The sequence below is a fragment of the Salvelinus namaycush genome, chromosome 4 (genome assembly GCF_016432855.1).
Source record: "Salvelinus namaycush isolate Seneca chromosome 4, SaNama_1.0, whole genome shotgun sequence".
Taxonomy (NCBI): Eukaryota; Metazoa; Chordata; class Actinopteri; order Salmoniformes; family Salmonidae; genus Salvelinus; species Salvelinus namaycush.
This window is the reverse complement of record NC_052310.1, coordinates 22,315,935-22,388,023: the sequence shown is the minus strand read 5'-3', so window position 1 is coordinate 22,388,023 and position 72,089 is coordinate 22,315,935. Positions and strand designations below refer to the sequence as shown.

General features: G+C 42.5%; 1 protein-coding gene across 1 annotated transcript; it reads left to right on the top strand.

Annotated features, from left to right (window-relative positions):
- Positions 1-15,054: 15,054 nt before the first annotated feature.
- Positions 15,055-64,549, top strand: LOC120045783 (nuclear factor 1 X-type-like). The gene is made up of 5 exons (XM_038990713.1): positions 15,055-15,191; positions 19,283-19,318; positions 49,371-49,902; positions 50,282-50,298; positions 64,496-64,549. The coding sequence occupies exons 1-5, from the start codon at positions 15,165-15,167 to the stop codon at positions 64,547-64,549; spliced, it is 666 nt and encodes a 221-aa protein (XP_038846641.1). The 5' UTR covers positions 15,055-15,164.
- The last annotated feature ends 7,540 nt before the right edge of the window (positions 64,550-72,089 follow it).

The window sequence follows — 72,089 nt, the reverse complement described above, 5'->3', positions numbered from 1 at the left end:
TGGCTGAATGTGGATGAATTCTGTAGAAAATGTAGTGGAAATCATTCTGTAGCCTACAAAACTGGTGGTAAATCCCCGTTTAATCTCGTCCTTCACTGCAAGTCAGAGAAAGTTATTCCAAACCTGCTCTGTTCTTACTAAAACGCACAAACAGGACCGTGACGGCCATACATGGGGTATATTATTATGTTGAAAAAATGTCCTTTTATATTAATCTAGACTACAAAATATTTTCCTATAGCTTACTGTGGCCTCATAACTGCTAGGCCTTTACTGTCAAATTCTCATCGTTGTAAAATATCTGGCATGGCTAGCCTAAATAAACATGTAAAAATCTAAGAAACATATCCCTGCTTGTAGTGTGCACTGATTACATATTTGTTTTGGATAATGATTAAATGTTATCTAGACCTAATACCGATAAGAGAGGTGTGTAACTTATAGCTTATATCATTGACCAATGTTAAAATGATTTGGATTGTATCATACCACCTCCCTCTCTGCTCTCCCTCCCTCCCTGCGTCCCCGCTCTGCCTTTACACTGTAGCCGGTAGTGGTAATCCCCTGCCGTCCACAGTTTACTCTGAGTCCGTATTTAATTACTCTAACCCCCCAGTTGCCGTCCTGGTTACTCACTGAGCACGACAGACTGTGAACCGCTCCGTTTATTAATAATTCACCAGCCCTCCGCTCCTCCGGCCGCGATCCACTGCTGCGCCTCTGCGCGCTCTGGACCGCCACATCACCTTTTCTGGGTTTATTACACTTTAACAGCCGTTAACTCCAACTATTTCATTCACTCGTCATATGTACCGGTATTAGCGTATACATATGCGCGTTCTCGTGAAGTCGCCTGGCATAGTGGTATGATCAAGTATCACCCCTCTCCAAAACTTGCAACATCCATGGTGCCAGATCTGGTACTAGTTGTGGTCTCCTTTTTATCTCGAGTAAATATGGGCATTGAAGAACAGGTGAAGAAGAACCAAAGGGAATTCCATTTTTGTATTGTTTTTTATTAGGAGGACCAGAGGATGAGGATAACACAGAGTTCCTTTGAGGCACACAGAAGCAACAGCTGATTTGTGAGCGCGTAAGCAGAGTCTACTTACTGCCGGTCCCTTGCAAAGAGAGACCTCTGCTCTGTTACTTGGGAGCTGACGATACGCTAGCATCGTGCACGGATTTGCCTTACTGGGTATTCGGTGAACAGAGCGGACGGAAGGGATGGCGCACTGACAGGCGACCAGAGCAAGTCCTCACAGCTCCGACAACCGCCGTCCGTGTTTTCATGGAAGTCCCACGCGTGAATAGCGGACATAAACACCCCGAATGAAGCCGGGAAGTGGTTGACTTGGATAAGCCGCCTCCCTTCACTTTCTCTGTTGGAGGAGAACAGTAAAACTACAATTTAAAAAAATGTTCACCGGGCCACAGGCCGTCCCGTCTTAGGGTTATTTTGCTTCCGGTATCAGAAGAAACGACTAGTTTTCTTTCTCCCACACTTTTTTTGGAAGCTGAACTTTTTAAAAGTTGAAAATGGTTATTTGAGACTGTTGGCACATTTCCCTGCTCCACAATGGTACGTGCTGTGTAAATCAATAATTTGCTATTTTATGCATCTGAAAGCTTGTAAACATCTTAATGTTTTGTTTAAACAGGAAAAACATCACTCTAGTACATCAAAAACTATTAATGATTACCCCAAAGTTATCTTGTGAGTGGGTTAAGGAGTAATACCGTACATTACAGTCAACTTTGCACTACCCAATCTCATATTGATACTGTATAGGATTTTATGTTAAATCATATATGGAAGTGGGTTATATTTGAACAAGGATAACGCGGATAATTTATCTTCCTTTATCCTCCACTCAGCTACATTCCCGGGGCAGTTGAGCTGCTTCCAGACATTGCAGCTCGTGGTCATGCTGTCGCCCCCCTATTGACAAGCAGAGCACGGCTCTCCACCAATCAAGCATCTACTTTGATGTATCTATATTACACACAAAGTCAAGGCAGCGTTGCACAATCCAAACGCGTCAAGAAATTGAATAAGCAGTAACATAAAAGCCGAATTCACCTAATGTGAATAGTCAACGGGCGCATTTACTTTTTGGTTTATAAGTGCATTTTGGCTACAGTTTATAGGGGACGTTACCCTAAGAGTTGGACTTTATTTCTGAAATCAATGTTAGTTGTGGAAGATAATTGGCGAGACTGCTTTCCTCTCGTGCACTGTTGTTAAATATTATCTACCGGTATAACTTCTTACCGACGGCTGCGTATTTACGCATAGCTGTAAAGGCTATTCACTGAATTCAAGGCAGTAAGGAGAGCACAATACCATTCTAATAACCACTAGGCCCACCAAGTCCACAGCACTGGTCCTTGTGCTGCTGCTTGTGATTGCATGTTATGATATTGTAATGGAGAGTTTAGTTCAGTAGAGGTTCATTTCCTCTATGACTTGAAACATTTAACATGAGTTTCTTGAGAACAGATAATATTGCTGAGCTATAAGTAGGCCTACACCAAAACAAAGTTTGATATTCTTTACACAGTAAAATAGTAGAGTGAATCATGTCTCTAAGACTGTCAAGAAAAACTATCTGACTCCTGATTAAATGAAAGCACAAAGGACATCTATTCTGGTCCTTTATTTGTTTTGTGTATTTTCCCAAAGTAATCCAGTTGCGGGATAGTGGTTAGAAGTGGACTGCTATTAGGTTCTAAATTAGTCATGGAAAGTGTTATTTAATGAGTTATAACTTAGCTGTCAGGTTCTTGACCTTCAGCTTGATCTCTTGGCATAGGATCAGTTGAGTTGGCCATTTTGTGTGCATTGCCTATTGAGGAACCACTGACATGTAGATTCCTACAATTCTATTTGCACATGAATATGGAAAATTATTTGTATGAATAATTATGTGTTTACTTGCAAACTGAAATGGCACTAGTCCAAGTAGCTCAACAGTAACTTAATATAAAAACAATATTCAGGACAGGCCTCACATGGGGTTATGTTTATTTGTTTTTCAGCTACTTAGCAAGTCACCTCTTTTTAATGAAAAGCTAGACAGAATTTCTGCCCAACATATTCTAGACATGTAAACACACATAATCAGTATTTAAAGATGCTAAGGCAATCCTTCAAACTCATCCTGTTCATTGAGTCCTTCACTTATCCAATTTATTGTAGTTTAGGAGTGCATAAATATATGCATATATTAAAGAATAACATATGCTTTATATGCTTCACAAATGAATGTATGCTCTCTTTTCTAAGTATTCTATAATGCCGTTCCCTCTATTGACTTCAGGCACTAAAAGTTGTCTTTTTTAGAGTGACAGCTCTAAAAAAGTTGTCCCCGGGTCAGGATGTGTGTGATTTGTATGAGGAGGAGTACTGTATCATAATCTCGAAGGAGCTGTGTAAATTGTTAGGTAATTGAATATCCCACTCTGTAGATGTTGATGTGTATGTACAGAGGGAGCAGCTCACCACAAGATGATCAAACAGGCGGTTTCCAGGCCATATGTTTTCTGCAACTCTTGTCTGTCGCTGCCAGTGATGTCATCTCTCACTGTGTATATGGGTCCTCCTTTGCCCTTTTGTGATCTGTGGTGTAGAGGCTACCATATCCTTATTGGCATTGCAATCCAGACAAATGCTAGGGTTTTGTCTTTGTTAAATAAACACTTGAGAGGTGGTGATGGCATGCATATGTGTCATATTAACCCCTGGTGGTGATCCTATAAAGGGTGCAGAGAGTTGTCTCTCAGTTCTGATACGAGGTCAGTTTCTCATTTCATCTTTATAGGTTTGGTGTCATGTAAGGTCATCTTAGATTAGCAGTTAGGGTAGACTCAAATCAAATCAAATTTTATTGGTCACATACTGTACACGTGTTTAGCAGATGTTATTGCAGGTGTATGTGCTAGTGGAGCCATAACCTATGAGGACTATGTACATAGACTATGAACATGGATCAAGTTTTGGTAGCTGTCCATATGCTGCAGAAGTTGTGTTGCGTTTTGAGCCATCCTGATTCTTCAGAATGAGGCCCCCTGTTTTAGAATGCCAGCCTCAGCCCTTAAAGGCATCTTGCAGTGCCCGCTGCAGAGAGAAGATGTCCACGTAACACCCATCTTTACATTTTAGTCATTTAGAAGATATTCTTATCCAGAGCAACTTACAGGAGCAATTAGGGTTAAGTGCCTTGCTCAAGGGCACATCAACAGATTATTCACCTATTTTTCACCTAGTCATCTTAGGGATTCAAACCAGCGACCTTTCGGTTACTGGCACAACACTCTTAACTGCTAGTCAACCTGCTAGGCTACCTGCCACCCCTCACTAACCTGTTGTCCCGCTCCCTTGGGCACACATTAAATGTGCATTATAATGTATTTTTAGCGTCAGACCAAATTGAGATGACTGTGAGCAGGTCATCTAAATGGTATTCAAAATACTGCCTCAAACGTTTGATATAGTCCAGACTCAACCATAGTGCTATGACCAATGCAGACTGCACACCAATGCTTAATGAGTCATTTCATTCCATTTAGTTTGGAACTGTTTTACAGTGTCTTCTGCCCTCCTAGTTTAATTTGAAAGAATGTCCCAACAATAGATGTCTTTGCCTGCTCTCCAGTTGAGGGTCTCTAATGAAGAATTAGAGCCAACACCATTATTCATTCAACTGAGCTCACAGGCTATTTATGAGTCGAGTTGTATTTGCACATTTAATTTTTCAACGTTTCTTCTGTATTTAGAACCAGGTTGAGCAAACATAATAAACTTGCATCAAATACATTATCCACACCTCAGACTTCACATGGAATGCAAGAGGAAGAACCAAAGGCAAACCCCAAACAGCCCTGCAACAATAAGCAATCTCCAATCCTACACACACCCTTCTAATTATTATCCCCCCCTCTTACTCCTCACCTCCTGAGATGCAGGTGTAAAATATCACATTTTTCCAGAATTTTTCCCTGAGGGGACTCTGGCGTGGACTCACACAACGCACACTTCTCCTTTCATATTTTTCCGCCACATGTTTTAACAAACAAGTTCCCCCTCCCTGTCCTCTATTTGATCTGCACAGGTTTGTTAGCTTGTTAGCGAGTATACAACGAAGCCCCATGCAGCCACTGAGTGGGACTGGGAGGATATCAGTGATGCTGTAGAAAACTAACTGGCACTATTGATGACAATGTCCAGTGGGGATGAGGAGTGATAACGATGATGATCACTGTCTGATCAATAATGGAGATGACTGTTCTTATGGATTGTTGTGAGGCCAGAATGATTGGTTTGGAAATTAGTACGGGAAGTCAGGTGCTTTTCTATTTTGTGTGTGTGTGTGTGTGTGTGTGTGTGTGTGTGTGTGTGTGTGTGTGTGTGTGTGTGTGTGTGTGTGTGTGTGTGTGTGTGTGTGTGTGGTGTGTGTGTGTGTGTGTGTGTGTGTGTGTGTGTGTGTGTGTGTGTGTGTGAGAGAGAGAGAGAGAAAATATGTTTTAATTTATCCTGTGCCATGAAAATATGCCAAGTGGTGCAACCCCAATACATACATACTCTGCCTGTCTGAAATGCAGTGCCTCCAGATTCCCTAGTTGTAATCAAGACGATATTATGTACAATCGTTAATATTCACTCAATTACCCCAATAATGTAAAAGTTAATTTGCAGTTTGTTTATTTTAAAGAGGGCAGGTCCATAATTATTGGCACCCTTGATCAAGGTGAGCTAAAATGACTGTACAAAATAAATAATACAAATACTGAGCAATATTGTATGCTCAAAAAAGGGGAAAATCTGTTATTATATACTAATACAATTGCTCAGAGAATTATATTTTTTTAAACAAGTAATTTTAAAAATGATCAAAATGATTGGATCCCCTGTTTTCAATACTCTAGAACCCTTCCCCTGTTTTCAATACTCTAGATTCTAGAACCCTTCCCCTGTTTTCAATACTCTAGATTCTAGAACCCTTCCTCTGTTTTCAATACTCTAGTACCCTCCCCTCGCTAGGATAATGACACTGAGCCTTTTTCTAAAATGTTTTATGATATTGGAGAACATGTTGGGAGGGATCTTAGACCATTCCTCCATACAGACTCTTTCCAGATCCTTGATATCCTTCCTCTGCGCTTATGGACTGCCCTCTTCAATTCAAACCACAGGTTTCCAATGGGGTCCAAGTCCGGACACTGAGATGGCCATTGCAATGTCATGTCATCTGACCATAGAACCGGTTCTAATCCAATGCCCGTTTATCAAACTCCAGGCGGTGCTACCCACTGGGCAAAAACTGGTTGAATCAACGTTGTTTCCACGTCATTTAAACAAAATAATTAAATGTGATGAGTTGAATCAATATGGAAAACTGATTGAATTTGCAAAAAGTCATCAACGTAAGGGAATTTCATATTTTTTCCCAAAAAACCTTTAACTTAAATCCAATGAAATGGTGGATTTTTTTGTTGAAACTAGAAGTTGAACTGACGTCTGTGCCCAGCGGGTATGATCAGATGACATGTCAAAAGAGCTCTTTGGCCACACACCAGTGGTGGGTTTGGCATTGAAAAACAAAAGCATATGCAGAAAAGAACCTCATGCCTACAGTAAAATATGGTGGTGGATCTTTGATGTTATGGGGCTATTTTGCTACCACTCGGCCTGGGGCCCTTGTTAAGGTCAACAGCACCATGAACTTTACCAGTACCAGGACATTTTAGCCAAAACCCTGGTTGCCTCAAGTGGATATTGCATTAAGACAATAACCCCAAGAACTAATCAAAATCCTCAAAGAAATGGTTAATTTACCATAAAATCAACATTTTGCAATGGCCATCTGTCTCCGGACTTGAACCCCATTGAAACCCTGTGGTTTGAATTGAAGAGGGCAGTCCATAAGAGCAGAGGAAGGATATCAAGGATCTGGAAAGATTCTGTATGGAGGAATGGTCTAAGATCCCTCCCAACATTGTTACGGTCGTCGTAATCCTCCTCCTCGGACGAGGAGGAGAGGCGAGAAGGATCAGACCAATATGCGGAGTGGTTTGTGTCCATGATTATTTTAATGAACAAATCACTGAACACTTACGCATACAAAACAACAAACGTGACAAAACCGAAACGAACCGACAAACAGTCCCGTGTGGCACGAATACAGACACGAGGTACAAACACCCACAGCAACCACGTGAATCACAGGCTGCCTAAGTATGATTCTCAATCAGGGACAACGATTGACAGCTGTCTCTGATTGAGAATCATACCCGGCCGAACACAAACAACCCAACAAGAAAATAACACCTCGACAACCCACCCCAACTCACGCCCTGACCAACTAAATAAACACAAGAAAAAGGAAAAACAGGTCAGGAACGTGACAAACATGTTCTCCAATATCATAAAACATTTTAGAAAAAGGCTCAGTGTCATTATCCTAGCGAGGGGAGGGTACTAGAGTATTGAAAACAGGGGTGCCAATCATTTTGACCCCTATCATTTTGAGATTTTTTATTACTTGTTAAACTAAATATCTTTCTCTGAGTAATTAGTAAAAAATAATTAAATTTCCCCAAAATGTTACCATGCAATACAGATCAGGGTGCCAATGATTATGGACTTGACTGTATATCATTTTGATGAGAGCGATTGTGTGTCTGCGGCATGGAAAATAAAGCATTTCTGCCTTTGTTTTAGTTGCTGGTCAAACCCACACAGTTAAATTGAGCATTCACTGTTCACCAAACATGGGAATGTTAAGAAATCAAATCACAATTAATTGCATTTGATGAACATTTGAATTCTGTAAAACAGCCCATCTAGGTTACTCAATCACAGACATCAAATCATTTTTTTGTAGCTTTTTAGGTGTTAATTAAGTGAGGCCTTGATACTATTTTCGCTCAAGGCTGGCCATATGGATCAGGCATATGTTGCATATATACAGTGGGGCAAAAAAGTATTTAGTCAGCCACCAATTGTGCAAGTTCTCCCACTTAAAAAGATGAGAGAGGCCTGTAATTTTCATCATAGGTACACTTCAACTATGACAGACAAAATGAGAAAAAAAAATCCAGAAAATCACATTGTAGGATTTTTAATTAATTTATTTGCAAATTATGGTGGTGGAAAATAAGTATTTGGTCACCTACAAACAAGCAAGATTTCTGGCTCTCACAGACCTGTAACTTCTTCTTTAAGAGGCTCCTCTGTCCTCCACTCTTTACCTGTATTAATGGCACCTGTTTGAACTTGTTATCAGTATAAAAGACACCTGTCCACAACCTCAAACAGTCACACTCCAAACTCCACTATGGCCAAGACCAAAGAGCTGTCAAAGGACACCAGAAACAAAATTGTAGACCTGCACCAGGCTGGGAAGACTGAATCTGCAATAGGTAAGCAGCTTGGTTTGAAGAAATCAACTGTGGGAGCAATTATTAGGAAATGGAAGACATACAAGACCACTGATAATCTCCCTCGATCTGGGGCTCCACGCAAGATCTCACCCCGTGGGGTCAAAATGATCACAAGAACGGTGAGCAAAAATCTCAGAACCACATGGGGGGACCTAGTGAATGACCTGCAGAGAGCTGGGACCAAAGTAACAAAGCCTAACATCAGTAACACACTACGCTGCCAGGGACTCAAATCCTGCAGTGCCAGACGTGTCCCCCTGCTTAAGCCAGTACATGTCCAGGCCCGTCTGAAGTTTGCTAGAGAGCATTTGGATGATCCAGAAGAAGATTGGGAGAATGTCATATGGTCAGATGAAACCAAAATATAACTTTTTGGTAAAAACTCAACTCGTCGTGTTTGGAGGACAAAGAATGCTGAGTTGCATCCAAAGAACACCATACCTACTGTGAAGCATGGGGGTGGAAACATCATGCTTTGGGGCTGTTTTTCTGCAAAGGGACCAGGACGACTGATCCGTGTAAAGGACAGAATGAATGGGGCCATGTATCGTGAGATTTTGAGTAAAAACCTCCTTCCATCAGCAAGGGCATTGAAGATGAAACGTGGCTGGGTCTTTCAGCATGACAATGATCCCAAACACACTTCCCGGGCAACGAAGGAGTGGCTTCGTAAGAAGCATTTCAAGGTCCTGGAGTGGCCTAGCCAGTCTCCAGATCTCAACCCCATAGAAAATCTTTGGAGGGAGTTGAAAGTCCGTGTTGCCCAGCAACAGCCCCAAAACATCACTGCTCTAGAGGAGATCTGCATGGAGGAATGGGCCAAAATACCAGCAACAGTGTGCGAAAACCTTGTGAAGACTTACAGAAAACGTTTGACCTCTGTCATTGCCAACAAAAGGTATATAACAAAGTATTGAGATAAACTTTTGTTATTGACCAAATACTTATTTTCCACCATAATTTGCAAATAAATAAATTAAAAATCCTACAATGTGATTTTCTGGATTTTTTTTTCTAATTTTGTCTGTCATAGTTGAAGTGTACCTATGATGAAAATTACAGGCCTCTCTCATCTTTTTAAGTGGGAGAACTTGCACAATTGGTGGCTGACTAAATACTTTTTTGCCCCACTGTATAGAAAAAGGGTGGCATATATAATTGACAACATGCTCCATAAAAACAGAGAGAAAAGGGAAAAAGGGGCCAGTGCTACAGGGAGCTACATCAAACAATCAGTGCCGCCTCAAACAAATGATGCCCCTTTTCAAGTGTGAAGGCAATCCATGCAGCAGAGAGAGAGAGGTTTTACTCTGCTATCCCTTCATTCCTCCCTCCTTTCAGCAAACCACTGGTCAATCCAACCGCTTTTAGTACTGTAACACCCTCAGGCCTGAGAATAAGCCTCTTTCTCTGATGAAGAGAACGGTATCATTATCACAGAAATAGCCAATATGTGGCAAGCAGAACTACTACTGTAAATGCCTTTGTTAGGACAATATGCCTCTGTCCATTAGAAGAGTAAAGGACATAGTGTAGATGAACCTTGGTTTTTAACAACCTTTGAAGAGCTGAGAAAGAGCATTTCTTGTAATGGAACAACTCTTTTATGGTTTCACTCTGTTCTCCTCCATATATATTAATGATGGCCGGTACGAACATGGTTGTTGAAGCCGAACGTCATGAATCGTCTAATTTGAGTTTTCGGTTCTTTTGGATGACTTGCACTCACATTTCTTATTCGGAAATCTAACTTGAAGAGTAAACATACAAAAGTAAGCAATGGATTTGCATTAAATGATTAGTTTATACAGCGTACACAAACACACACACACAAACACCCCCCCCCCCCCCCCCCCCCCCCCACACACACACACGTTCTCTTTCTCTCACAGATGCCCCTTCAGTGTTAAAGGGGAAAGGGAAAAGACAAGAGTGCTAACCTCTCATTGGGTGGGATATGAATAGCCTGTGTTTCTAGCCGCAGCTTGGTTAGCCAAAGTCTGGGACTTATTATAGTGTTGTGTGTTTATGCATGTGTCTGTGTGTGTAAGTATTCCTTCAAGTATTGTTCCTGTGTTTTCTCTGTGTGTGTGTGTGTGTTAATGTCTGTTTTTAGTGTCTATAGTGTATGTTTACCAGGTACAAGTTAAGAGTAGCATGCATTCAGAGTTGGCTTCAAACAGTGTTTGTTCCTGTTTTGTGAAACTTGAGAAATCCGGATTTAAGGTTCTGGAAAATAGGATTTTTCCCCAGCTCTCCATATCAAGGTTTCCTCCCAGCTACGTTGTCTGGGCTGGCCTGCCTCAAGGCAGAATTGGAATGGATGCTCATTCAGCGCTCAAGGCCCAGCTGGTGTGTTCCACAGCATACAAATGAACTGTGCTGAATGGAAACAACACTTAGAAAAATACCTTTGCTGCATCGATCAGTGAATGTATGCCCCGTGTGAATGTTTTGTGCTGAATCAGTCACCACTGTGGGAGAAGTCACCAGGTGACAACCAGGGACGGGAAATGCCATTGTGTCAGTGTGTATTTTGTGGTGTGATCCAAAAGCAGCTGAAACGGTCTGGTCTCCATTCTGGTGCTAGCACCGGAGTTCAGGCCTGCATCGTATATGAATTGGCTAGTGCACATTATGAATCATGCTTTGTGTGTGAGTATAAGAGGGGTAGGGATTTCCATTAGAGATTCTGTACAGGATACTGATATTGCTTGACTAAACTGTAATTGGCACATAATTTTTAACCAATATTAATAACAATAGTAATAATTATAAGAACAATAATAATAATAATAATGAATACATCATAAATACATAATAGCAATAATATTATAATAATGTTATTATTATTCCATTTTAAATGATGTTGTGTTGTGTGTTGTATAAGTTAAGGAGTTGTTTAAAGGATGGTAAATGCATTGATACTATGAATGACTGTTGTGTTACGTTTCAGGCCACCGAAACCTTTCTGGTGAATGAAGACCCCTCCAGAGGTCCTGGGATGCCTGAATGCTTTGTAGTATCAGATTCCTACAGGGTATGCATTATTATTGTTATTATTATGATTATTTAATGTGTTATTTGAGTCATTAGTCATTATTCTGACTGATGGTCTGCTTTCATGCTCTTGGTAATTGCACCACAATCATAATGTCACTCACAGCTCCCTCTCCTCAGCTGCAAACCATTACAATCATTATTTCCACACACACTTTGAGAAAAGGGCCTTGCAACTCCGCCGAAGCACCCTTCCCTCGTGGGAAAGAAAAATACAACGATAATGTGCAGCATGCAGAGGTTGTATAAAATGAAAAAAGGACAACAACAAAAAACTAGAAAACTATACACAGTTGAAAAAAACATGCAGCTTAAAAATTCCACCCAGCGAGCGCATTGGATTTACAGCGAGCGCATTGGATTTACAGCGAGCGCATTGGATTTACAGCGAGCGCATTGGATTTACAGCGAGCGCATTGGATTTACAGCGAGCGGCCTGAAATGAAATGGTAATAAAAAGAGAATTGCGGGATGGGGGAGTGGGAGTCTGTGGATGACTGAAAATGTGATTGTTAATGAGGTGGGAGACAGTTTTCTACTCTTTGTTTCCAGCTAAAGCCTTTTGCCAAGATAGAGAATCTGGGTTGCTACAGTGTGTTGTGTGTCCCGGGGTACAGAAATGAGCCATAATGGGAAGTAATTGAGTATCGTGGTTGGTGGAGAAGTTGGAGAGGGGAGAAGCATTAATATGACCATATTAGATATCAGGGCCTCATAGGGAGGTTAGGCCCCACACATCGCATGGCTACCATGACACATCACCACTCCAGCTACCTCAGAATCCTCTGTCTGTCCATTTTGTCTTCATATATGAGGGAGTAGTTGGTTGGGAATCCTAATCTTAGAGCACAAACTTTGAACCCTGTGAATTCTGTGCGTAACTTATATTTTAGTTGTTCCATAGATTCTGTGTGTTCGTGGTATACAAAACAACCCTTGCAGATGCTGCTGCTACAGTACTTCATTATAACAGCAAATCCATGATTGACTTTACCACAATGAGTGTTGTAGCACAGCAAATATGTATATTCCAGCGTGTGAAAAGGAGAGACTCAACAACCATAGCATATGGCTCTACCATGTGTTACTTAATGAGCGATTTACTCCCATAGACCACTAAATGTGGGGCTCATTTAAGGAGCGATGCTGGATGAGTGTTTGCGTGTGTTGCAGTCAACTCAACTCTATAAAGGAAAACAGTTTTTGATCCCCTTCGAACCCACTCTCTGTAACCTTTCACTTTTGTGGTCCTGTGTGCTTTTTATGACGTCAGAGACAGAGAGACAGAGAGAGAGAGAGAGAGAGAGAAAGAAAGAGAGAACCTCCATGAATACACTGAGTTAGACAGAGACTACAACTTGGGAACAGGATTCATTCCACCTGCTGTTACACAACTGCCCAAATGATGTGTATGTTTGTCACTCTGAAAGTTAGTGCTTATCAGAAATTATTTTGGTATATAATTTTCTAAATATCAAGGTAACGTTTGTCATTTCAGTCATTTCATATTCACGGATGGAATTAACCGGTATGGAATGCTGTGAGCATGACCTTGTGTGGTGAGAAGGGGAGGTTACAGTTCTGTGGTCTGCACAACCCCCTGACCACACACCTTCCCCTCCCTCCTTCCCTCCATCCCTCCCTCTCTGTCTCTCTCTATTTCTCTCCCTCCCTCAGTCTCTGGCTCCCCTGGTTGTGTGCAGTATAATTGGCCACACAGAGCCCAGATCTCTTTGTTTCTCCTGCAGAGGCTTGCGGTGTAAATGCACAAGCAGTAGGCCTCATAAATCTGAGGGACTCCAGTTGTCAGATCAAAATTTCAACTCCACAATGACTTTACCCCCACCAAACCCTATACCACACTTATATGCTACCAAAACAAGATAGTGTCCCAAGGAAGGAGGAGTGTATTAGAAAACACGGAATATTGGTAATACTGATAACAATTTACAGAGGCATGTACCCTCTCACAGACAAAATCTCTCTCTCTCTCTCTCTCTCTCTCTCTCTCTCTCTCTCTCTCTCTCTCTCTCTCTCTCTCTCTCTCTCTCTCTCTCTCTCTCTCTCTCTCAATTCAATTAAATTCAATAGGCTTTATTGGCATGGGAAACATATGTTTACATCACACACACATGTGTGTGTGTGTGTGTGTGTGTGTGTGTGTGTGTGTGTGATGTAAACATATGTTTCCCATGCCAATAAAGCCTATTGAATTTAATTTAATTGAGAGAGAGAGAGATTTTGTCTGTGAGAGGGTACATGCCTCTGTAAATTGTTATCAGTATTACCAATATTCCGTGTTTTCTAATACACTCCTCCTTCCTTGGGACATATCTTGTTTTGGTAGCATACAGTATGTTCTTATCAAGCAGTCCTCAGGTTGGGCTGTTTTTCATTTTCAAGTCAACTTCATTGTAGTAAATGTCCCAAGCCAGACCAACAGTGTGGCTCTGCTGTTTCAACTGCAGTCACCTTTACAGGTTTCAGTCTGGATCTGATGTCTGATAGTGTTCTATACACTCTGCAATTAAATGTCTTACTTGTACGTCGGCCTGGGATGGAAGTGTGCACTGAAATTCAGTCAAGATGCTGAAAGGGCCTTTGTATTAGGGGGCAGAAACCTGTAGAAGTAACACAAAACTTGCAGAACACTGACAAATATTTTTTACATTTGTTTCACAAACTAATTTATGCAGAGGCAGTGTAACTGTAGTGTAATAACAATGTAATACTATTTTAGGTAAACCCATTCATTTACATAGCTAGAGTAAAATGTACTTACTAAAATGAATCCAAACCAAGATCCCAGTGTTGTTCAATTCCAATGTCATTAAATATTTCGGCGACCTTCTTGTTTCTCAGATGAAAAACAAATGACATTTCCAATATTTTAAGTCAATCTCTTAATATCAAGTCATTATTTATCAACATTATATGTCTTTATTGTCGGCCATAGGCCCCATATGAAGCATCACCTTTGACCTTACAGCAATCATATTCTTATGCTTGTATGGACTTTACTAACTGGTAGGCCTAATAAGCCTATAATAATATTTAATAGAAAACACATCAACACAAAATCACATCGTAGCTATAGCAAATGTTTAGCTCATTGCAAAATACAATGCTCAGACTGGCGGACCTTCTGTAAAGCATTTGACCTTCTCTTTTAGGATATAGGCTACTCTACACGTCGTATTGCTAAAACGCTGGATATTACGCATTCGACGTTCCTATTCATTTAACCCTCGTAATAACATATTTGTTACCCTAAAGAAAGAGAACGGTGTATTGTCATTATGCATGTTTACTGAGTATGAGCTGAAACGACCGGATTAAGCAGGAGTTTGCCACCGCATGATTTACGAAATTGAGAGATTCATGTTAATGATATTATGTTGTATAGCAAACACCGTCGCCCCTGATCAATCCCCCCCAAAATATCCGTGCGCACGATAGAAGAATCCATGGAAGAGGGTGGGAGACAAAACTTTTTTTACCCAAAAGTTTGTGTAAGCTTTCACTTTCAGCCTTATAGGCGGGGTTACAGTACAGCATGGAGTGAGCGAAACAGGACGGCGAGCGATTGCAATGCAGCACTACAGCGAACTTCCATCCAATTTAAATAAGCTCTCAAATTTTGATTTCTAAAAATAACCATGTACTCCCCGTACTGCTTGACACAGGTAAATGCCATTATTTCATTGTTATTGCTTAGTATACAGTCGGTGTTGCGGGTTAGATTAGTGCGCCCACCATTTGCAACTATGTAATAGTTGAATTTGAGCTTATTTGTTACTCTCTGTTCCTTTCTGATAGTATTTACCTTGTATCGCTGACACTTTTTCTTCTTAGATGGCATTTCTTCACAGGGCTTTCTTATGCGTTTCATTGCACATGGTTTTGGAGAGAAAATGGCGCTCCTCCCGAATCTATTTAATATAAAAGGAGGGGAGAAGTGGAGGAGGAGAAAGGAGTGAGTGTAGAAAACTGGACTGAAGTTTAGTGTTACATGTGATGGTCTTACATTGACATTTTCCAAAATGTTGATCTCACAAACGCTTGGCAGTGAGAGAGGCTACATGTGGAAGCGTGACCGTTAAAAAGCTTTATCCGCTAACGGTTGAATCTGTGACAGTCGAGGGCTTTAGGTCGGTGTGTGCTGCCGCCAGTTCTACAGTAGCCTACACTTGTCAACCGTGCTCGATTCTGATTAATATAACGTACGTATTTAGTGAAAGTAAATGGTCGGGAATATAATGTATATACTATTTTACGCACGAGTATCTCACTGCATATATGCGCCATAAGGATTATTTTCAAGGTTCTGGTCATGCCCCGTTGATGTTAACTTATTTTAGTGACTCTGGTCCACTGTACCTAGCACAAATACTGGATTTAATCTGCTATTATAAACTCTTGACCATTTCTGTTCATAGTAAAACATCCATCCCACAATTTACAGCCAAGAAATATTCAATAACTTTGAATAAGAAACCTACCTCTGATGTTGTACTCTGTGCTGCTTTTCCCTAAATGTATAACCTACTTTCAACTATACAGTGCATGTCCAGACCCTAACACCTGGTATATTTGGTATGCATACACTATACATTGTAAAGTTCACTCATATTCAATAGGGAATTACTCTGGTACTTCCACATGCAATATTTCACATTTCTGAGGACAGTTGGGCAGATAAGAATAGCTTATAAATTGAACAGCTTATTGGCACTAATTGGTAATTGATAAGGTCCTACCCAAATAAAATTTACTTTTGTAAAGCAATATAGAATCTCTTGCTATATAATATAACTAAATACATTATTGTTCAATATGCTCATTAATGGTCAAATTTGTTTTGATATATTGTATTTGTTTAGACTGGAGAGTTGATCAGGTAACAGTTTCAGAATCTACATTATCTTTTTTTAAATCAAGAATTCAAGACAAGTTTTTTGGGGGAAATGTATTTAAAGCTTCTCTTTTTCTATTTTATGAAATGATAGTCTATTTGTCCTGGAGGAAAGAGAGTATTAACAAGTATTATAGTAGCTGTTGTAACTTTTGCAGAGATGTGGTCAATGGATTGTAACAAAAAGTGCATTGCACTAAGATAAGATAACTGAAACAGTTAGTTATTTAGTTTATGGATGTGTTTAAAACATCATGTGTATTAGTAATCGTCCTATAACATCTCTGTCAAATGAACAGTGATTTAAGGTCAGGCTTCATTCTAAAATGACCAAATGTCACACATCATTGCTTAACTTTTTTGGACTCACCAAGAACCCTAAATATATGAGGTTCAGTAACTATTAATTTATGACTTATGTGCAATATCATGACTCTTGGAACTGGAAGTTTCCTTAGCTTGGCAAAGTAACTTGGAGGGAAGCACCAGAGAAAGCTCTGCTTGAAGTTGTACTGTCAACAGTATATGTTCACAGATAAATGTGACATACAACAGGGGTTTTTGAGCCCACTGACTGAAATATTAACATATTTTAGCAATATAAACCCTCATAATATAAACCTACAAAGTTCCTTGGCCTAAACTGAATCGTGAGGCACCCATCATTTAACTCTGCATCAATATGTTCCTGGTTCTGCAAAAACATTTTAGTGGTCTGCTTTTCTTCTTTCTATGCATTTTTATGTAGATTTTTTGTTCTTTATGGATTCTTTAAAAAGCCATGCCTTTTTCTGCATCCAAAATAGAATGTTTGTTGAAATTATCTGCAATTCTATGACTCTCCTAACCGGTGGCATAACTGTTGGAAATCTATTCCTATAAAGCAAACGTGTTTATCCCTTGGTTTCACTGGACAGTAGACTGCCAAGGCCTGTGTGATGCGTAGTTCATTCCTAATTTTACAGTGTTTTATTAAAACAATTTTACTTCCATGCCTCTGACTCCTGTTACAGAAGCAGAAAGGGTGTTTTTCTCAGTTGCGGGCACGGCCAGTAGTCTGTTTCCATTTAAAACTGTAGAATGATCACATGTTGTTCTCTGTTCTACTCCCTGATTGACAGAAGCAGGACAAAGCTGATTTGAATACTTTTTTAGAAGTGGATATATATTGGAAGAGAGTGTCTTGTACTTTTTAGGCCACACGGGTCTAAATTAAATGCAACTGAGAAAGAAAATAGGCCCACATATTTAGAAATGATGGAATGGGACTTTATCAGACGCACAGAGAGGAATCTCTATATAGACTCGAACTTTTCTCTCCAACAGTTTAGCATTGAGATGTTGGTAGGTCTATACACATATAGCTTCATTTGTTAATGCATATTTATTTACAGGGTTTCTGGAATTGATAAATGTTGTAATTATTTTACTAAAGCTGTTATATGGCAGTATGAAAAGAAAATTAAGCTTGATAGAGCCAGAGATTTGTTTGACAACATAACTGACTGCACATTCCGCACTTGCTGCACATATGCAGAATAAAGCCTATAGGCTAAATCCTTTGGACTGGATAAACTATATAAATATATTATTTAAAGCTATACATTGACTATATAGAGTTTGGTATGTTCATGCATTTTAGGGAGATATTCAACAAGAGAACAGCTTTGTGCATTGCACTCGTCCAGCGTGCGTGGAGCTTGCGCCTCTCTGCCCAGCCCAAGACTCCTGTATTCCCTTCACTTCTGATGTGTCTCTTGTCTGCAGATATAGACTCACATTTTTGTTTATTTAATTAAGGTTAATAATTTAAAAAACGAGTTTGGACATCGGATATGCCAACACAATATAAACAATCGAATAAATTATTAACAGTGGTAAAAGCCTTTCTGGAGAGTGGCGAGATGGATGGGGTGTAATAGAGGCAAATTATGGAAAGCATTCAGAGGTCCGGATATACTTTATTCGTGTGTTGTCTAGTAAGTCTAGTGTCTAGTAAGCATACATGTTTTATGATGTTATAAACATTACAATGTAAGCCCATACCAAAGTTATCTATAGTAGGTATGGAAATAGACTATACCAAATTCACCGTGTTGTGTGGCTGGCTGATATAGGCTATTGGCTGAGTTATTAGACACCATTATCGGAATAGCGTTGCCGTTTCCAGTCTTGCAGCACTACACTCTTAGAAAAAAAGGTGCTATCTAGAACCTAAAAGGGTTATTCGGCTGTCGAGAACCCTTTGAAGAACCCTTCTGGTTCCAAGTACCTTTGAGTTGCATTTAGAACCATTTCCACAGAGGATTCTACATGGAACCCAAAATAGTTTTACCTGGAACCAAAAAAGATGATCCTATGGGGACACCCGAATAATCCTTTTGGGAACCCTTTTTTTTGTAAGAGTGTAGGGCTTTTTCATTTATGTCATAGGTACGACTAATCAAGCCAGATTAGATCAGTAAAGCAGAATTCAACACCTTTCTTCTCTACACAGTGGAGTATCTGTGATATTGAAAAATACAAATGACATTGTTATAGTTGTTGTTGTTATAGTCATTATTAGGCATAGACTATTGTTAGGCTATAACACGGAAGCATGGCATGCTTGGCTTGTTCCCATAAAGCGCACCAGGTCATAACCATTTTCTTTTCGCATTTGCCTAAGCCACTTTAGCACTTTATGCTAATGATTTTGTTTATGCTCACAAGTTTATACAATACATGAAATGTGATCATCCTATACTATTCTTACTCGTACGACATTTTAACATCCTCTTCTCTTTGCTCTCCTGCACGCGGGACGGTGACCCCTGCGCGGGAATGCTTTTCACACCTCTTAACACCCTCGCGACACTAAAGTATTGCACTACTCACCTTCTAAACAATCCATTAGTGGTAAGTGTTGCCCTATTATTTATTTTAAGGCATATATATTTTAATGTGTGTTATATACATTTTATTAGGCATTGTTACCATAGGTTGTTGTAGCCCATATTATTATTTTTTTAAATACTACATTTTTTTTTTTAAAACGTTCATCTTATTGAAAGGAAGCATCATTTGCTAAATGTATTTCCCACACGTTCGTACTTTCTTGAAAAGCAGTCAAGGTATAGGCACAAGGCCCAAAAATATATTGGCCCGTTTTTTTTAGACAACTCAATGCTAGTCAATCACTTTTGCTGTCGGCCTGAAGTCCTACTAAGTTATTTAAAAAGCTTAACATACATAAACCAAAAGTAAACTGCGGAGAAAGAACAAGATGGCTATTTAATACAGTTTTGTTATGGGCCTAATTTCTGCAGTTTGTAGCCCCGCAGCACCGATTGGCCGAAAGTAGCCTACTAGCCGTCTATTCAAGCAGATAGGCCTAATGTTTATCAAAAGTAAGTCACATAATTTGATGATGTCATCTAAAATTTGCTAACTTGTTGCCTTGGAAATGTATCTTGCTTTTCCCATTTTCATGCAATTAACCCTTGAGTGGCAAACCCAAAATGTTTTACCATTAACCCATTATTTGCATGCATATTTGAGACAGACAGACTAAACAGATATTTGTAGAATTTTGAAACAATTTAGTCCTAAGGAACATATTTCTTGTTGCAAGTCCTCTTTGTATTGCAGATCATTAAATAATTCACCTTTGTCTTAATTACCTTCATGGCTACATTTGTGGCTTAATCACGTGCCTAAATTATCCTAAATTATGTTAGGCCTAAATTGGTATGTATTACTGTGTGTTGCTGTATGAAGATAGATTATATTTGTCTATGTCATTATCAGTTGTTATCAGGCATGGTGTTTTGAACAAAAACATATTCCACTGAAAACTCCTTGTAGACATTTTGTGAGGTGGCCTTCCAACCTCTCCTCACCCATACCCCTCCTCCTCTCCTCTCCCCTCCTCCACTCCCTCCTCCTCCTCTCCTCATCCCTCTCCTTCCAACCTCTCCTCACCCATACCCCTCCTCCTCTCCTCTCCCCTCCTCCACTCCCTCCTCCTCCTCTCCTCACCCCTCTCCTTACAACCTCTCCTCACCTTTCTCTCCCCCTCCTCCTGTCCTCTCCCCTCTCTCTCCCCAGGCCTGGAAAATGAGTTGGAACAGCTGTTCAGGGGATTAAAATCTGATGGAACCACAGTCTGAATAAACAGAAATGTTGGATTTTTTGAATTAAAGATACACACTCATACAAACAGCCCCATGCACTCCCCAACCACACACACACACACACACACACACACACACACACACACACACACACACACACACACACACACACACACACACACACACACACACACACACAAACACCAGAACCTTCCGCCCTATGTCTGAATGCGATTAGGCCACTGTGTGGTTATCACTGGATTAGCCTATGTTACAGGATCCACAGTTTTTAGGCTGAATGGCAATTATGTTTTATACTGATTTTTAAGAGGCACTCAGACAGCACTGACTGTGGTTAATCTATGGGGCAAAAACAAATACCCAAAGTGTAGTGCTCCAAAACACAGAATTGCAGTGGGAAGAAAATTAGGCCTTCATGCCTTTTATAGAATTTCTATGGCGGACATTTTGAATTATAATATTACTGTGCTTGAGTTCAGTTGTGCGGAGAGCAATCCCCCTGCCCTGCAGTAAAGCCAATCAGAATGATCCAAAGAATGTATGTAGTCTGATAGTGCTTTTCTGATTGGTGTGGAATATAGCCATTGGAGTGAGCCAGTAGAAAAATAACACCTGTGTTCCAGACAGCCCAAGTCAGTAAGGAATTTAATGGACATGTGAACTTTATTATGTTCTCCTCCTCTATCCCTAGTTGAAGGTTGGAGTTACGGTGAAACCGGAGTCCCCCAAGGGCCTTGTAGGTGTCTCGTGGCAGCGGGTGGCTCTTTTCCCATCATGTAATGGGGACACCGGCAGGCCACAATGCCAGACGCTCACAAGGACACTGTGTTCCCTTTACTTATTCATTCCTACCAGGCCACCACCACCACCGGCGGCCTCAAGTCTCCTTTGGTGGTTGGTTGGTGGTTGTGGGAGTTGGCAAATTCAAACAGCCATAAACAATGAGGTGGCAAAGCCCTGGTCTCTGTAATCACAGATATGGGCTGGCTGGTGGCTGGTGCTGTTATCTATTCCTCAGGGAGGAGGTACTGTGTCCTGGACCTAGAAATGCCCCGACTTGTTAACATTTAATGAACATATCAAGAATATTTAAAGGACATTTCAAGGTTTTGTTGATAAATGTTTTTGGAACGTTTTCCATCAAACTTTGTAAGTCCATGATGGTGGCACTGTTGTATCTCCAAAAAATTTCTGTCTATTTTATGTAGAATTCAGTACACTGTGTGATGGGGAAGACAAAGACTGGATGAATTGGAAGTATTTTGGCAAGAGGGAATATAGATTTGAATTAAGTACCATGTAGTTTTTATCTCAAGCTGCATGCAGAAAAGCCCAAACCAACTGAGTCTCATTTAGTATCTGCACAGCTGTCCTAGTATCCGTGGTGAATGGATTCCTATTGCTATTGCCATGGGAGTCTCCAGCCAAGAAGAATAGGAGGATATCCAGTGTGTGTGCAGAGAGAGTGGTGTGTGTGTGCGCACGCGCGCGTGCATGCGCCGCACTGCAGTCTCCACCCTCCTGCCTTTCCCTTCGCTCATGTCACCCCTGGAATGGATTATGCTTTGGCAGAACCCTGGCAATGCCTTCAGCCCCAGTGCGGTTCTGTGGTCGCCGATATGTTGTGCTGTTGCCATGGCTACAGAACGCACACACACACACACACAAGCACAAATTACATAATTGAGCTAGAATATACATAGGCACACACAAATACTTCTGTACAATCTGGGAGAGAGAAGGGGCTCAAGTGAAAATGTGGCTTTCCCCTACAAATCAACAGAGGGAAGGAGGGAAGGATCCCGGTTCCCAGCTATGTCGGAGCTGTGGGCAATAAGGTAGCTGCATGGGATGGACTGACACGTTGGTACAGTATGTGCTTTCCATGATTAGTCATGAATCTAAAGAGTGGAGCACCTATTATCACCTATTATCTAGTATTTAGACCACTGACTGTCTGACAACTAGTTTGTCTGGGAGTGAGAGGATATGGTGAGGATGGTGGTATTTGTGTAAGAGAGGGTGTGGCAGCTTGGGTTTGCAGAGATAGACATGCCATGGTGTGGTAGCTAGAACGTGTTGTTGTTTTGACAGTTGAAAAGGTCTACAGTATGTTGTTCTTATTTCCTTTGCCATTTATTTCTCACCATGCAACATTCTCTCTGTTCTCTACCCATCCCCTGTGGAGTGTTAGTGTGGGGGAGATGATAAGTGTTTTTGCCTGATGGGCCCTATCTCAGAGGGCATCGGTGAGATATGCAGACCTCACCCACTAGCACTCTGTTACACTCTGTTACACTCCACTAGGTCTGTAGTGGGGTGTAATGGCAGTGTTTGAATTGAAAAGTGCCACACAAGTCAGAATTGAGGGGATTGTATGGAGCTTAACAACACTGAGGGAGTCTGTTCTAGACGGAAATGTAGACTCCTGTGTCCCAAGTCTATCAGTAGTAGTGTTGTAAGTGATTTATAAAAGCAGGTGGATGTGCTTTTAATATCAAATACCTCAAAATGTTTTGGGTTTGTTTGTCTCATACAGAGCATAAACTTCACATCAAGTGTGTGATTGGTAATATGAGAAAAAGCATGAAGATCCATTGTTTTGGCATGTCACCGGTCTGCTGCTGCTGCTCATTGACACCCCACTAAAGGTCACTACAGTAGGGGCCTGTTGTTTGTAATGGAGGTGGGGACAGCAGTCTGGTCTCTGACCTCAACTACCACTGATCTAAATATATAGACCCCTCATTACATTGCTGCTGGATTCATCTGTATGAAATCTGAGATCTATCTACCCCTCTGCCTCCCTCTTGCTCGCTCTCTCTCCCTACCAGACACAAACACACTCATAACCAAGCATGCACAAGCTCACACAAATATGGCACAATCTTACCTCTAAATCGGTAATATCTCCCCATCTATTTTAACACATCCATCCAAAACACACACGTACAGTATGTGATTGAAAACAGACACACATACATGCACATTCAAACCCTCTCAGGCTTTATGCATTATGCATGAATGGACACATACACCGGCCAGCACACACGCTCAAACACTTCCCACACCTGCACACACTTAAGCACGAGGCGCAGGTGTGCATTCTCGACTCTCCCTTGTCAGTCTGGTGCCGACCGTCAAAATCTCGGCCAGCACCACTAGACCAGAGTGATGATTGGGGAGGTGGTGTTGGTGGGGTGGAGGGGGGCTGTTGTGTTGCCAGCGTACCATGTGTGCCAGCTCCTCGACTGACTCCTAACCCATATGGCACTTCACTCCCTAACCTCCCCCAAATCTGACTGTGGAAACATACTGCATTAGCACTTCTCCCTGCACCTGGCTGTTGCTGAAGAGACAATTATGTACATTAGCAGACAACTGCAAAATACCTCATCTCACAACAACCAATGTGGGGAGTGGTGGTGGTTGGGGGGGGGGGGGTAGTTTAGGTTAGGGTAGTTGTAAAGTGAAGACGTCACCCAATGACGTCACATATTGTTCTCATGTAATGTTGCCATTTTGCAACTCTTTCTGATGAGCAGGTGAATCAAGGTGAAAGTTGATTTGTGGGTTTTGGCTCAATTAATGACACTACTTTAATCTTGTTTCCTGTTTGTTACTACCTCATTGAGTTAGTGTGTTGAAATAGAATCGGTTTTGTTTTTCTAGCCTAGGGTGTGATGAATGCAGCCGTGAGTTGGAACCTGATAACTCTGATCCTCGATAAGATTACCAATCTGAAAATGATCACTTTATGATTAAAAGTTTACATCGGTGTAAACAATATGTTTTGCTTACATATTTTCATCAGGAATGAGAATGATCTTCATTGGGTTAAATGGAGCATTTAATGGGTTAAACTTGGAGGGAAGGAGTTTTCCTGTCTTGGGGACGGGTGGAGGAGCATTGACGTTTGGATGCTAACAAACCCTCAAGTCAAGCTGTAACAAAAGAGCTTGTAACCTTATTTCAAGAGCTGCAAAAAAAACAAGGTAAAAGGAAAATTAGAAGTTAGAAAGACGGGGGATCATAAACAATAATATAAGTATCTTAGGCTGGCATGACTGCACATCTGTACGTTTCAGTTTCTCCTTTCTTTCTTTCTTTCTTTCTTTCTTTCTTTCTTTCTTTCTTTCTTTCTTTCTTTCTTTCTTTCTTTTTCATTCTCTCTGTCTGTCTGTCTGTCTGTCTGTCTGTCTGTCTGTCTGTCTGTCTGTCTGTCTGTCTGTCTGTCTGTCTGTCTGTCTGTCTGTCTGTCTGTCTGTCTGTCTGTCTGTCTGTCTGTCTGTCTGTCTGTCACTCTGTCTGTCTGTCTGTCTGTCTGTCACTCTGTCACTCTATCACTCTGTCACTCTGTCACTCTGTCACTCTGTCTGTGCTGTTTGGCCACCCGGTCCAGCGAGGAATTGCTGTCGCCCTGGGAACAAAGCACTGCAGCTCTCTCCTCAGAGCAGGAAGTTGGGCCCTGGCCAGTGGTGGAAAATCTATACGCATAATATAACATATCTTTACCTTACATGAACTCTGAGGAGGACTAGCAGCTACGAACAAACACAGAAAGGGTGTGTGTGTGTGTGTGTGTCCTGAGATTCTTGTGAGGGTCTGCTGGCTGTGGCTGTAGGCCATACTGAGAGTAGTGTGGAGAGCAGGTCAGGGCCCTTGGTAGTAGTCGAACACAAATAACTGCTGCTACTCCTCTATGTGGAAAAGGTATCCACCGTACTCTGAACTGAACTTCACTGTTGGGGCTTTGAAAATGACTTCAAGCAAGGGTGAGCTTTTGACATGGAAACTTTTCAATTTGAGTGGAAAATGTTATCCCCCTTCAGTGAAAAAATAAATAAAAAATGCAATACTTTAAGGTTTACGTTAAGTGGGCTACAGCCAGACAATCACGTCACATAAAGTTTATTTTTGTAAAAAATACAGATTGTATGTAACAACAATGCATGAAGAAAAACAAGGTCAAGCCTACATATGTCACCACTCACCAGGTTCAATGGGGACTTCATGACATCACTGTTGTAGCTCAAGGAACTGTGCCCCAACTCGCACTATGTTTTCACAAAGTGGGAAAAAGCTTCTCCTTCAAACATATGCAGGAGTTTAGAAAAGCAGCATTGCATTGCTCCTTGATCAGCCCTTTCCCATACTTAATAAGATGTCTGCTTGCTTGAGGTATAATTTCTTTTAAAGCACTTTCTCATGTGACCACTCGTGATCTGAATGGAGAAACAATGTGCTCTTGTCATGGTCTCAGTTTTTAGTGCTTTGTTGAAAAGAGAATGAGGAAAAACTACAACCCCTGTCTAAAGTGTCAAGTTTATGTCAGTCTTTTTGGCACAGGATGTCTTGAGAATAACCTTGTAAAACCCAAACACATATCATTATCGTCATCAGTTAAGTTACTTTTTGCCATCTGCAGCATATTATGGGGACTGTCAAGTCTAGACATGATGGACCATCAAATGGTGTTGAATATCTACATCAAATCCCTACACGTTTGTTTTCATTTGTCATGTCGTGTCTTTTCCATTACCCAAATAAGGATAGTTCCCGACTTGGAGTTAGGACTCTTGTGGGGACCACAATTCCCTGTATGTCCCGGTCATGCTACTAAAATGTATGATAAATGTGAGTAGGAATGGCTTAGGCGGTTGCAGAGGTGTACATTATAGTGGGGTTTTAAGTTCAAGATTTATGTTCATCATCTTTAGACTAGATGGAAGAGCTCCTGACCAAAATACATGTCTGTAGTTGATCTGTTCTGTAGGATTTGCTTGAGTTAGCTGTGTGTATGTTTGACTGTGTAACCGCGGTCAATGTGCTGCTAACAGCTTAGCTTCCTCCGACTGCCCCATACTGGGTTCGAACCAGTGATCCTCTGCTTCACAACACACGTGACTGCCATTGACAATGCTCCAAAGGGTTGAGCCACTCAAAAGGTACCAATTTAATGGTATATGTCCTTCCGCGACATTTCAAGCTAGCCGTGGAGTGAGCTTACGGCACGTTCTTAAAGCCGTTACATTTGCATAGAATATGTTTGAGCCTGAGTGATTAAAGTATATGTTTCAGTGAGCATTCAAGGGCAATGTGCATCCATCTTTAAAATCTAGAACATTTGCAGCAGCAACTGCTCAAAGTAAAAACAATCAAGGAGAAGAGAGTCTGTGTTTGGGCAATACAGTAGGTTGGTTAGCGCTCCAAGCCGTTCTTTTAACTAATGTGATTTGTTCTATTTCCCCCCCCCCCATCAATCAATACGGTGCATATTTACTGTAACTGACCTCTATGTATATTTGAGAAAGACTCTTTATAGCCATGGCTGGTTGTATTCTCTCCTTGGAAGTGGAGTGTGATTAAAACAGACGATATAAGCGTATTGTATTTCCTAGGGTACTGGAAGGAATGTGAATGCATCATAACCATATTACTCTAGTTAAAAACTGTTTCTGTTGCCAAGTCAGTGGATACATGGGATACCCTCCCTAACAGTGGCTCTGCACAAACAGATAGAACCCAACCCAACTCCAACCAAAAACAGCCCCCAGAAAGATGTCTGCCTCCTCCGAATCCATCTGACATTTTTTGTTGTGAGAGAGAGAAGCATGTCGCTGGTGGGACTTTGGTCGGTACAATCCCTCCACTGTTAAAACAATGCTGCAGTTGTCTTCCATAACCTAATTACTCCCTCCAGGGGGAGAAAGGCAACAGCACAAAATCCCAGAGTTAGGAGTTCTGATCTCCACTCTTAAAGAAAAGGCCTCATTCATTTCCCTCCACCACACAGACGGTCTGCTTTTCATTGGTCTAGGATTGGGTTTAGTTTAATAGTTTAATTACAAACTATCATGATATTGGAGTATAAAAGCTTTGTTTTATTTGGAGTCTGCTCCGTGATCTCTTATGCTCAGCTGATATTGAGAATGAGGAGCACTTTCTGTATTACGCCTAGTAAAACTAGTTGGGGTTTTGATTGAGGTCATTTTAACATATCTGACCTCTTGTCCTCTGCCCATAATGTGTTTGAGCTGGAGACTAATCAGGATATCACTGTTATCATGCTCTAGTTGGTACAGGCAGACAGACAATGTAAAGGTACCCAGAACCAACATGTCTTTCAGGTGCAACTTTTCTGTACAGCTAGGCAAGGGAAAAAATAAAACGTTGTTTTTTATCACCTCCATCATGTACTAGCACTGGAAGGTTGCTGAAACGTTATTACAGTAATTTAACACAAGGAAATCTCTACAGGAAGAAGGGAAAGGGATGTGGGAAGTAGCGTTTACCAATAGGAAAACAGTGTTCATGTCTCTCACTCCCCAGAACATCACCCACCTCCTATTTTATTTATTTGTTTATGCGGACTCAGAAAATCAGAGCTGCCATTGTATGAAACAAAGCAAGCAACCATTGGATAGCCTTTTTTTCTCAATGTTTATTGCTAACTCAGTCTGCTTAAAGAAGTCTATGCATTTGGTTATCTGGGGCTTTTCCTTCTATTATGTGGCACAGGCTTATAAACACAGAATAAATGAGTCATCATCTTCACATTCATTGACCAGAAGACTTTATGAGGATTTCTTTGGTTGACATTGGCATGAATACAATTCATCTGTATATTAGTTCAGCCCCACACAAATTCAGTTTGGTAACATTAGCTTTTTAGTGTAAGTTTTTTTTGTTGTCAGTTGGTTCATGTAAATATAAGGGGTATGCTCTGATACAGTTAGCGCCTATACAGTATGTCCATGTAGGCCTACTCTATGAACAGGCCACACAAGGAGACCAGACAGTGGTGTGTCTCTGTGAGTGTTTGTGTTAGCCTGAGTTGCTTTCCTGTGCTGTGTGGGGCTGTGTCCGGCGTGTGTGGACCCCGGCCCTCATTGTCGGCATCCTCAACGTTCTTCCGCCCTAGAGGGGACTGCAGCAGAGGAAGCTAAACTTTGCTGACATGAAGGAGGCTCTTCCTTCAGTCTCTCTACTGGTTGATTAACCCTCTCTGTCTACCTGTCTGTCACTGGGACTAACCATGAAGCACGCCTGGGGTTCTAATCTCATGTTTGATTCATCGCAACAATGACAATGATGATGATAGTACCATTATTACAGAGTTATCATTTTATTTCAGATATATAGACATTATGCTTGAACGTTAATCGCATGAATGCACTTTCTCGAACCTCAAAGAGAACATTATTTTCTTTCTTGTTTTACATCTATGAAACAAGAAACAAACAAGTACCTTTCTTGTCTATTAAAATACCTTCCATACTTTCCCCTGGATGATGAAAGGGAATTGAGTCATTATCACGTCAACGACTGCTAGATAATGGTACCTGTGGGTTATGTGAAGCGGCTCTATTTATTATCATCACATGAATCATTTTCATCTCTTCCCTTCCTCCGTCTCTCCTTCCTTTTAACCTCTCTCTCTCTCTCACACACACACACACACACACACACACACACACACACACACACACACACACACACACACACACACACACACACACACACACACACACACACACACACACACACACACACACACACACTTTCTCTTTCTCTTTCTCTCTTTCTCTGTCTTAGCAGAGGCATTCCTTTATCAGACTTATTGCAGACACACCTACAGGAGTGTCCATGAGCCGCACCTCTATTAAACATACCCCCATTTGTGTCATTTGCCCTCAGCGGTAGTAAAACAAAGTACAGGGTGTTTTGGCCTTACTCAAGAACCGTGCAGGTGTGACTGACTGCAGATCAGCAGGCCTCATGGAGGACTCGGAAGCAAAAGTCTAATTGCTGGTTCTCAGTTTCCTCATGTGGGAGAGAATGGTAGAGAGATAGAAAAATAGAGACAGAGGAGGGGAGAGAAGGGCACAGACATGGAGGGTGAGACAGTGGGGGTTGTGAGTTTGGGATGGCGGTAAAGCATTTGCATAAAGGACAGGGCAGTGTGCCCGGCTGTGGAAAGGGTTGGCATCACGCCTCACCGACTGGCAGAGGGAAGACTGAAGAGAGAGAAAAAAATGAGAGATGGAGAAAGACAGAGAGAGAGGGGGGGTAAATTTAGTCAATAGTGCATCCCTTGTTCAGAAAGAGGAGGGCCCTGGCTGTTGGCAGGAGAGCTGGATAAATCTCTAGTTTGATTGTGTGCTAGATTGCCCCTTTATTTCTTGCAAAGCGTTCAACACTCTGCAAGAGTAGTGTGCTTCCCTGTGTGTGCATGTGTGAGTTTTTTGTGCAAGCCATGATTGTCTCCTCACATGTTTCTCAGTCTATATTTATATGTAATCAGTACATCTTGGAATTTAGAATGGCTTGTAAAATGCTAACTCTTCCTAACCCTAAAGCACATTAGTAACCTAGCCAATGCAATACCAAATGCTAATTTACTGCGTAGGCATTAATATATCCTCAAGACAATTGGACCACAAAACAGACAAGGAGACCGAGCCATTTGCTGGTGGTCTCTCGCTGCCCTCGGATCAAAATACGCCCAGTCCAAAGTGGACTCCGCCCCCACAGACAACACTCCACGGGTCTGGCTCAATCAGAGAGGACCCCAGAGTCACAATGCTGCAGCCGCACTGGCTGCACTACTGATGATGTCATAGTAGTAGAGAGTGAAAGGGACGATTATCTAGCATGGGCTTGTTATTTCTGTCCCTGGGTATGACTAGCTTGTTACCCATAAAGCCTGTAGTTACGATGGAGACTGTAATGATGCATCATACTGTACTCTCGGGGCATATGTGTTTTTTAATTACTAGACATCCCTTTGATTTCTTATCCTGCACTGTTTGAAAGTGGAATAAAGCCCATTAGGTTAGTTAAGCAGCAAGTTAACACATGAACGTGAGATCCCTCTTTTCATGTAGTGTTGAGATTCTGAATCAAAAGGACATGTAGTGGGTTCTTTTTAGACTGTGGCACATTGTTGAGATCTCTGAGCTCAGGAATGAGTCACAATGCTCATAAAAATTAAAGTTCTCCCAACTACATGCATTGGGCCATAGAGATAACAGACTAGGCAATGTGCTATGAATTAATTATGAATTAAAAAATACTTTAGATCTCTGAAAACAACATTGCTTCTTGATACGGACATATTCAGTGAGCTGCCAGGTAAATTGTCATTAGCCATATATTTTAGCCTCACAGGCCATCGTTTGACAGATTGTTACCAGGGTTTAAGGAGATGAATTGAGATTTAATTGGTGAATGGAACTGTGGACGTTATTTTCTGTGATGAATACATTTCAATTTCAATTCACAACGCCAGAACTGATTGCTAAACAGTCCTTCCTTTAGTGTAATCATGTCCTCCAGAGGTTCAGTGTTTCTTAATGGAGGCCGACAGTGGCTGGGTAGCTGCGGCCCATCGACGGCTCTCTGAGGAGATAAACATGTTGTCTGGTGCAGAGTCAGCCAGCCTGTCACAGCACGGCGAGCCGCCAGCACCGTCACTGAAAGCAGGGCGGTGGTTTCCCTATTCAACTAAACATTCTTTCTAGACAGCGGTGTGGTGCTAGGGGGAAGAGGAGGGACGGGGAGGGGGGGGGGGCATGTGATGAGGTTCAAGTGGAAACCTCAAGTGCTACTACTGCCCCGTCATGAAGTCAGACCTTGTGGTGATATGCCTTGTCCTCTGTACAGTAGGCGTCTCACCTGTTTTAAAGGGCCTACTCACTAGTATGACATCATTAGCCTTCATCAGTATTGTTCCCTATGTAAACATACTCATGTATTGCTAAATTTGTTTAAAATATTTTCCTGCACACCCTGTCAATAATATCCCATCGTTTCTCTGGAACACGAAACAAGTTTCAGCCTGTGTTTTAACTAAAGGCAGAATAATATCAATTTGATATCTCTGTACACCATTACAAAAACAAAATGGTTTAGATCAGTGGGTTCACCTGGATCTCAATGTTTTCAGAAAGGTTTCAGGTCTTGACATGGCACACATGTCACGTTCTGACCTTTATTTCCTTTGTTTTGTCTTTGTTTAGTATGGTCAGGGCGTGAGTTGGGGTGGGCAGTCTATGTTTGTATTTCTATGTTTTCCTATTTCTGTGTTTGGCCTGTTATGGTTCTCAATCAGAGGCAGGTGTTTTGTGTTGTCTCTGATTGGGAACCATATTTAGGTAGCCTGTTTTGTGTTGGGTTTTGTGGGTGGTTGTCTTCAGTCTTCGTGTGTCTGCACCAGACAGAACTGTTTCGGTTTTTCACATTTGTTGTTTTTGTATTTTGAGTGTTCACTTTTATTAAACAAGATGAACAATTACCACACTGCACATTGGTCCTCCGATCCTTCTAACTTCTCCTCCTCAGACGAGGAGGAAGACTAAAGCCGTTACAACACCAAAACGTTTTCATGTTAATTCAGGCCGGTGCTGTTTGCTAAATGATCCTTGGCTTGATTTGTTCTTTAAAGCTCAAGATAAATCTTCTGCGGAGTCTATTGGAACCATACCTCGATATCTAACACCGCTTCATGAGTACTCCAGTCAACTATGTGGTAGTGCAGGGTGATATAGGTCAGTGGTACTGTAGAGTGGGCTGGGGAGAGGAGAGGTGGTGGTAGTACTAGCCCCTGCCGCAGCGTGGCGTGGCTGTGAGGTGACGACCCTGCGTGGGGCCGGTATGTGCCGTGCGTGCCTCCCTCTGATGGCTCCCCGGCCAACCCTGGGCCTGTGAGCACGCATCCACCACAAATTGCTTGCAGATTTTTCACACATAGTAACGCGCTGGTTTGTAAACTGAGATAATTACAACGAACGCTAGCGCTGCGCTTCAAAAGTCTTTACACATCACTTGCTTGCCCACAGAGAGAGTAAGATTGTGGGGAGGGTTTTGCTTTTTTTCCCTTTAAGTCGAATTTTCACTCTCTCCTTATTTTTCTGGTTTAATGATTAACAGAAATGATTACGCTGATTACAATGGAGAGTTACGAGGCTGGCACTGTACTCTCACTGTAGCCTACACTAATCACAATGAAAAACACTGGAGCTAAATGGGGACCTCAGTAGAGCTCTAGCCTATGTTCTCAATCCCGACAGAAATTCATTTTAACCCAGATGCGGTAGCTGATAGTGAGGTATTGGGAGGTGTGATGCCATTTCGATGGCACTGGTACTTACAGAGATGAATGTGTTAAAACAGAGGATTGACAGGATTTCGGAAGAGATCAATAGGAAATGATGGGTGTTGGTGCGTGGGAGAGCGTGCTGACTGACGTCAGTGTGCCAGTGTCAGTGTTGGCATATGCAGCCTTTGTCCCTGACTCACCTGCACCCTCAGAGCCGTGTAGAGACTGAACTCAAGGAGGGCATGCCAACGGGGGAAGGGGCAGACTAGACTGACACGCTTACCTGTGGCAGAAGCCAGGCAAGGACACACACCTACTACCCTCTGTGAATGGCAAAGCCTGTATGAATGGCAACTTGAGTGTATATGCCACTTTGTGTATATGACGTTCATGTCTGTGGATGTGGATGTGTTGGTCGTTTAGGGTCTATATGTTACATGTACGTAACGGCTCTGACAAGGCTTACTTACTTACTACTTAGGTTACATGTACATATTTGCACATAAGTCTGTGCATATAATTTGGATGTCCCTGAAGTGATGGTGTGTTAGTACACTGGCATGCCTACGTGCCTGGGCTGGCATGGCACCCCCCGCGGCCATGTGTCTCTCACTCACCCTGGAGCTGCTGCATGTGTCTGTCTGGCCTGGGTGCTAAGCCTCCACTGCCGCCCTCCCTACCTCCTCTCCTCTGTGTGGCCCGGCAGGGTCAGGGTCTGCCAGCATCCAGGGTCAGGGACACTCAGCTGGTCAGGGGAGAACAGCAGTGAGCCACACCAGGCCCACATCTCTCTAATGAAGAGACAGGCTCTCAGGTTATCCAGACAGACCGTGGCATAATTGGTCTAATGAGATGAGAAGGAGGCCTGTGCTGCTCAGGTATCTTTCTACCGTGGTTAATGGGTTGTCTGGTTGTCTGACAGAAGACTAAGTTGTTGTTTGTATGGTCAGAAACATTTCAGATTGTTCTATTTGGCAAAAACATTTACGAGACATTTTTATGCATCATCCTTTGTATTGTATTTTTGAAAATTGTATTCTGTTGTAAAACGTGTAATACTGCAATGCATCTATAATCAAAATATAGACCTACAGCCTAATGTTGTTAATGTATTCAGTTGAATTGTACATTTTTGAAAATGATTTAGAAATGTCATATAAAAATGCATTTTGGGCGGTATTTTAAGGTCCGCCACTCCTTCGTCAGACGCAATTCTCCTTGGAGAGCCTATTAATTTTAAGCAGGGCTATTGTGAAATTATTATATAGAACACAGTAACGGAAAGTTGATGATTGCATTTTTACCACAATGTTTTATAGAGATTGCAATCGATTTCCTTTACTCTGCTATTGACCTATCCCACTGGGCAAAATATGTTTGAATCAACGTTGTTTCTACGTCCTTTCAATAAAATAATTAATTCAACGTGATGACGTTGAATCGACGTGGAAAACTGATTGGATTTGCAAAAAGTAATCAACGTAAGGGAATTTCGTATTTTTTGCACCCTACTTTTACCGTATATTTTTTGTTGATTTAATAGTGAATTCACTTACTCAACCAAATTTAATTTAAAATTAGACGTTGAACTGATGTCTGTGCCCAGTGGGACGGGCCTGCCTGAAGTATGAGACAACCGCATATCTTATCTGGCCTTAAAATGTCGGATAATGAGCCCAATATTGCTTTTGGAAACACAGATACACTGTATAATTTCATTGTTTGATTACCTTTATGAATTTGTATTATTCACATGTCGCTAACGCAGGATCACTGATAGGATACCTGCCCCTTCTGTAAATGCTTTTAATGTAGAGTCCCTCCCCATCGTCTACTCTGCTAATGGCCATCTCTAAAGTAGCAGAGGTGTTCACTGGAGACTTCTCCACACCACTCTCACGTTGTGAGAGAAAAACAAACTTTATGTTTCAAGTGGATGATTCACCATATAGGTATCCAGCAAGTAATGACAATGACACCACTCGTCTGTTCTCAACGTTAGAGAATAGGCTGCTGCAAACTTTTTGTGCTCACCTCTGCTCTGCGTACAGGGACTCGCACGCCCTGTGGAACACATCACCCCCTGACATCGCTGTCCATGTTTTCCTAAAGCCAACGAATAAAACCCCTTGTGTATCCGATGCACACAAATGGCATCCAAGTAGGCCTACTAAATGTTTTAAAAGAAAAATGGATGGTTGTCAAACGCGTAAATTAGCAAAGGTTTAATTTACTGTAGTTTACTCAACGTTGTGCTGCCTGCGCTCATTGCCTATTCGTTTTCAAATATAATTTATACTCATACCACTTTTCAAAATCGAAACTTTTTTTTCGTTGTTATCTTCAAATCCGCATTTTTTTATGAGTTAAGCATAATCTATGGTGACAAAATATTAACAATAACAGAACTTCAATAAAAATGTAAATGGCGTTTACACCCCGTTTTCACCCAATTTTGAACGAACCTGAAGAGAAACTTCATTAGCATAAACATTTAAAGAATTTGTTCAGCGACATAATGTGACATGTACTTTTGTATAATCATTATCTGCATTGAACTTCTTGTAAATGTTCTTAAAACAATATATCCAAGACTAGGGGAAATGGAGCAAAACACTCACATCTCGTCGAAGCACTCCTTTCCAACTAACGCCAACAAAATCTGTAAATTGAAAAAGTTTCAAATAGTCCTTTTCAGCCGGTAAAACGTTTTTTTTATTGTCTGATTTAGTGCAAACTTACACCAAGACAGCAATGAAACGGTATATTTTAGTTAGGCTATAAAGGAGCACATTCTGGGATTTTAAAGGTGTTTGTTGGTTTTTCGATTATTAGCTTTTATCTTTTCAATTTCCCGCTGTATGAAGCAATCAAAATCGAAAACATTTGTTGAAAACATAAGGACTCTTTTAATTATTTTACAACAAATGATTTCATTACCTCCATATCTCCCTAAACCTAAAGGTTTTTCTCTGCCAGTGAATTTGCTGAATATGTTCATATCAACGAAAGTTGCACTCTTAGCCTATACATAGGCCTATACATTTCCTAAGCATTTATACTTATGAATTTCCTTATCAAAATCAAATCAAATGTTATTGGTCGCATAGACATATTTAGCAGATGTATTGCAAGTGTAGCGAAATGCTTGTGTTCCTAGCTCCAACAGTGCAGTAGTATCTAACAATTCACAATACACACAAGTATAAACGTAAAATAATGGAATTAAGAAATATCTAAATATTAAGAACAGCAATGTCGGAGTAGCATTGACGAGAATACAGTAGAATACAGTATATACATATGAAATGAGTAAAACAGTATGTAAACATTATTAAAGTGACCAGTAGCATACAGGTGCTGGCGTTCCTTAAAATAAGTGAAATGTACAAGCAACACACTTTGCAACAACTTTCTGGATTAAACTTCGGAATACTTTTCCAAAGTAGGCCTACTGATGTATGAAGAAAATAGACAAGAAATTGGAAAAACTGACACATAGTCCTGACCTAACTAAAACATCATAGAAACTCCAATCCATGTAGAAAGCCTATATTCTGTCTGAAATAAAACCAGGCATATGTTTTTTTAATGAAAAAAAATGTACCCTAATTTATACAGCAGTCTAATTTATCCAATCCTGAGTTCAATGTTTCCTGATTTTCCATATAGACTTGTGTAGACCTTCTTTTAAAACGCCAGTGAAAGAGTTCATCTGCACATGCCAGGTCTCCTGTCATCCAGACGCGAAAAGAATCGAGAAATATAAGGCCAAAAGTGTTTCTCCATGGATATAGTCACGTTGAACATTTTCTGTTCTGTTAATATAATACACATTGTTTTATTTGTTTAATTGAAACACTTTATTTTTGTATAAATTGCATGTGTAACTTGTATGGGGCAACAGGTAGAGTTGCCGTTAACACGTGCCATGTGAGTGCAGACTATTATAACTTGGAACTGAAGTTTTTGAGTAGGTTAATGGGCTACATTTGGTGTGTATCCTATTGATTAACATATTTTATTTCATGTTTTTGAATAGGCCTAAATATATAGGCAATTGCTCTCCCATTAAAGGGCACATATCCCAATCAATATTCTCTTGAATTAACAAATCAACACATTTCAACTGGCCTATAAGCACACTGACGTATTTGCATACACTATTCCCAACACTTACAGGGGTAAAGATAGTTTACTAATTAGTTTTGCCATTCAATAGATTTTCCATCCGTGAATTAATCACTTTCTATACAGCCTAGGCAAGGCCTACACATATTTATGCAACGAATTGTATTGTAAAATTTTGTAGATTTTAGCCTGCCAGTTTGGATTTTTAGCCGCATTTATTTGTAGGTGCTTGGGTTTATTCTGCTATTATTAATTGAAACTGGATTTTACTGACGGTGACAAAGTGGCACAAATGGCTCGCTGGCGGGAGTGCCAACCAGTCTTTCCAGCTCCTTCATTTCCATCGTCCTCTTGGCAGACTCCAATGATGATGTCTTCACTCTTTAAGCATTAATATTGTAAGTGCCGCGTGAAGAAAAAAACAGTGGCAGCATGTTTAATTGTCTTGGACAAAGTCTTAACTTCACTACTTTTAATGAGTTTGAAATGTTTTTCAATAGGCTAGATCATCATATTTTGAAATGTAGTCTACTGTGAATATGTGAAATCACTATTGTGGCATTTGGCCTATATCATACCATGGCCTGTCTGCTTGTTGTAACACAAGGCATCGTGGTGTTGTTAGTTAAGAGTTCACACTGGTCTGTAGGCCTGATGTTTTTCGCGGTCTTTTAGGAACAGTCACGAGCAGCAGGTCTAGGTGGGGTCAAGTCTTCGTTGGATGAGAGCGTGCGAACAGCATGTTTCTGCTCCCTGTCAGTCCAGACATGTTATTGAAAATTATGACAAATAAATGAAATGAGAGACACAAAGGTAACCATGTGAGACACTGGTTGAAAATAGCGATAAAAATGGCAGGGCAAGCTCAAGCAATTCAGCATGTAGCCTGAGAGGAGCCATTTAGACGTTATTTGAGTGAGTAAATAAATGTAGGCCAATCATATAAATGAACGAAAATGTCTGTATGATAACACATTTAGCTTTAAAAAAAAATACAATTATTGATATCCATAGACTGTACCTTGGCTCATTGGAGAATGTAACAAGGTGCCAATATAGGTTAGCATGTGTTGCCAATGTGAAGGCAGAGGCCTAGGCCCTAAGGTTTTCAAATGGTTTAAGAAATATAGCTGTGAACAACATAACTGTTAGTGTTTTATGCATGTTAAAGGTCTATAGGTTTTATGTTTTTACTCTCACAATGCATGGATGGATTTGTCAGTTGAAACAACAAGTTATTAACATGATTTGCAACAGAGAGCTAATAGAATGTTTTACATACAGTAAAGTGTTCAGGCACCATTTGAATGAATTGTATTCATAAAGAAATGCTAGCTACTTGATGCAAGCCTTGTGCTGCAATTTGACTGTCTCTATATTAGGGATGTCAAACACTCAGCCTACTGCACAGACTTTATGGATGCTCTAGTTTAGAGCGCCTGGTTAAATTGTGCTCAAGAGCATTTTTTAAATCTTTAAATGTTTAAACTAGTGAGAAATATAGCCTATGTGATTATTGAAAAAACCTGCGAGTTTGCATCATTTACTATCATCCTAAATTAAGATATAGAATTATTTTGCCATATCTAATTAATGTACAGTTGAAGTCAGAAGTTTACATACACCTTAGCCAAATACATTTAAAGTGACTAGTGATACATTTATTACATCAATTGTTCCATTATTAAAGTGGCTAGAGTTGAGTCAGTATGTTGGCAGCAGCCCCTTAATGTTAGTGATGGCTGTTTAACAGTCTGATGGCCTTGAGATAGAAGCTGTTTTTCAGTCTCTCGGTCCCCGTTTTTATGCACCTGTACTGACCTCGCCTTCTGGATGATAGCGGGGTGAACAGGGTGGTTGTTGTCCTTGATGATCTTTTTGGCCTTCCTGTGACATCGGGTGGTGTAGGTGTCCTGGAGGGCAGGTAGTTTGCCCCCGGTGATGCGTTGTGCAGACCTCACTACCCTCTGGAGAGCCTTGTGGTTGTGGGCGGAGCAGTTGCCGTACCAGGCGGTGGTAGAGCCCGACAGGATGCTCTCGATTGTGCATCTGTAAAAGTTTGTGAGTGTTTTTGGTGAGAAGCTGAATTTCTTCAGCCTCCTGAGGTTGAATCTGAGTACGGCGCTCAGAGCCCAATCCAGCCAAAGATATATCCGCCATGTTGGAGTCAACAGAAGTTAGAAATAACATTATAAATATTCACCTTACCTTTGATGATCTTCATCAGAATGCACTCCCAGGAATCCCAGTTCGACAATAAATGACTGATTTGTTCCATAAAGTTCCATAAAGTCCATCATTTATGTCCAAATAGCCACTTGTTGTTAGCATGTTCAGCCCAGTAATCCATCTTCATGAGGCGCGAGCACTACGTCCAGACAAAAACTCGAAAAGTTCCGTTACAGGTTGTAGAAACATGTCAAACGATGTATGGAATCAATCTTTAGGATGTTTTTAACATAAAACTTCAATAATGTTCCAACCGGAGAATTCCATTGTCTGTAGAAAAGCCCTGGAACGAGAGCTAACTCTGTCGGGACCGCGCGTCAGGAGCCTGAGACACTCTGCCAGCCACCTGACTCATTCAGCTCCCATTCCCCCCTCCTTTATAGCAGAAGCCTGAAACAAGTTTCTAAAGACGGTTGACATCTAGTGGAAGCCTTAGGAAGTGCAACTTGACCACATAGACACTGTGTATTCGGTAGGCCAAGCTTTGAAAAACTACAAACCTCAGATTTCCCACTTCCTGTGTCACACCCTGACCATAGTTTGCTTTGTATGTTTTATGTTTTGGTTGGTCAGGGTGTGATCTGTGTGGGCATTCTATGTTGTATGTCTGGTTTGTCTATTTCTGTGTTTGGCCTGATATGGTTCTCAATCAGAGACAGGTGTTTTGCGTTGTCTCTGATTGGGAACCATATTTAGGTAGCCTGTTTTGTAGTGTGTTTTGTGGGTGATTGTTCCTGTTCGTGTGTTCCTGTTTTGTCTGTGTTCACTAGTTCGGGACTGTAAGCTTAGTTGGGTTTTCGTCTGTTTATTGTTTTGTTCTATATTGAAAAGTATTCAAATAAATATGGATACGTACCACGCTCCTTCCACCGACGAAAGCCGTTACATCCTGTTTGGATTTTTCTCAGGTTTTTGCCTGCCATATGAGTTCTGTTATACTCACAGACATCATTCAAACAGTTTTAGATACTTCAGAGTGTTTTATATCCAATACTACTAATAATATGCATATATTAGCATCTGGGACAGAGTAGCAGGCAGTTTACTCTGGGCAAGCATTTCATCCAAAAGTGAAAATGCTGCCCCCTATCCCAAACAGGTTAAACAATGCCACTTTATATAATGTTTACACACCCTACATTACTCATCTCATATGTATATACTGTACTGTATACCATCTACTGCATCTTGCCTATGCGGTTCGGCCATCACTGATTCATATATTTTTATGTACAGATTCTTATTAATTCCTTTACACTTGTGTGTATAAGGTAGTTGTTGTGAAATTGTTAGGTTAGAATACTTGTTAGATATTACTGCATGGTCGGAACTAGAAGCACAAGCATTTCGCTACACTCGAATTAACATCTGCTAACCATGTGTATGTGACAAATAAAATTTGATTTTATTTGGTAGCATTGCCTTTAAATTGTTTAACTTGGGTCAAAACATTTTGGGTAGCCTTCCACAAGTTGGGTGAATTTTGGCCCATTCCTCCTAACAGAGCTGGTGTAACTGAGTCAGGTTTGTAGGTCTCCTTGCTCGCACACGCTTTTTCAGTTCCGCCCACAAATTTGATATAGGATTGAGGTCAGGGCTTTGTGATGGCCACTCTAATACCTTGACTTTGTTGTCCTTAAGCCATTTTGCCACAACTTTGGAAGTATGCTTAGGGTCATTGTCCATTTGGAAGACCCATTTGCGACCAAGCTTCAACTTCCTGACTAATGTCTTGAGATGTTGCTTCAATATATCCACATAATTTTCCATCCTCATGATGCCATCTATTTTGTGAAGTGCACCAGTTCCTCCTGCAGCAAAGCAACCCCACAACATGATGCTGCCACCCCCGTGCTTCACGGTTGGGATGGTGTTCTTTGGCTTGCAAGCCTCCCACTTTTTCCTCCAAACATAACGATGGTCATTATGGCCAAACGGTTCTATTTATGTTTCATCAGACCAGAGGACATTTCTCCAAAAAGTACAATCTTTGTTCCCATGTGCAGTTGCAAACCGTTGTCTGGCTTTTTTATGGCAGTTTTGGAGCAGTCGCTTCTTCCTTGCTGAGTGGCCTTTCAGGTTATGTTGATATAGGACTCGTTTTACTGTGGATATAGATACTTTTGTACCTGTTTCCTTCAGCATCATCACAAGGTCCTTTGCTGTTGTTCTGGGATTGATTTGCACTTTTCGCATCAAAGTACGTTCATCTCTAGGAGACAGAATGCGTCTACTTCCTGAGCGGTATGACGGCTGCGTAGTCCCAAGGTGTTTATACTTGCGTGCTATTGTTTGTACAGATGAATGTGGTACCTTCAGGCATTTGGAAATTGCTCCCAAGGAAGAACCAGACTTGTGGAGGTCTACAATTTTTTTTCTGAGGTCTTGGCTGATTTCTTTTGATTTCCCCATGATGTCAAGCAAAGAGGCACTGAGTTTGAAGGTAGTCCTTGAAATACATCCACAGGTACACCTCTATTTGACTCAAATTATGTCAATTAGCCTATCAGAAGCTTCTAAAGCCATGACATAATTTTCTGGAATTTTCCAAGCTGTTTAAAGGCATAGTCATCTTAGTGTATGTAAACTTCTGACCCACTGGAATTGTGATATAGTGAATTATAAGTGAAATAATCCGTCTGTAAACAATTGTTGGAAAAATGACTTGTGTCATGCACAAAGTAGATGCTCTAACCGACTTGCCAAAACTATAGTTTGTTAACAAGAAATGTGTGGAGTGGTTGAAAAACTAGTTTTACTGACGCCAACCTAAGTGTATGTAAACTTCCGACTTCAACTGTATATGACGCTACTTTCTATGATGTGGACAGTATGTGTTACTACATTATACAAGCTGATGTAATGGTTTATACGGTTCCTTTCTGTCCCTTTTTAAACCTCTGAAATCGTATTTTTTTTTAACATTTACCTCAACATTAAAGTACTTCACCAATCAGTGCGGATAGAGCAGTTTGCTATGGAGCGGGGAAAGTATTTACATGCATTGGACAGACACGAGATGTGTAGGGCGCGAGATGCAACTGAAATTTTGCAGGTGGGGAGAGAGCGAGAGTGGGTGGATGGGGAGGCTTGACTTGAAGCGTTGGGCATCTTGTTGTTATGACGTGCATTATCTGAATTAGGCTCACATAATTATACCTATGGAGGAGCAGCTTCTATAAAATAATAAAATAACGTTATTAACCGGTTCCTATGCAATAACGGTACTGTTTTGGAACAGTATATATCACTTTCGTTCACAGTTCTGATTCTGTTCCTCAATTCTTTTTGTTATTTTCCAGTTTAAGGTTCTTGTCCCTGAACCGGTTCCAACCGCTGCGTGCAACCTCATATCCCCCCTCTCACACAATTGATTTCAATGTGGTAATCAATGAGTGATTGACAAAACAGTGTTGCATTTCTCTTTATGTTTTGGGGACCCCCGAATCAAAATACAACATTCCAAACTGTAGCTGACTGTGTTCTGCAGGTACTGTGTTCTGCAGTCCTCTAACCAGTGATGTGGTTTTTGTGTTGTGGTAATTTCAACAACAGATTGTACAATATTTGGAGGATATATACATAGATATATATACACTACCGTTCAAAAGTTTGGGGTCACTTAGAAATGTTTTTGTTTTTGAAAGAAAAGCACATTTTTTGTCCATTAAAATAACATCAAATTGATCAGAAATACAGTGTAGACATTGTTAATGTTGTAAATGACTATTGTAGCTGGAAACAGCAGATTGTTTATGGAATATCTACATAGGCGTACAGAGGCCCGTTATCAGCAACCATCCCTCCTGTGTTCCAATGGCACGTTGTGTTAGCTAATCCAAGTTTATAATTTTAAAAGGCTAATTGATCATTAGAAAACCCTTTTGCAATTATGTTAGCACAGCTGAAACCTGTTGTGCTGATTAAAGAAGCAATAATACTGGCCTTCTTTAGACTTGTTGAGTATCTGCAGCATCAGCATTTGTGGCTTCGATTACAGGCTCAAAATGGCCAGAAATAAAGAACTTTCTTCTGAAACTCGTCAGTCTATTCTTGTTCTAAGAAGTGAAGGCTATTCCATGCGAGAGATTGCCAAGAAACGGTAGCCAAGATTGCCAAGAAACCAGCTACAATTGTCACGTTCGTCATAATGAGTAGACCAAGGCGCAGTGTGCGTAGAGTTCAACATATTTAATAAATTGAACTCACCAAACAAAACAATAAAGCACAAATGAAACGTGATGCTACTGGTGTGCACACAGGCAACTAACTGTAGACAAGATCCCACAAAACACAAAGGGGAAACTGGACTGGGAACTGTCGCCGGAAGCTCTGGACTGGGGACTGTCACAAGAAGCTCTGGACTGGGGACTGACGCTGGAAGCTCTGGACTGTGGACTGTGGAGGCCGGAAGCTCTGGACTGTGGAGGCCTGATGCGTGGGACCGGTACAGGTGGCACCGGGCTGATGACACACACCTCAGGGCGAGTGCGGGGAAGAGGCACAGGACGTACTGGACTGTGGAGGCGCACTGGAGACCTGATGTGTGGGACCGGTACAGGTGGCACCGGACTGGTGTCCCGCTCCTCAGCACGCCCGCTCTGCAGCGCTCTCAACGCCAGCACCTTTCTCCGGAATCTTGCGTCGAACTCCTCACTCGACTCCCTGACTGGCTCTGGTTCACCCCTTGGCTACGCCCGACCACTCTGTGTGCCCCCCCCCAAAACATTTTTGGGACTGCCTTTCGGGCCACCGTCGTGGTTGCGACTCCCGGAGTCGTCGTTGATCCTCCTTCGCTGCCTCCTCCTGCTTCCACACAGGCAACTAACTGTAGACAAGATCTCACAAAACCCAAAGGGGAAATGGCTGCCTAAATATGATCCCCAATCAGAGACAACGATAAACAGCTGTCTCTGATTGGGAAGCATACCAGGCCAACATAAACCATTAATCACCTAGATGACCCACCCTAGTCACTATCACGCCCCAACCAACATAGAGAATATACAGCTCTCTATGGTCAGGGCGTGACAACAATAGTCATTTACAACATGAACAATGTCTACACTGTATTCCTGATCAATTTGATGTTATTTTAATGGACAAAAAATGTGCCTTTCTTTCAAAAACAAGGACATTTCTAAGTGACCCCAAACTTTTGAATGGTAGTGTGTATATATATATATATATGTTATAGGCTACAGTAAGCTACTAAATAACATTTCCAGTGGCACACTGACTCACCTAATGATGAAAATGAAGCCATAGGCTAGTCGCGGTAATGGTCGTAGCAATAGCCTATCTCAAGATGAACTACTTTGAAAAACAGTGCTGCTGGTCGCAAAACACTGGGAGTTGTTGAGAGTGGTCTTCTCTTTTCAGCAGTAGGTATTTGTTTTCCAAACTGAACATTTTTCCTGCGATTGTATTTTGAAATGTGCAAAAGGCAAACCCACAGCCGTAACCAACCATAGAAATATAATCCATATATGGCTGTTCTCATTCAAATCAGGACTGGCAGCCATTGCTAATGTATTCATGAGTTTAACGGTCAAATTGCCAGAGTAAGAGGTTCCGAAACCCTTCTATGTCTATGGCCACAAAGCAGCAAGCTGCATATTTGACATGCATGCTGCACAAACTGCGGACTTCCCGATTGTAGGCATACAGATAACTGCCAAAATAATGGAAACACTTGAGTGGGGTGCATTTTCCTGGCATGGCTTCAGTCCACTTGTAGAATCTATGCCAAGGCGCATTGAAGCTGTTTTGGCAACTCTTGGTGGCCTAACACCCTTTTAAGACACATTATGTTGGTGTTTCCTTTATTTTGGCAGTTACCTGTATGCGCTTGTGATAACACTTAATCCACTGTTATTTTTTTTTAGAAACTATTGATCCTCTGTGGCTAAGTTATGCTCTCTGGTTTATTTTGAATATTGAGAGTGGACCCAGCCCCTGACTCACACACTTGACCAGTCACATTTATTTATTATGCATTTTATTTGTAATTGTTTTATTCATCAGTTACCCAATCAAGTCAGGGCCCCCCAGTTACCCATGTGGGCCCCGTACATGCTGTGATTGATTTATTTTGATGATATACCATAAATCACCAACACAGATTTGCGCTGCCTACTCTATTAAGAGACTGAAAATAGGACTTGCTTATTTTTTATAGAGAGGTGAGGTAGGCTGCAGTTTTCAAAATTCCGCTACTAAAGAGAGAAATGCATTGGGATCAGTGGCTAGCTGACATAATTGATTATTGAATAACAAAACAAGAAATGGAGATACGGAAGATATGTAGAAAAGGAATATAGCTAATTACTGAGGGTTTATTTGTTGTTGTGTGTGGGTAGGTAGGAGATCATCATTGAAACAGAGCACTGCTGACAATGAAGGTTGTACACCTTAAAGGACAAGTGCAGTAAAAAAATAAAAAATCTGTGTTTTATATATATTTCCACACTATGTGGAATAATACTGTTAAATTGTGAAAATAATGATATTGCCCTTTTAAGTGTAAGAGATGTTTGAAAAGACCGCCTGAAATTTCAGCCTGTTTTGGTGGAATGGAGTTTTGGCCTGCAATGTGACATCACCTGGCGGTAAATTAGTTAATAGACCAATAACAAACCCACTAGGCACAGACGTCAATTCAACATCTATTCCACATTGGTTCAACATAATTTCATTCAAATGGAATGGCAACAATGTTGATTCAATCAGTGTGTGCCCAGTGTGAAGACATTTCCAAACCTCGCTGCCAATAACAGCTAGTTTTCAGTTTTCCCCTCCTCACTCAGACCACTCCCAGACAGTCCTAGCAAAATTCTTGCATGAGAAATTGCTCTTTGCTAAGAAGCAATTTATTGTTATTTTTTTAACCATTTTAATTGAAAACAATCACAGTAAGGTACTTAATTGTTACTCAGAAATTATATAATATTGAGATAAAAACGGCTTCATTGGACCTTTAAAACCACATCACAGTTTTGAATGTGGGATATTTTCATGATTAAATTGTATCTGCTGTAGTGCTTCACAGGATGATTATGGTTTTAACAAAAATAGTGCACTTGCAAGGACTTTGAACCGCAAAGCGTTGCACAGTGGTAGCATCTATAAATTCTTAACCACACAGATAGTCTACTTTGCGTAGGTCCCTGTACTGGAAACCACTCCTTTCTTTCATGAAGGCCGAAACTGTTATTGTCTTGATTTCCAGATAGTGTCTCATCTTATGTTCTCCCTGTATCAATATCCTGTTATTTTTGTGTGTGTGAGTCTTTGTATTTTATGCACGTTTACAGGTATATTTGCTCAGCACTCTCTCACTGTCCCTCTCTCTCTCTCTCTCTCTCTCTCTCTCTCTTTCTCTCTCTGTCTCTCTCTCGCACACAGACTCACACACAGACTCACACATACTCACCCTATAAAGTATGTGTATTTTCAATTGAGATGTTCCTCTTATTTTAATGTCAGTTTTGTCTGTCTTTTGTTAGATGCTCATCGTGTTCTGCGACAATGGGTATTAGAGAAAGTAACAGAAATTGAACAGAAACCCAGGGATATATTGTCCTTTATTGTGCATTGTGAAAGTTGATGGGTGTGAGCCAGACCATCTTGAAGCCAACTACTAAATGCTGATGTGCTGCTGTCTTCATCGTTCTAAGATTAAGTAGAAATAGTTCATGATACTGCAGCATATTAACCAGAGATTAGCTTATATTGTTAGTACAGAGTGAGCGTGCACTAATACAAATGTGTTTTATATCATCTTTGTTGCAAATGGTGGACCAGAAATTGAGACCTTCTTCCATTTTACGGCAATTACAAACCCTGCAAACCCAACCCAAAGAACAATAAGACGTCCACTTATTCAGACCGTTACAGATGCCTCTTCAAACTGTCCTGCAGTTGTAGAAGAAAGAGATGCATCATGGAGGCAAGGCACTCATTATTAGTCACAAACATGGACGACACAGCCATTGGAGGCTTTTGAGAAATAAAGCTCAATGATTTATCTGCAGACTCTCCTGTTTTTGGACTGGTGTTGATGAGATTGGGCTGAATACACCATAGCTACAGTTGTACCGGAACAGTACCCATTTCCCACCATTGTATTTCTCGTTTGCCTATTCGATATGTTGGTGTTCCTCCTTTACCCTCCGTAATAGACATGCAGTGTACTGTATATGCTTTGGTTTTAAAGCACCCAGCGATACATTGATGCATCTTCTCTCAGGGTGGGAAAAAGGGTGTGTTTGTTTCCCACTCTTTGTTCCTGTGGTAAATCCAAGACCAGCTGCTGGTTGTGGGGTCTGGTGGGATTTTGGAGCTGTGTGTTTTCTCTTGCCATCCTGTGCCAAGGTGGCGTTACGGAAGCAAAAAGAGAGGGTGGGGGTAGTGAGATGAGGCAATGGCGGCCATACTGGAGATGGAAGCAGACTGAGAGTAGCAAGGATTGGTGTACGAGAAATACATGTCTCCTGAACTTTGCTTATGTGTCAGATAGGAACTTGTTGATTTGGCAAATTGTGCACTGTCGGACAGGACTACGTACACTCTTTCTCTCCCGCTCTCCCTCTCTCGCTCTCCCTCTCTCATTCTCTCTCCGGCTCTCTCCCTCTCTTTGCCACTAACCCCCCCTCCTTTCTCCTTTCCCTCCCTTTCAGCTCTTGAAGCTAACGCATTGGCTGGGCTACGGGCATCTTGTTGCCAAATAGGTGGGCCCTACTCGTGTTGGCAAAGGCTCAAGCAATGGTTAGGGAAAGAACGCGGAGAGGATGAGAGACGGCGAGAGAGAAACAGAGAGAGAAAGAGAGAGAATTGGAGAGAAAAGGGGAAAAAAGAAGCAGCACTCGGCTTTGCCAGCGGTCGTACGCGCTTGTCCAACATTGATTCGGTTCTCTCCTTTTTTTCCTATTCTGTGCTCTGCACTCCCCAGCCACCCCGCCTGTGTGTGTGTCTCTCTGAGTCGTACGTGGGGCCCACAGATCTGAGCAAACACCACTACCAATTACGCTTTGCCAAGGATTTTTTTTTGCTTTATTTCCTCCTTTTTTGGGGGGGGAAGCGCAAAAGAAGAGTGTTTATTTTAAGTGTGTCTATTCCAGTTGTTATATTTAGATAATTTTTGTTCTTAAATACCATTCACCATTTCTATTTTTACCATATTTCCATTATTTCTCAATATTAGTTTTCTTCTCTTTAAATTTGGGTATTTTGTCTTTCCGTCACAGATTTAACCAGTGATCCTTTGCGGCATTACGCTGTGACCCCCAGAACACCCGGGGGGGGTATCTTGTTTTGTTTAACTTTGTTCCACTGCTTACTGTGGGCAACTGGAGATTCCCGAGATCTTCTGCTAATTATCTTTTTTACCCACGTTTTTTCATCTGCACGTTTTTTACACCCTGTCAAACCAGCACTTGCTGTACATTTGTGAGTGCGAGAAAAAAAGTGGTGTTGGAGAATTCTTTTTCATGTTGAACGTTGTGCCAAATTTATGATGAGAGGGCAAAATGGTAACTACCAGACCGTCTGTCTTCCTCTTGCAGTGTGTTTTTGTGGTGATTTCTGTCCGCTTTCAGTTTGTTGTTGAAATGTGAGTCTGGTTAGACTTCTTTTGCATGGCAGCAGGAGAGATAGGAAATGGTATGGCAGATCTTTTAGCAGCACATTTTAACAGTGGTCTTGTGGCGGCTAAGATTGGCGGTGAACGACCGGTGTGTGGCAACCCTGGCACAGGAACACTATGGCGAGATCTAGGCATTGTCGCTGAGCGATGTGTAATGAAGGTATTATAGTATAGCTGAATAACTTCTCCTTTACAGTAGATGTAAAAAAAAAAGTGTTTGCTTTGGCTTGAATTTTTTTTATCTCGTTTGTCTTTTAAATTTCAATTAATCTGTTATTACAGTTTAATATACTTTTTAAATGTGCTTTCAGATTATATTTTTTTGTAAGGACAGGACCAGTAATTTACTATTTGCAATGTAATTGTATGTATGTACCTACAGTATTATTACATTTTGGATATGATTATTATGATTATTATGATTATTATTATTATTATTATTATTATTATTATCATTATTATGTCAGTTAGTGGTATTGTTGGTAATGCTATCCATGTCTAAGTAAGTTGTTTCTGAACTGTATCCCCTCTATTGGCAGTGCATTTACATTCTATCAAAACAGGAATTATTTTTGGGAAAAATGTCAGTCAATTGCCTCATCGCTCTTCTATCTTCAATAACTGATCTTCAGCTGCTTGCATGACACCATACAACATGAGAATAACAGAGCACCCTCTCTCTCTATCTCTCTCTCCCTCTGTTAGGATGAATTTCATCCCTTCATCGAGGCCCTTCTCCCCCATGTCCGTGCCTTCTCCTACACCTGGTTCAACCTGCAGGCCCGCAAACGCAAGTACTTCAAGAAGCACGAGAAGAGGATGACAAAGGATGAAGAACGAGCAGTGAAGGACGAGCTGCTGGGTGAGAAGCCTGAGATCAAGCAGAAGTGGGCGTCGCGGCTGCTGGCCAAGCTCCGAAAGGACATCCGGCCCGAGTTCCGTGAGGACTTTGTGCTCACCATCACAGGCAAGAAGCCCCCCTGTTGTGTTCTCTCCAACCCCGACCAGAAGGGCAAGATCCGCCGTATCGACTGTCTCCGCCAGGCCGACAAGGTGTGGCGGCTGGACCTGGTGATGGTCATCCTGTTCAAGGGCAGCCCTATGGAGAGCACGGACGGAGAGCGGCTGGTCAAGTCGCCCCAGTGCTCCAACCACGGCCTGTGCGTCCAGCCCCACCACATCGGCGTGTCCGTCAAGGAGCTCGACCTCTACCTGGCCTACTTCGTCCACTCACCAGGTCAGTTGGTGAACGCCTTACAGCTTTCTTTGTCTTTTTCACACACACACACACACACACACACACACACACACACACACACACACACACACACACACACACACACACACACACACACACACACACACAGGTCAGTTTGTAAGACCTTTTGCAGCCACACCCTGAGCCTTGCCAAACCCTGCTCCTCTCCGTGCACCACCTGACCAAATGCTAGCCTGTGATAAATAAAGAGAATCGCCTCCATGTGTAACGCCTTATCAACATTACAATTATAATACAACACATTACAGAACACATTTGACACCACTGACACACTGGTGTCAAAGTTTGTGTGTTGTTTTTGAGTTGTGTATGTGTCTTTAAATGTGTGCTTATCCAGAGATAAAGTCTGTGCTGGTAAATTTGTTCAGGTGCTTGTGTGCAAATTTGTCTGAATTCAAATATGCATGTTTAGGGGTGTGATGTCTGTAAACAAACACATCTGCAAATGTGTTTGTCTCTGCGTGTGCTAATGTGCACAGTAATTGTCTAGCTATAAATGAGTGTCTTTAAGGCTGTTTTGTGTGTGTGTGTGTGGTGTGTGTTTTTTAAATTGTATTTTTTATTTATTTCACCTTTATTTAACCAGGTAGGCTAGTTGAGAACAAGTTCTCATTTACAACTGCGACCTGGCCAAGATAAAGCAAAGCAGTGCGACACAAACAACAACACAGAGTTGCACATGGAATAAACAAACATACAGTCAATAATACAATAGAAAAGGTATATATACAATGTGTGCAAATGAGGTAGGATAAGGGAGGTAAGGCAATAAATAGGCCATAGTGGCAAAATAATTACAATATAGCAATTGAACACTGGAGTGATAGATGTACAGAAGATGAGTGTGCAAATAGAGATACTGGGATGCAAAGGAGCAAAATAAATAAAAAATAAATAAAAATAAATAACAGTATGGGGATCAGGTAGTTGGATGGGCTATTTACAGATGAGCTATGTGCAGGTGCAGTGATCTGTGATTGCTAGGTTAGATTACTCGTTGGTTATTACTGCATTGTCGGAACTAGAAGCACAAGCATTTTGCTACACTCGCATTAACATCTGCTAACCATGTGTATGTGACAAATAAAATTTGATTTGATTTGCTCTGACAGCTGGTGCTTAAAGCTAGTGAGGGAGATATGAGTCTCCAGCTTCAGTGATTTTTGCAGTTCGTTCCAGTCATTGGCAGCAGAGAACTGGAAAGAAAGGCGGCCGAAGGAGGAATTGGCTTTGGGGGTGACCAGTGAAATATACCTGCTGGAGTGCGTGCTATGGGTGGGTGCTGTTATGGTGACCAGTGAACTGAGATAAGGCGGAGCTTTACCTAGCAGAGACTTATAGATGACCTGGAGCCAGTGGGTTTGGCAACGGATTACACTGTGATAGACTGCATCCAATTTGCTGAGTAGCATGTTGGAGGCTATTTTGTAAATTACATCGCCGAAGTCAAGGATCGGTAGGATGGTCAGTTTTACGAGGGTATGTTTGGCAGCATGAGTGAAGGATGCTTTGTTGCGAAATAGGAAGCCGATTCTAGAATTAATTTTGGATTGGAGATGCTTAATGTCAGACTGGAAGGAGAGTTTACAGTCTAACCAGACACCTAGGTATTTGTAGTTGTCCACATATTCTAAGTCAGAACCGTCCAGAGTAGTGATGCTGGATCCAGAGTGTGTGGTGTGTGTGTGCGGTGCATGTGCAGTGTGTGTGTGTGTGATGTGTGTGTGTGTGTGTGTGTGGTGTGTGTGTGTGTGTGTGTGGTGTGTTTGTGCGGGGTGTGTGCAGTGGGTGTGTATGTGTGTGGTGTGGTGTGTGTGTGTGTGTCAGTAGCAGTCTGTTGTGTGTCTCTGGGCTGAAGAGCATGGTGACAGCTGGCCCAGTCCCAGGTTGTTTGGGAGGCAGGCGACTGAGGCAGGGAGAGCCACCCCGTCTCCAGCCTCAGCCTCCCGCGCTCTACTCTCTCTGGAACCGCAGCCCACCTCACAGTCAGCCCTGCTTCGGTCGCTTCGCCAACACACACTCGCTCCCGCTCTCTGAATACACGTACACTCTCTCACACACTCTTATAGCTTATACACAGAGACTTCCATACACTAATGCAAACAAACACACACACACACATGCACACTGCGTACAGAGACAGCCCTTCTCTATATTAGATCGTCAGTTTGGTTTAGTATGTTTATTCACTTTTTTATTCGTCCAAATTCAACACAGGTGTTTCCTCAACAAACTTTATATCAATCAAGTTTATTTTATATAGCCCTTCGTACATCAGCTAATATCTCGAAGTGCTGTACAGAAACCCAGCCTAAAACCCCAAACAGCTAGTAATGCAGGTGTAGAAGCACGGTGGCTAGGAAAAACTCCCTAGAAAGGCCAAAACCTAGGAAGAAACCTAGAGAGGAACCAGGCTATGAGGGGTGGCCAGTCCTCTTCTGGCTGTGCCGGGTGGAGATTATAACAGAACTATGCCAAGATGTTCAAAAATGTTCATAAGTGACAAGCATGGTCAAATAATATTCATGAATAAATGTCAGTTGGCTTTTCATAGCCGATCATTAAGAGTTGAAAACAGCAGGTCTGGGACAGGTGGCGGTTCCATAACCGCAGGCAGAACAGTTGAAACTGGAATAGCAGCAAGGCCAGGCGGACTGGGGACAGCAAGGAGTCACCACGCCCGGTAGTCCCGACGTATGGTCCTAGGGCTCAGGTCCTCCGAGAGAAAGAAAGAGAGAAGGAGAAAATTAGAGAGAGCCAAGATTTTCAAAATGTTCATAAATGACAAGCATGGTCAAATAATAATCAGGAATAAATGTCAGTTGGCTTTTCATAGCCAATCATTAAGAGTTGAAAACAGCAGGTCTGGGACAGGTAGGGGTTCCGTAACCGCAGGCAGAACAGTTGAAACTGGAATAGCAGCAAGGCCAGGCGGACTGGGGACAGCAAGGAGTCATCATGCCCGGTAGTCCTGACGTATGGTCCTAGGGCTCAGGTTCTCAGAGAGAGAGAAAGAAAGAGAGAACGAGAGAATTAGAGAGAGCATACTTAAATTCACACAGGACACTGGATAAGACAGGAGAAGTACTCCAGGTATAACCAACTGACCCTAGCCCCCCGACACATAAACTACTGCAGCATAAATACTGGAGGCTGAGACAGGAGCGGTCAGGAGACACTGTGGCCCCATCCGAAGATACCCCCGGACAGGGCCAAACAGGAAGGATATAACCCCACCCACTTTGCCAAAGCACAGCCCCCGCACCACTAGAGGGATATCTTCAACCACCAACTTACAATCCTGAGACAAGGCCGAGTATAGCCCACAAAGATCTCCACCACAGCACAAACCAAGGGGGGGCGCCAACCCAGACAGGAAGATCACGTCAGTAACTCAACCCACTCAAGTGACGCACCCCTCCTAGGGACGGCATGAAAGAGCACCAGTAAGCCAGTGACTCAGCCCCTGTAATAGGGTTAGAGGCAGAGAATCCCAGTGGAGAGAGGGGAACCGGCCAGGCAGAGACAGCAAGGGCGGTTCGTTGCTCCAGAGCCTTTCCGTTCACCTTCACACTCCTGGGCCAGACTACACTCAATCATATGACCTACTGAAGAGATAAGTCTTCAGTAAAGACTTAAAGGTTGAGACCGAGTCTGCGTCTCTCACATGGGTAGGCAGACTGTTCCATAAAAATTGAGATCTATAGGAGAAAGCCCTGCCTCCCGCTGTTTGCTTAGAAATTCTAGGGACAATTAGGAGGCCTGCGTCTTGTGACCGTAGCGTACGTATAGGTATGTACGGCAGGACCAACTCGGAAAGATAGGTAGGAGCAATATGATACTCTATAAGCAGTCCTTTTTCATCAGTTACTTGTATGGAACATGTGGATACTTACTTTGGAATGGAAAATGTAATGTTGAAATAGAGGAGACCCCGGTGTCAAGGAAATATATAGTATATATTGAATTTTACGTTTCTCTTAGTCTGGTGGATACACAGAGCCCCCCATGTCGGAGGTCAAATGTTCCGCAGAATTTTAAAGATGAATTTATCATTTATTATATATTAGCTGTTTAGATAGCTTGTCTTGGGTATCACTAAAATAATGCCACACTTTGTTTTGTAAATTATCTTAAATAATAATAGTAATAATAATATATATTTTTCAATAATATATTTGAATCTGTCTCTGATTACACAATTTAATTTATATTTTTCTATTCCATGATTTTGATCATGAGAAAAGCAATAACGACTGCATGAAATAGTTTTGAGTCTTGACATAGCACATTTTTCATGGTTATGAAGTAACCTTGCAATTTATGTCTGACAAACAATTTGCTGTTTGAAGATTTTGCTTTTGGCGTTCATCTTTTTCTATAACTGAACAGTCCACTGTGATCGTGCTGAAATGAATCTTCCATTTATTTTCTGTGTTTCCTATTGTCGGTTAGCAATGAAACACTCAAGTGAAAAGTGTTGTCAGGTATTCTGTGGGTGCAGTTAGTTGATTGACTCACGTATGGGCTGATGGAACCCTCAGGTACGTGGAACCCTCTCCTGCGTTGGTTATCCATTAGTATAGGGCTAAAGAAACGTATTGTCTTACACCAGGCAAGCGTACAGTTACAGAGCCCTAATTCTACTTCTTGGCACCATGGTGCTGCAGGCCTCTGTGACAGAGTACCCCATGCCGTGTTCTTTTCAGCACAGTGTGTAACTCAGCGTCAGTTAGCTGGGCCTCTGTGAGCTCGTCTTCCTGTTTCACAATGTGCTGCCGCTAACCCAGGCTCAGATTAGCTCCCTGTGAAGCCGCCCCTTAGAGCTTAGCTCTTTTACCCTGTGCCAATATTCACCAGTCATCCCGATACTGTTTTACCCTTCTGTGTGTGTGTGTGTGTGTGTGTGTGTGTGTGTGTGTGTGTGTGTGTGTGTGTGTGTGTGTGTGTGTGTGTGTGTGTGTGTGTGTGTGTGTGTGTGTGTGTGTGTGTGTGTGTGTGTGTGTGTGTTTACGTATGTCAAGATTAATTTATTTTCTGAAACTTAAATGGTTGCTGCAGTTCAGCTAAATTAAATATAGTATTCTCTCACTTCCCACTGGGCACAGACGTCAGTTCAACGTCTAGTTTTGATTTGCATTTGGTTGAGTTGTCAACTAATGTGAATTCAACGTAATTTTTTTCCCACAGTGTCATTGGATTTAGGTTAAAAGATGGGTAAAATAGGAAATTCCCTTACATTGATTACTTTTTGCCAATTAAATCAGTTTTCCACATTGATTCAGCGTCATCACATAGAATATTTTGGTTAAATGATGTGGAAACAACGTCCATTCAACCGTTTTTTGCCCAGTGGGTTGGCTTTGTGCCTCTGTACAGGGTGGTATTACATCATAAATCATTGCTTTTTGTTACCTTTTGTTGGAATCGTTGTTTCCCCGCATCTTTGTCCACACTCATGTCAGAGAATAGAAAGTGTTTTGGCAAATGCACAAGCCTTCCAGGCCTCCTCACTTCTACAGAGACGGCATAGAACTGTCGGCGGACAGCCATAGGCTCCACCTGGTTCTCCTGCCCATAAGCTTCACTACCGTAACACCTCAACAGCAGCCCACACTCCCTCCACTGTACACTGCAAGAATGAAAAGTACCATCTTAAAAAGCATGAACCAGTAGAGCCTCTGAAGGAGATGGGGTTAAAAGTTCACTGAGTGTAGGGAAGAGAGAGGGAACAGTGAGTGGTTCCATTTTAACCTTTGGAGTGGCAACGTTACTGCTTTATTCTTAGCTCCCTATCCCAGGGTGTCTGTGTCTTTCGGAAGCTATCAGAGTCCAGGCCTTATCAGTCCATCTGAGCCGTCGGTGTGCTACAGTTCTCCTGCCCACTGATGTCACCGTCGCCAGCTGCTGGTTTTTCCCCTGCAGTATGAGTGACAGGAGACTCCTATCCTCCTCTGCAGTAGTGCTTTTGTCCAATTATAGACTTAGGCCTTATGGGCGGAGCAGTGAGGGCTAGCTATTACTGATCAAAGCAGCTTACTCTGCCGCTCCACAGCTGCAAGGCCCCTTATCAAAAGTATTGTAGGCAAATACCTGGCTGTTCACCCAACGTAATGCAATTGCATTTAACCTGTAAGAGTCAGTCACCCAGGACTGGTTGTCCTGAGGTAATTCCTGATGCTGCTGATGATAATGGTTCAGGGATGTGGAGGAAGAACGGGCTGAGCTCGTCTTTGATCAGATGTTGAATAAAGCACGGCTCAGCCAGCCAGGCCCTGCCAAGGTCCAGCTCAGGTCACTGCGCGATGGGAAAAGTTCATGTTTTTGTGCGGTGTGTTCCATATTTGTCAATCTGATGAATCGCCGCTGTTCCAGTATTAGTCATGTTTGGAGCGTGCTCCCTCTCATACGGCTCTCATTACTGCTCTGTTATGATAAAAATATGTTTCTGAGTGCACCCCTAATCTGTCCACCATGCTAGGAGAGATCTTGTCCAGGGATGTGCATTGTTGGGTCGCTGACCTATGCCAGCTCCACGGTGCGGTGAACTCTGGCGCTGACCCGCCGGGACAACGAGCCCATCTCCATCTCCCAGACACTCCATCTCGCAGGCCACAGCAGAGAACAGAGAGAATGATTTAACCAAACCAAACAAAGAGAGTGAGAGCCTTGGAGACCGACAGAGACTTAAGACTTAACACCCTGTCAACCTTATCTATCGTACAGATTTAATATGATTTGCACAATATCCTGAGCTTTAAAAGGAGATAATGGTATTATCAGATTTTTCGAATGAATATGAAGTTGCCAAATGTGACACAGAATTGTATTTCCCCCCAAAATACAGCCAGCCCTTTGCGTCTTTGTCTTTGTCTATTATGAAGGCAGGCCTGGGAAGGTTTGGGGGTTGTGGATGGGCGTTGGTCCTATGTTCTCTGATTCTGCTGCTGCAACATTCTGTCTCATACTGTCTCTGTCCCTGTGCCCAGACACAGAGAGAGTGTGGATGGGACCACACGGTCATGTGGATCCTTTAAGTCTGGGTACGTCATGCTTTGGCCAAGAGTGTTTGCCTCTCAGATATAGGGTGATGAAGGAAAAGTGGCGGACATTAAAAGTAGTTTAAAAAGAACTATGAGTTTTACAGGAAAGAAGATCTGCTCTTTTCCTTGGCCGATAAACAAACTGAACTGCAGACTTCTGGAAGAAGAACAGAACTGTGTTCCTCCAATGTTCTGGCATGGGTCTGTAACCCGGGCCGACAGAGAAATACTGAGAACCGGCGCGAGGGGGGCCACATTCATCTCGTGTGAAAAACACCCCGTGAACCCTCTTAATGGAAGTTTAATATGCTGTTGTCATTTGAATAAATGCACCAATAAAGTTTGAGCGTCGGCGAGCCACTCATGACAGAACAGTGTCATTGACACAGTGGCGTTTTTAATATGCAAATGGTGCAGGGATCTCAAACAGCCTAGCTTGGCCCGTTTTCAGGGCCCTAGTTTTCCCAGTTCCCTTTTTGTGTGTGTGAGGAGCGCAGAGTGTATGGAATCCCTGGTAAACAGATTATTCGAGGGTGATAGGAAGTCTGAGGAACAGATGAAAAGATTCAACCCGTTAGGCGGTTAGAATTGCAGGGACACTGTGCGCTCCTTAACCACTTTTACCCATAATTCCTCCATAATCACAGTGCATTTACTGGCTTGTTAGTACACGGACATACTTTATCGTAGTATCCCATTTTCTTTATAAAAACAGTACATTCACAGGGTCAAGTACATAATATAACTGTCTCCTTTAGGCATCTTGGTTTTAGCTGTCCCAAGAAAAAATATGTTTGTTTTTTAAATTGCACATTACAAATAATTCATTATTTTATCAACATTTTTATCTACAGTGACTGAGGATTGTAATGGTATACCCTTTTGGCAGCATTATTTTATTTTATTTTTTGTTAATTATGATTTTGTGCTTATCATTTTGTTTTTTCTGATTTAAAATGGACACATATTTCCCGGAAATACTTAAAAAATATGTATCGTAGTTAAATAACACATTATAGCAAGCACAGCATCATGGGCACGGAAACATATACAATTGTTTAGTTGTCTCAGCCCTCCTTAAAATATGATTTTGTTCATCTTCATCTGAATGAAAAGAGGGGCTAGAAGGAGGATGAGCTGGGATGTTTGTTTTTGTATTTTTTATGTATTTTTTTTGTCTCTACTGCTGTGTCGTCTCACTGCTTGATTTCTTATAGCCTTTTTGTACAGACGCCAGGCGTAAAATCTGTCTGTTCCCAAAAACATATACCCACGCAGGAGGGGTGGACTGGCCTTTCTCAGCTCCCTGTGCCGAGGAGCGAGGGAGCGAGAGAAGGGATGAGAGCTGCCCGCCCAGTTCCCAGCCAGATTCTGATCCGCTCGCGCTCGGCCCAGTAGAGCAGAGCCAGGGAAAGGCTGCCCTGTAATTGGGACAGCTCTTTCCGTACGGAACCCGGAACAGTGGAGGCACAGACAGTCTGGGAATACTGATACGGAATCTCTATCAGTATGTTATTTACTCCCTATCAAATTCTGCCATTTAAATAGAGTAGCAACATAGTTTTCCCCAAAAATGTTTTATGAGAACTCTAAATATTTCATTCTATATCTATTATTATGATTTATTGTATTATTGTTAGTGGTATTATTAGTCGTAATTGTGGCCGTAGTGACATCACTCAATCTAATGTAATGTAAAAGAATAGCTCTAAATACAGATGATGCAAAATGCCATGGTGAAGACAAAGAGAGGCAGGGCAGAACTCAGTGTGGCTGGTTGGCAGCGTTTGGCACCCAAAGCTGCAGCTCTGTTTGGAAGGTGCCAGCTTTTCAAACCGCCGCACAGCCTCTGCCAGCCTCTCCTTCTGATCCTTTCTTTCTCTCGTTCTTAACCTTTTTTCGATGGTTTCGATGAACACTTCCCCCCTTCGCGGCCTCATCTCCCTCCGTCATGTCTGTGGCTTTTTTAGCGAGCCGACAGGAAATATCAGCGCTAAAATGTAGATGATATAGTATATTAATTTATATTTATTGACCTCTTTATATTTCATAATATAATAATCACCATTTTATTAAACGGTGATACATTGTGAGAATATTTTCATATTACTTTTTAGTGTTGATGCTTTCAGTGTGATTGTGCTGTAAGGGATACTGGTCCAAAACAAAATGGAGGCTCATTTTCAGATCTTGCCCAATGAGAAAGGAGAATGACTTCAAGCTAAATAACAAAATTGTATTTACTAAGTAACAACAGTAAACTGCATAGTAAACGCACTGTAAAAATACATCTATATTCAAAATAACATAAAATAGTAATTCTTTATAGATTCTTTTCCCAGCTGCGGTAGCATTTTTTTCACATCTCGCAGCTGAACAGGGAGAGAGAGAAGATGGCTTGTGGGGGGGTGTGATGAGAGTTTGACAGGCGCACCAAAAAATATAACAAATCACAATTGACGTGTGTTTGCATCTGCGAGCGAGCCTCAAATCCGTTTGGACAGAGACCTGGGCCTTCACGGAGAACATTTGGCCTGAATGATGGGAGAGCGTAAAACGATGGGTGTGGGGGTGGGTGGAATGACTCCATAATGATCAGAAAATTAGGCCCATTATTGACTTAGAGTAAACAGGCCTCTCTAAGTGTGAAAGGGCCCCATTCAGCAAGGACCAGGAGCACTGCTTCTTTCTTCCTTTTATGGATCCACCCATGGCCTCAAGAGCAACTCTTTTGTTCATTGAAATAACAGGGAAGTGAGGGAGAGAGAGGTAAGGGCATCCCTCCCTTTGGAGGACATGGTATGGGGGCACTGACATACAGTAACAATACAGCTATGTCTGTGTATTTAGGCATTCTACATATGGATATAGCCTACAAGTTCTGTATGTATTGTAGAAACTGTAACTGCATGTAAAGTTTTTAATAGTTGGGCATGCTAATGCTACAATTACATTCCTAGCCGTGCAGACAAACACAGTTCTGTTTTAGTACAATATTAACTGCCATTCAGTGATATCATGATGTTTAATTCTGTCTGTGTTGATGAGCTGAGATTCCCTGGCGGTCTCAGACCCTCTCTGGTTCCGCATCACTTAAAGGCGTGTGCGCCGTCGGAGCTCTGCCACGCCAGCTGACAGCCAGGGGACGCAGGGTGTAAACTAGGTGCTAATGCGTCCTTTTGCCTGTTTGTCAGTGCAAATGTTTTAATTAATGGGAATCGAATAAATAAATAAACCCGCTACGCCTCTGAGTAGCTGAAAAACAAGGAGACAGAGAGATATGGCCACTAATATGGGATGGTAACATTCTCATTATAACCGTCAACTGTCAACACTTCTGCACTCACCTATAATTTCAGACTCTTTTGAATTCGTATTGGCACTTCCAATGCATACATTTCATAAAAGAATAAAAAACAACATGTTTTTTTCACAAGCAACTATGGAGAAGATTAAAGCAGGAAGTAGCACGTTTATGAGGTTGCACGGTTTGTTTGGCCGTGCATATTGGTGTATTTACTTATGAGCTCTCACATTTTGGAAGTCAACTCATTGTGTTTTGGGCTATTTAGTGTCTGAGGCCGGTGCCTGCCCTTTTGATGCACACAACCATACCTGTGCTTTGAGTAATTGACCAGAAAGCCCCTGCAAGGGGTTGCAATGGCACCTACCCCTGTTCCCTGCATACCTTTGCTGGTCGGTATCCAAGGTGCTTCTAGGACAGCTCCTATTGGCACACAGAGTGGGGTGCTGGGCTGTTGCTGTGGCACTCTGACCTGTAACGTAGGCAACCGCAGGGCACAGAGCTGCCAGAGGAATCCACTCCGATCTGTTTCACCCTATAGACAGAGCATTACTAACATGAATATGTCTGAATTCAAGCAGAAATGCCAATACAGGAATACTCAAAGAGAAGATTCACTCCATCTTGGTCTCCTTTAGTCAAACCCATCTGAGGGATCTCTGAGACCCTGGTTCAGAGTTTAGCTTCAGTGGGCCTGTTTACAGACCTACATTTGTTAATTGAATAACTTCTAAAGGTGCACTAGTGGTGCAGAAGTGACTATCCTAGGTGTCCCATCCTGTGCACACAGGAAGTGTCTCTGTGTTTTGATGGCCCAGTTATGAGATTAGTTCAAATGGAGGGCCTATGAGAGAGCCTCCTCTCATGGGGCAGAGCTACTGTAGCGTTCAGAGCCACCCTTTGAAAATATTGTTATAGTTCATAAACATGAGGCTACATCTCTTTCCCTTTCATTTTTCAAAAGCAATCTGTTTTGCCCTTCAAAACAACCAAGAGATCCCCAAAGATCTCAACTCCTATGAGTGAGTGTATGTTTATGTGTGTATGTGTGTGTGTGTATGTGCACATCTTTGTGCATGCGCACATGTGTGCAATAGTGGCAGAGCGAGTGACAACAAACGGCATCCGTAGCACAGCATATGTGTGCCTACTTCTCTCCACAGTCTCCCAGTGCTCCCACTCACCCACCCAGCACCTGAACCCCAGTTTACACCTGGTGCCACACACACACACCACAACACAACACACACACACACACCTAGCAGTGCACATACGTGACCTTACAGTCCCTGGGTAGTCCCAGGACCTGGGATTCGCCTCACTGCTCATACTGGGTGCCCCTGCCCTGAGTGGAGGGTGTACAGAATGGCTACAACAGGCACTGACTTGGTCCCCTCAACCGGTCCTTGACTGAGTGCAATCTGTTACCACACTGGACTGGGAAACTTGGATTTGTTGGTTTAGGTCCAATAACATATGGTATGTTTTGTCAGAATTCACTTTGAATTTGAATGGCCTTAGGGATGATGTTCAAATAATGGTCAAGTCAGTGATTCTTGACGTGAGATGTTTGCAGATCTCTTTGCCTTATAGTTTTTGTGCTAACATGCGCTAGTTGCTGTATGATCTGACTCAGACCACCCTGCTCCAGAGTTGTACTCAAGTTTCCATTATACTACTTTGTTTAATATGATTGAGGCTCTCCTCCAGCAACCCACACCTACAGGGGAGCACCCAAACGGAATTACCTGAGCCTGAGTCCCTCTGCACGTGCTCCTTAGCAGCACAGGCGGAGATTTAGAGGGTAATCCAAGCCGCTGTGTTTATTTTAAGAGCTGATGATTTAGAGACTGACATTAAAAGGAGAGGGCAAACAATTTAAGAGACATTGTGAATGGAAGAGAGGAGTAGGTGTGGGCGGGAGAATCAGGACTTCTCTCTCTCTCTCTCTCTCTCTCTCTCTCGCTCTCACTCTGACAGTGAATTAGAGCAATCTGGCCTCCATTCTGCGGTTCGATTTTTATCTGTGGCTTTGGCCCCAGAGAATACAGAGTCGATACTTACTTTTGTGTTGTTGTTTCTGCTCCTTTCATCAGAGTTTATTTGACCTTCTGCTCTGGCTGCGGAATGGGTTCAAGTGAAAGCCGATTCACGCAGAAGGTTCAGGAGTGACCTGGTGGAATATTCCATACCTTGGTCAGGGCTTTCTCTTTTACATGCAGCAGATAGTCTACAAATGCATCGGCCAATTTCGGTTGCCTGGTTACCCAGACTCATTACTCTGGCCAAACGTTTCTTCTCCTCTGAATTTGACTCCCTCCCGATGCCTTTTAGCAGGGGTATTCAACTCTTACCCTACGAGGTCCGGAGCCTGCTGGTTTTCTGTTCTACCTGATAATTAATTGCACCCACCTGGTGTCCCAGGTCTAAATCAGTCCCTGACTAGAGGAGAGGGGAACAATGAAAAGACACAGTGGAACTTGCTTCGAGGTCCAGAGTAGAGTATGAGGGCCTTACATAATGCAAACACATTCAAACCATCTGATTGGTCTCAGAAACCAATTGTTTGGGCCAGTGCCAGAACACACATGGGTAAAGCGACGTTTTCAAAATTCGTCATTGGCTTTGATACTGTGGGTAGAGACGATCCAGTCACTATTTGTATTTGTATTTATTAAGGATCCCCAAGGCAGCAGCTGCTCTTCCTGGGGTCCAGCAACATTAAGGCAGTTACATACAATTTAAAATATTACATTACATTTCACAACACTTTACCCAATACATTTAGTGTGTTCCCTCAGGCCACTACTCCACTATCACATATTTACAATACAACATCCATGTGTACATGTGTGTAGAGTGCATGTCTTATTATGTGTATATGTGTCTGTGTCTGTGTGTGTGTATCTTCAAAGTCCCACTGTTCCATAAGGTGTATTTTTATCTGTTTTGGAAATCGGATTCTACTGCTTGCATCAGTTACCTGATGTGGAATAGTGTTCCATGAGGCATGGCTCTATGTATTACTGTATGCCTCCCATAGTCTGTTCTGGACTTGGGGATTGTGAAGAGACCTTTGGTGGCATGTCTTGTGGGGTATGCATGGGTGTCCGAGCTGTGAGCTAGTAGTTTAAACAAAAGCTGATGACTTTGTTTTGTACAACGCCCCATGTGACCACGAACGACTTCAATGATGGCAGATTCAGACTGAAGTATGTACAGTAGCGATCGATATAGCAGCCGAAGAATTCCGTGTGAATCATCAGGCAAACATGTTGGGGTCAATTCTGACCGTTGTAATACACAATGAAAATGTAATGCTCTGATGGAAGACCTGTTTTGATCTTTGGACAGGAACTCAAATCCACAACCCTGGCAACCTCACAGGGAAATCCTTCTGATAAGAGACACGATTAACCTAACCATTTGAAGCCCTAGGTTCCTCACAGAGAAGACTCCTGTCTGTGCACTCTGACTCAGTTACCCGCGTCACACTCCAATCTCGTAGTTACATTATATTCTGCTCAGCCAAATTACAGTGCATAATATGGTGTGGATTATGTCAAATTGTTTGACATTGATTGAAGACATCTGCTTTGACATCATGTTTAAACCATCTTGGTTAGACACATTTGATATGTTTCCCAAAACCCACGTTACAAAAAGATGGCTCTATTCACACATCTCTTTTTCAGGGGCTTTCTATGTGTGATATTATATAGCCTAATGCAAAACAAACAGTTCCAAATTACACACATTATTTTCCCATACTGAATCTTCCAAGGCGTTAATCAAATAAACCTTTCTTTCTCTCTCTCTCTCTCTCTCTCTCTCTCTCTCTCTCTCTCTCTCTCTCTCTCTCTCTCTCTCTCTCTCTCTCTCTCTCTCTCTCTCTCTCTCTCTCTCTCTCTCTCTCTCTCTCTCTCTCTCCATCTCCATCTCCATCTCATTTTTTCTCTCAGTGAAGTTGTCCTGGCCAGAAATCTAACTGAAATGGCCTTTAGTACAGAGGCTCTTTTGTGGTTGACTAGCTGTTTGTGAAAAATACCAGGGTTTTTCTCTGCGCCTCAGGTCCGTAGCAGTGTTTCTTTTCGGTCTGGTCCGGTAACACTCATGTCCCACACACACTGGAGGCTAAACCTTCAGATTTTATTTTGGTTCGGTTTGGCTTTCGAATGTCTTTCCCCTTATTTCTCTTGTGTAGCTTGAACTGATACATGCAGGCCAGCTGCACCGGACGCGGCTGTGTCGTCTGTGACATTTCGTGAGAGGACATCTGCTCACAGCCCAATCCCTGGCGTCTGAGCCGCCCTATCTCACTTAGCATGCTAGCCGCTATGTCCGATTTAACATGAGCTCACCAAGAACAGGGAGACGCCGTGAGTGCAATGTAGAATAATCGTGAGATGCGCTGGACACATTTTTTCACTAAGAAATCATGCAGACGATGCTTTGACAGCGGCAGTGAGTGTGAGGAGCATGTTATGCATACAGTATGCATACTGGTTGTGTATTATTTTGAAACGTGTGTATGTTGACAAAATGGCATCCAATAAATTGGGTCATTTTTCAGCCTTGACACAAGGGCACATGTGTCTCACGCACGCACGCACGCACGCACGCACGCACGCACGCACGCACGCACGCACACACACACACACACACACACACACACACTCATTGGTTTTACTATCCAAGTGGGGACCTAAATATGTATTCCCATTCACAATCCTATTTTCCCTGACCCTAACCTTAACCCTAACCTTACCCCTAACCCTAAAACTAAAACTAAACCTAACCCTAACTCCTAACCCTAATTCTAACACTAATTCTAACCCTAAACCTAACCCTAACTCCTAACCCTAATTCTAACCCTAAACCTAACCCGTAAGCTTAAAATAGCGTTTTTCCTTTTGAGGACCGGCGAAATGTCCCCACCTTTTTTCTTTCTTGTTTTACTATCCTTGTGAGGACTAGTAAAGTTAGACCATACACACACACACACACACACACACACACACACACACACACACACACACACACACACACACACACACACACACACACACACACACACATCCTCATGTGTACTGCAAGCCCTGTCATTACTGCAGTCTTGATGCGGTCAGTGGGTGGCACAGAGGCCTCTCATTATTGTCATTTTATGACAACTTTCACTCTGTCTCAGCAGCACTCCCTCCCTCTCTCATTTCAGCTCCCTATCTTTCTCTCCCCCCTCTGCAGCACAGCCCTCCCTCCCTCTCTCCCAGCCCTCTGGAAACCCACATCCATTTCTCTGGCTGCTAGAATGGGAGAGTGTTTGTTTTTAGTGTGCAAACCATACTGAGACATATCCCCAGGGCAGGTCTCATTTGAAGTGTTTTGGCGAGGGGGAAGACAATTTGGTGTCGATTGCAAAAGTATGAAACGGGAGATTCAGCCACAGCATTGTTCTGCACTTTGACAGTTATTGTGTTTAGTTTTGAATAACGGGGGTAGCTCTGATGTGACCCCGTGCCCCAGTGATGTGTGTATTCAGCGTGAGGCTGTTGTTGTACAATACGTTAACAACGACTAAAGACTCTGTGTCATTAGTGACGTGTCTATGTGGGGAGAGACGACACCCTCAAAGGGTCCCTCGCTGTACAGCTCCGAGGATTTATTACATTACCACTGGTTTATTATACACTGTCATTTATTATCTTACCGACTGCAGTTGAATAAACTAGCCGGATTGAATTGCGACTTTCACACCTTCCCAGAGAGCTATGGGGTGGCAGGGTTTATGGTGCTGTTACAGAGGAGTCTCTGTTAACGCCAGGGATTGAGGGAGAGAGGGAGAGGGAGAGTGGAGCGCGAGACAGAGTTAGGAACGGCGTGGCCAAGATACTGCAGAGAGAATGTTGGAAAGGAGAGTGAGTGACAGAGTGAGTGAATGTGTGTGGGAGTGTGAGGGATTGATTTAGAGATAGCGTGTTATGGTGAGCAACATAAAGAAAAATAGAGAGTTACATAAAGAGAGAGTTATGGAGAGAAAGAAAGAGAGAGAAAGAAAGAAAGAGAGTGTGTATAGAGGAAGGCCCTGGGGCAGTGGGGGAGTGAGAGCAGGCTGGTTTACCTGAGGACAGGCGGCAGATAAATCCAGTTTCAGCTCAGCCCCTGGGCCCTCACTGTTCCCTGGGTGTGAAAAGATCCTCTCGCCATGCCCCTCTCTCCTTCTCCACCCCTCTCCTCCTCCTTTTACTGACACAGGTGTGTTTTAGGAGGGGAGGTAGGTGAGATAGGTGGTGAGATAAGGGCGGAGCATTAGGGAGGAGATGGGAGGTGGCACTGTGACAGGGAGCTGGAGGAGGGCTCACATGAACATGGACCATCAACATAGCAGATTGTACCATGCAACCGTTGGGGCTCAGGCACTAGACTTCCTCATGTCTTTATTCAGGTCCAGTGTCCCAGAGGAAAAGTCACCGGTTGGCAGGTGAGCCCTGTGTAGCTGTAGCACCGCTAGAGAAATAGTATGGGAGTAAGATGTAGTAACTTCCTCTCTTGCCTTCCCTCTCCTGTCCCTGTGCCGGTCCTCCTGTCCCTGTGCCGCTTGGGCCCAGCCTGTTAGCATGAGGCTGTAATTAGCACTTCTAACGTTGTTAGCCTCTAATTTCATTTCGTAGGAGAAGCCCCATGACTGAGTCTGCTGGTAATGCAGAGAGTTGACTCAAAGTCACAGAGTTTCCCTGTGTGGCTGCTTCCAGGTTCGACCAGGGCCGTAAGTTCATGTGCATGTTCCGCTGGCTAATTAGGATAAAGCCACAGTGGGGTAAATGCTCCTTTAGTCAGAGCCTGACCTCCCCCAGGCTTTAGCAGTGTGAAAGCACGGCCTGTGCCCTCCCTCAATGGGAATTGTTCTTCAGTTTAATTATTTTCCACACACTCTCCTCCAGGCCTGCAGTCAGGGAAAATCTCCAGGCCTTGTGATAGGATTCCCTGCTTGTAACAGGTGAATAGGTTCAAAGCATCAACCAACCAGGCTGAGTGTGTGTAAGTTCAGGTGTAACATATTATCTCTGCTTTTTTTTCTGTGCGTCTGATAGTAGGGAATCCCTGCGATCATGTCAAGTGGTGATGGCAAGAATTCTGTTTATAAGCTGGATCCAGTCAGAGCTCTGAGGTCAAGTAAACAATGAGGAGGCTCATAGCAGGGCTTCAGAGGCTAGCCGAATTAGGAATCAGTCAGGACCAATCAGAGAGCCACGAAGAGCTTTTAAACCTGTGCAGGAGCCAATCAAAGAGTGAGAAGCACATTTTGGAATTAGGCTGGACCAATGGGAGGTCGAGGCCAGGTGCACAGGCTGTCATGGTCCATTTGTGCTCCTCAGTGCGGTGGGTCTCCTGAGGTCACGGAGCTGAAAATCACAAAGACATGTGGAATGCTGAAGCCTCGCCAACACAAACACGCATTAGGCCCGGCCGACCAGGTCCCATGGACCGTCTCTCAGGGGCAACCTTGCACATTGGGCCGTCCAGTCTCCAGCCCAACTGAGAGCTGTTCCCCTGACGGAGGAGAAGGAGGACAGGTAAGGGAGGTTAAGGGAACTGGTTGCACAATCACTCTGAGAGGAAGACACTAATTAGAGGCCACCTTCAACCTGAAAATAGTATGTTCAACTTGGGAGTCCATCTTCTTAGGTGAAGTTGAGGAAAAGAGAAATGCTCAGTTCTATGAAGAAGATGTAGTGTTTTATTATGGGATATTAAAGGAGCACAGGGGGCCATGAGCTGGTCTATTTGACTTAACCATAAAATGGTCTTTTAAGTATGGTCTCTTTAACAAAATCCTAATGGTAATAATTGTGGTATTAAACAAATAAACAAAGCATTTATCCTGGCTGGACCAGTGCTGAGGTGCATTTTTTTCCTATATTCGTAACAGAGGCCCTTTTGGTCCAGCAGAACTCTGTTGGCTGCAACAATAGGAAGGGAGCAGTTAGGGTTTCGCTAGCGGAGAAAAAAAGGATTGTTGAATTATGGGTAAAGACAGCTGAGGCTAACCAGGTTTGGTTGTAGGGTAAAGTGGGGGGCTTATTGAAAAACAAAAGTCTATGACTCAAACACGCACTCAAGGAGAAACTTAGGCTGCAGGCTTCCCCCCCACCAAAATTCAATGAAAACACGTGGAGTCAAATTATATAAAAAAGAACACCTTCAAAAACATAGAACACAGGATCATTACGGCCAAAAATGTTCCACGTATCCTCAGTGTTAATGCCAGAAGAGGAGGGGGGGGATCCATCCTCACATTTGCTATCAATTTAGGGCACTGAAAATATGCACCAGGTTTCTCTAGAGCCGAATGGAGGAGGAGGAATGTTTTCTCTATATAAAAAACATGGGGAGGGAGAGAGTGAGAACGGGAGAGGGGGTGAAGGGAGAGAGAGCGAGAGAAGATGGGAGAAGATGAGGGAGAGAGAAAGAGAGAAGATAAGGGAGGGAGGGAGAGAGAAAACGAGGGAGAGAGAGGGAGGGAGAGAGACAGATGAGGCGAGAGAGTATAGCAGTGTAATAATAGCAACCTGGGTAAATGAGAGGGCGCTGGCTGATTTGACCTCAGAGTGACCTGGGTTTGGGCTCAGTCAAGCCTCTCTCCCCCTGCTGACCACACATGGCTACAGAGGATCACTCCTGTAGCTATAGTTAACACACAAACAGGCCAAATATATACATGTCTTCTTAACTTGTATAGACACTATGCACGCCTACTAACACTGCTTCCCAACTGCATGACAACAGGAGATATTCCCTGTGATGTCTGCATATTTGATGAAGAGGATGTCTTTTGAGAAGACAATCAATATTTTTTTATTTGAACGACATGCTCCCCTCCAGTAGACTGGGTATTTTAAGGTTGCCTCCATTGTAATATCTTAGAATGTGCTGTAATTCCTAAAGGATATTTTTGGTCTTATACTGTGTGGTGATGATGTAATGTTACATGATCGACCTCACCTGATCAGAACTGCATGTCAGCAAACAAAATGGACAAAGACACTGACTCCTCTCACACAAACTCCTCCATCCAAATGTTTCTTCCCGAGACAACATGTTGCTCCTGTGTTGGAGAAACAGACGAAAGAAGAGGCCTGGAGAAAAAGCAGGAGGGAGAGCAGAGAAGGAAAGGGAGAACGTGAGAAGGAGGGAGGGAGAGTAAGAGAGAGACCAGATGTGTCTTTTGTTTAGATTTGAACAGGACGGAAAGGAAGGGTGTAGGAGTTAGGGCTGAGTGGTGGAGGGGGCTTGGAGGAGTGTTATGAAACCAAACCATTCATAGTTGAGCGGCTGCATGTAGGAAGAAGGCTGTACAGTACGGTATGCGTGTGATTACCTACCAGCAAACCACATTCATTATCCTAATTGCTACAATGGTGCCGGAGGGCGGGACTGAGAGGGGCGACCGAGAGTGAGCCACGTTGTTAACATTTGTTAGCCTCATTGACTCAAGAATTCATGGTCTCTGTCATTTTAGGCAGTGCAGAATGGTGGTGGTATTCTCATACTAGCCTGTGGCAGTATAACAATGAAAAGGGATAGGGATTGTAAGCCCATTTTTCCAGTGGAATACTGTAGATGTTTTGTTCATGTGGGATCTGTACAGTTGGAGCTAAGCAGATGAACGTGCTGGCGGTTTTAGCTTAGCACATGTGTGATCGTGAGCAGACAGAGACACACAAAACACAAGCTGTTTTCCACCAAATTGAAATCAAACCAATTAGGAAATTGTGCCAATTGTGACCACCCTTATGGTGTATTGTGACAGTCGTTTATGAAACACTGTTGGCCATCACCAGATGAAGCCCTAAGTCGCTGAAATCTCTCCATCCCCCTCACTCTCCAGCTGTGGGTGTGTGTGTTTGTGTGTTTGTTTACTCTTTCTGTCCCTAATCTGGACTTCTGTCAGATTCTTTATGAGATAAGATAATTCCAGTAATATGATTATGATAAACAGTCCTGGGCTGTCTAGCTCCACCTCTGAATATTGTGGCTTTCCTCTCCCTTTAGCCATTAGCTTGACTTAACTATGTGCATCATGTGTTTCTACGTTTTGGCCAGAGGAGCTGTGTTCTTCAAACAGTGGAGAAATCCCTGATCAGGACACAGTCTGTTAGTAGGTGGTTGGCAGGAACTTTCTCTCTCTCTCTTCTCTCTCTTCTCTCTCTCCCTCTCGCTCTCTCTCTCTGGCTGTAGTGTGGTGCAGGGCCAGGGGACTCCTGGGAAGACAAGCCATCCTCTCTGCCTGTCCAAGGTGGCTTCTGCTGACGCAGCCAAAGTAAATTACCCTCTTCCTTGGACGGCTGTGCTGGGAGATGGCTGTAGGGGAGGAAATTCTCTCTGTGTGTGAGTGTGTATGAGTGCAGACTGCATAGTGTATTCGTGTGTGTGTGTGTTTGTATGTTGTACTGGATGAGTACCCTTTGTATAAAAATCTGTGTGTGTGTTTGTAGCGAAGCCTATTTATTGTGGTTGGTCTTTTTACGAGGGCCATGAATGCTCTGAGAGGAATGGGGGCTGCCTGGCTAGCGTGGCAAAGCGGCGCTGCGCCAGGTCGCATCGCTGGAGGTCGCATCGCTCATGGATGATATCAAATTTCCTCATCACATCCTCATTGGCTACACCCACCCAGCCCCCCACATTTTCTTGGGGTCTCCACAAACCCACAGGATTGAACCAGACCACACACAAGGGTAAAGGCTGGGAGAGAGGAGAGGGACAGAGAGCCAGACAGGGCTTGTAGTTCGATATCTTACAGCGAGCGTGTCGACTGGGGAGGAGGAACAGAAGAGTGGAAAGATGAGGTTATGGATGAATGTGGGTCTGGACAGCTCTAGTGGTCATGGGGAGAGCCCTCAGAGAGAAGGAAGGAGAGCGAGATAGAGAGGGGGTAGAAAGAGGGAGAATGAGAGAGAGAGACTTCAGAGGAGGAGAGAGTGGTAACTGGAGATGAGGAGCTTATGGTGACCTCAGCAGGTCTCTGTTGAACCCATGTTAAATGGAGAGGTAATAAATTGATGAATGGAAGAATAGATAGATGGATGGAGAGGTGAAAGGCTTTGGTCTGTGGTGGCCTGTTTGTCTGTGGTGGCTGTGTCTGTGTCTAGGTTACATGAACATGAGAGAGCGAGAGAGAGTGTGTGTGGCCACCTCAATGCCACACAGTCTCTTTTACATGTTTTAGTTCACTAACAGGCACACACATGAAGAGCCTCATTCAATAACAGCAAAATGTATTTGTGTGTCCTTGTGTCTGTCTGTATGTGTGAACCTATGCCTCTCTCACTCTCTCTTTCTCTCTCTTTCTCTCTCTTTCTCTCTCTCTCTCTCTCTCTCGCTCTCTCTCTCTCTCTCTCTCTTTCTCTCTCTTTCTCTCTCTCTCTCTCTCTCTCTCGCTCTCTCTCTCTCTCTCTCTCTCTCTCTCTCTCTCTCTTTCTCTCTCTCTATTTCTCTCTGTGGCACGGCTCTCTGGTGGGCTGTGTTTGAAGTGGCTTCTTGGGAGCCTGTGGAGCGTGCTGAAGGTCAGGGGTTACAACAACTGTGCCTCCCAGACCCCCCTACCCCCTCCTCTTCCCTAAACCCCCTCAGCCCCGCTTTCATGTCACACACAGCCACAGATCACTTCCAGATCCCCTCCTACACGATATGAGGTAAAACACTATTGCTTTTTGCTGCCTGCTGTTCTGATGAGTTGAGAAATGAGATCCCTTCATTTGTATGTGGCGTGTTGAAGAGTCACAACACATGTTTTTATGCCC

Excerpts from the sequence above, each read along its gene's own strand:
- LOC120045783 (XM_038990713.1), top strand. The coding sequence starts at position 15,165 with ATGTACTCCCCGTACTGCTTGACACAG. Across the intron at positions 15,192-19,282 it reads CCCCGTACTGCTTGACACAG|TATTGCACTACTCACCTTCT; the intron begins GTAAATGCCATT and ends GCGACACTAAAG. Across the intron at positions 19,319-49,370 it reads TTCTAAACAATCCATTAGTG|GATGAATTTCATCCCTTCAT; the intron begins GTAAGTGTTGCC and ends TCCCTCTGTTAG.